At 38.1% G+C, this 63,897-nt stretch overlaps 1 protein-coding gene across 1 annotated transcript; it reads left to right on the forward strand.

The window, feature by feature from the left end:
- Window positions 1-33,232: 33,232 nt before the first annotated feature.
- Window positions 33,233-60,701, forward strand: LOC306764528 (multivesicular body subunit 12B-like; the record flags this gene model as incomplete). The annotated part of the gene is made up of 10 exons (XM_079251703.1): window positions 33,233-33,325; window positions 38,100-38,195; window positions 39,958-40,048; window positions 41,072-41,201; window positions 41,357-41,464; window positions 41,583-41,664; window positions 41,759-41,841; window positions 49,101-49,159; window positions 60,100-60,155; window positions 60,564-60,701. 10 exons carry the CDS (start codon window positions 33,233-33,235, stop codon window positions 60,699-60,701), a joined length of 936 nt encoding a protein of 311 aa, XP_079107829.1.
- Between the last annotated feature and the right edge of the window lie 3,196 nt (window positions 60,702-63,897).

Consider the following 63,897-nt stretch of genomic DNA (forward strand, 5'->3'; position numbering starts at 1 on the left):
TCAGTACTCATAAAGGCTAATCAGTGGCAAATGCTATTGTCCTACTGGCATGCAGATGCTCAGCGTGGAACAGGGGACATAATTGAAGCTTACCTTTGGAGCAAAAGCATTCCAGAAAAAAGGGAAAAATGAAAGAAATTGGAATTTGGAAGTCATTAAGCATTGAACACCTACTCCTCCTGTGTAACCGCAAAGCCAATAGTATTGTAGGGAAAAAAAATGCTTTCCTGTGTGACAATTGATTGCTTTTTGAGGTAGTTGTTAGTTGATTTCATAATTGGTATGATTTTTCACAAGTACATGAGTGTCATGCGACGATAGGCTTAAGAATGTTGGTAATGCGATGGCCTGTAGTTCAACCTGAAGATCAATAATGTATTAAAACCAAGAGCTTATTGAAATAATAGAATGGTTTTTGCCAGGGAGGAAAGGCAAGGAAAGAAAAATGCAGCACAGAGAAGTGTTTGATTCCTCCGTTGTGAAGTGCATTGTTTTCATGCCAGTGACTTTACTCCAAGAAATGAAAGGATAGAGAAAGTCTTAGTGATGTGAAAACTATGGACTCTGTTATTGATTTGGAGACATTGTGAAAGCAGCTCTTTATATTTCAAAGTGCAAAAGAACTGCAAAACAAAAACTGTGAACACAAAGTGTTCATTCTTCCTTATTTGGAAAGCAGACAGCATGTTGATGAAGTAAACGAGCCCAGACTGGTTTGCCTACACAGGTCATTATTTTCAGCGCCTGATCACTGTATAACATTTGGCAATCTGTGGTTCCCTGCTGCTATCTTTTCCTGTCGGATCTCCCTGTTTTGACAGTGTTTGAGAAAAGAACACTCTGTGAGGTGTCAGGTGAAGACTATATGTGACAGATTTGGAGGGGAAATCAAGAGAAGACAAACAGGCAGCTAAATGCCTGGGAAATGTCTTCGCGCTCAGACAGAAGGCGATAAGTGCTGTTGACGTGGACATGACAAGCTAGCAACAGTAAACCTCAGGACACGCAGTCCCTCCGGAGGCCCGCAAGTGGACACAATTCTCTATGACTGCTGAGTGGGCTTAACAGCTCTTATGAGAGAATTAACAAGAAGTGGGAAGTCCCCCTCCCACCTCACCTCCCACCACATACTCACACAAAGACACACTTGCATGCATCCAACTTCAACCACCCCTGCCTTTCTACTGTAAGCTCTTTGATGTTTCTCAGATTCTCTGTGACAGTCAGCTTTGGTTTTGATCAAGGTTCTTGTGACATATCTGATACATTTTATGAAAGCAATACAAGCCCTCACAGAAAAGCACAGTGTATTTTAGCTTTAACTATTGCAGATTGGTATGCTGAACAGGTCAGTGACAAGAATACATCTCGTTTCCTCGCTATAGCTGCGAAAGGTAAATCCATGTCTAAGAAGTTATACAACCTAAATGAATCTATAAAGTATCCTCATGCTTTTGTTGATTTCTTTTCAAGGTAGTTCTGGCTGCATGCTGTCATGAAACTCTGACAGAGAAAAGGGATATTGTTCTTTTGTTTGAGCATCTGAAACCAAGCTTTTCCATCTTAAGCAGTGACCAACACAATGCACATATAATATATACTATAACGTGCTTCAATACAAGACTAAATATATAAACAAGTGAGTATATTTTATTTTTTACTTCTTGTTTTGTGGTCGTGGGGGGGGGGGGGCAACAAAGTATATTTACTGAGTTGCATTATTAAACTCTATAGATATTTTTGTGCCACGTACCATGCTCATTTAAATAGCTAAGATATATTTATTTTCTGTTAATCTACTTTCTTTTTTATTAAGAATATAATTAACAAATAAATACATAAGCAAATAATCAGTATAAATGCAATGGCTCCTTGTGAAATTATAAATGTGAATTACAACCTCTCTTCATAAAGAGCATTCCTCATTTTGGTGGTACCCCATGCACATCTGCTGAGCCCTTTCAAAGTCTGCATTAAAACAACAGCACCATTTTAGGAGGAGGCATGTTTGAACCTGTATTAAATTTAACCTCAATTGAAGAGTCTACTATGCTTCAATAGCAAAGAACAGCATGCTTTATTAGCTTGCTAGCTTTGCAGTGGTTAACGCAGCATTAGTTTGCTGCAAAATTTTATTTCAAATGGTTATTCACTTGTTTTGCACTGGAGTTGTGACCTCTTTCCCAGCATTGGACTGTAACTGATTTCTTACTTGATAAGTCTTTTTTTTTTTTTAATATTACTAGCTCTGCCAAGGTAGAGATCATGTATTGGGCAGTGTTGGATTTTCCGTCTGTTAACAACATAACTCAAATAGTTATGGACAGATTTTGAATTAAATTTTAATTAAATCTTAAATTAGATTGAATTCTTATAAAATAACATAAGGAACAAGTGAACAGATTCTTGGGGTGATCCAGATCATCGCCACTGGATACAGAAGATCCAAAGGATGATCACGATGGTATAACATGGATAATTTTGCCATTAGAACTTATAACTTAAAAGTGATGGTCACAGTCAATGGCAATTCTTTTTTTTTTTTACAGTGGCTTGGTGGAGGCCTGTTCCCTCTAAACGTTTCTAGTTGTTTGTTTTTTTTGTTTGTTTGTTTGTTTTTTTTATTTCAATTCTTTGTTTTATCTTCCTATGTTTAAATGTGTTTTAAAGAAGGAGAGGAAATTAAATAAAGGTAATATACAAATATATATATATATATATATACATATATATATTTCTGGCAAACTTATTCACTCCTGCTTTACCTCTAGTTTTCTACTTTACTGGGAAAATATTTGGCTCTTTAGATGTTAATTGTCTATAAGAAGAACTTATCAACAAGCTAAGTTGTTGCTAGTTGTATCATTTCAAGTTTTAGTTGGCTTTCCTACCTTTAATGCAGAAAACTGGCTGCCTGCTATTAAATTTAAGAAAAAAACAAAACATATGGAGGTACAGAGAATAGCCAAATTCTTCTGAATAACTCAGAAAGCCAAACGCATTTGTTCAAATATGCTAAAATCCTCTGTGTTGTCTCAATGAGTCCAACATGATCCCTGACTGTGAACAAAGAGAGTTTATTCCTTTATTTTCCTCTTTTAAAGTGGGTAAAGTGGGTTCCAAATGGCAAATGCAGATCCATCTCGCTTATTTTGTGAGCAGTTTACTAGCTTTTCAATAATACCACCATCACAGAAAAATGCTATTAGCCCACGCAAATATATAAAGGCTAAAAAGCGATACACATCCTGGCTTTAAATGCCTCCGCAGTATTGAATGTTGAATCAACATTCGGACAAAAAATTTGAATTACCGAACACAACTGTGATGTCTGCCCTCCCGGGCTGCCAGATCATGAATATATATTGCATTATGAAGATGTGATGACATTTAGAGGAATCACGTTTAACCCTCTCCTCTTGTGCTTCTGTTTCTCTTCTCTCCACTAATGCATTTTTCCAGCAAGAAAGGCATCTTAAAGGATTCAGGGAGAAATGTCAACCGGAGCTGAGCCTGTTCAAGAACTGGGGTCAGGCTGGTTTTCTGGATTCTGGAGGGTGCATATGTAAGGACACAATGAATTCAAGACCTCAGAGGACATTCATTTTCTGGAGACATACTCAAACCTTAAGCATAGCAGTTACTTACATAAAACAAACCATTATTTCAGTCTCTGAAACATATTTTCACATAAAATCTAATGATGCTTTATTGAAACTTGCTTGTTTTCCCCCATTCAGACAATAACTAAAGAATATAAATGTAGATAGATTTATGTCCCTGCAAAGTAAGAAATACCTGAATAAAGCACACACTTAGATGGGTTGTATATCTTTCACTTTCCCTTCCATACTCAGACCCTTTCTTTCCTATTCCATTTAGTGTCATTCCTCTAAATATTTCTCTTGGCTCACCCTGGTGCATGTGACTGTATTGGAGGCAGCATAGACGCACTACCCTGAAAGAGAGGCTTGACCAGTTGGGCGCTGTCTCCCACCTCATTACCAGATGCAAATGAAAAGGGTACACATGTTTAATATTTAGTGGCAGCAGAAATGTCAGGCTGGCACGAGATGGAATTAAACAGCACTGTCAGCGCAAGTGAACTCAAGGCTTTCTCAGCTATTTCACTTCATATTGAGTTACTGTCACAATTTATTTCACAGCGGTGGGACGACTAGTGTGAAAATGTTCTGTGATGCCTTTAAGGATGGAAGGCGAATCAAGGAAGAAGTGTGTAGAGTATGGTTCTGATGAAGCTTTATATTTATTTCCAAGCACTGTGGCAAAGCTTTATTGTCCTAACAAAGCTTTACTATTCATCAGGCTCTTTTTTTTCTTTCATAAGATTATATACACTTTTTTTTTCTATCACAAGGTATTTGGACTGAAATGAACTGGCAAACTCGTACTGCCGTTAAATAAAGTAACTTTATATACACTAGACTGCTGAGGCACATTATTCAAAGGAAAAAAAAAAAAAAAAACTCTGCCTTAACCAATCCTAAAGATATATTGTCAAATTGAATTTGTCATCCAGATTATGCCAATATAATACAAAGTGTAATGCATCAAGGCTTTGCAGTCTTGGTGAAAGCAAAATAACTCAAAAACTATCATAACAGCAGTGGAATATGACATGTTTAAAAGGATGTCCAGTCAGATTTTGGACTCTTTCCACAGCACCCCAGTGCATGTTCAGGGCCAAAGCGAGTTAATGTTCATTCTCATCAGTATGGCAGATAGAACAGGGGGGCCCATTGGGACCTAATTAAAAATACATACAATGTTTCTTTTGCAGCACTGGCAAATGTCCATATATGTTTATCCTGCAAAGAAGGCAAGTAGATTATTCCAGTTTTGTTCAGTTTTTCATTCTGGTTGGACACGAGTGTTGACACACTTGTATTCTTTCAGAGAATTTTGTTTCTTTGATCATATATTTAAAGGACTTAGTGAGAGATGAGGTGGGATGATGGTAGTGAGTCACAATCTGATTAAAGATTCCTAGGTTAAAGGTTCCTAGAGTCTCAAAGAGCCGAGCAGGAGGCAGAGCCTTTGGTTATCAGGCCCCTCTCTTATGGAATAAGCTCCCAGTTAGTGTTAGGGAAGCAGACACCCTCCCCACCTTTAAGACTAGGCTGAAGACTTATCTTTTTGATAAGTCCTATAGCTAGGGATGGTTAGCATCCCTTAGTTATGCTGCTATAGGTTTAGACTGCTGAGGGACATTTCCTGATACACTGAGCTTCTTTCTTTTTCTCTTTATCTCTTTCTTTTACCCCCCCATAACAGTGTTGCATCATTAACATGTATGTCTCCTGTCTCAGCAGGTCTCCCTGGCCGGGAGTAGCAGTTCCTGTTGTCTGTTGTCTTTCTGTCCTCTTCCCCCCACACAGCAGAGGCAGATGGCTGCCTGTCCTGAGCCGGGTTCTGCCGGAGGTTTCCTTCCTGTTAAAAGGGAGTTTTTTCCTTCCCACTGTCGCCAGTGTGCTTGCTCAGGATGGGAGATTGAGTTGGACTCAACTCAATCTGTTGGTTTCCTTATATAGGCTATTATGAATTGGCCTTCATTATGTTTTCCCCTCTGTCTGTAAAGCGTCTTGAGATGGCATTGCCGTGATTTGACGCTATATAAATAAAGTTGAATTGAATTGAATTGAAAGACAAAGCCAACCTTGGAATGAGAACAAAAAGTTAGATTTTTAATTGAAAGCATTGTCGAGCCGTATTGTGTGAGAGAATGGAAGCTGAGAAAGTTTAGCTGTGGACAGGCAGTCAATGAACTCCTACTGCCTTCTAAAAAAGTCTAAGTGTTTCATTATTCCAAGGTGAAGGCTATAAAACAGCATTTTAAATGTTACCCTGCTGTTCAAGATCATGAAAACCTTTAATTTCATGCAAATGAACAGTGAGGAGCATGGAGCTTAATGTAAACGAATGCTTCCTTTGTACTGTTGTTGAAGTGAGCTGGAGAGAGAGGCCAGGAAGAAAATTCCCAAGGATTCTTTAATTGCTATCTGAAATTATGTAAATCCCTCTGCTAGGCTGAGTGCAATTATCCAGCGCCTCTCGCTGCCAGCTTTACTAATGTCTAACAAAATATCGGTGGCTGACATTTAGACGTGGTAATGCAAATGAGAATTAATTTTTCTTCCAAGACAAAGGGCAGTCGAAAGATCACACCATTTTATAAAATAAAGGCTGAAAAAGTAGGTTTTGCAAGGTGACGAAGAATGTTGATCAAGAAATGAGCTCAGTATTGCAGCTCGTTTTTATATCAGCGCACCATAGAACAAATGAGACTATCTTTGTATTCTGTACTATTAATCTATTTCTATTGCCACAGAGAGGAATGCTGCAAGCAGCAGACATTCATTTAGGCTTGAAATTAATTGCAGTGCGTGGCTCATTTTTAGTAATGATACGGGGAACCCTCCCCACTCCCCATTGTTAGAACAAGTTCCTGCCATAGCTGTAATGTTAGACTGTTCAGGTCACACTTTTCCATTTATCTCCCCAGGTACAGAGATGGATGAAGGCCATGCACTGCAGCCTGGTGAGGCTCCCCGGTGTGCAGCTCAGAACACCTGTCCCGCTGTGCGTTGGCACCCCCAATCTTTACCAGGCCAAGGAGGAGCATCATCTCTCTACAACACCGTCCCCAAACCCCCGTCTCCTGGGAGCCCAAAGGAGCAAGATGAGGGGCGGACCTGTGTTCACAGGGAGATCTGCCACCCAAAACAACATTCCTTAACTAAAAATCAAATTACAAGCTGCTGACATGGAGGAAAACTGGTTATTAATATTTCAGTATGGATACTGTGTGCAAAACACCCCTAGCTGGGAGCACTCACATTGATGGAGAGAAATAAAAAAAAAAATTGTGAAACAACAACAAGTGCCTGTCTAGAACACTGCTACTATACTAACATATTCTTAAATCTAACACTGAATTCTGTAGCAGGAATAAAGAAATAAATTCAAAATAAACTGAGTAATAATTTACTATAAGGGTGAGACGCTATAGGATGAAAAATCTTAATTAAATAAAACATAAAAAAACCATACAAATAAATTACTGGAATTAAAGCTGATATTCTACATTAATGCAAAGTTTATCCCAATATACAGATATTAGTTTGCATATGCATAGGGTACCTAATTTTGGGATTTTGATACATGTTACAACAATGTAGTATCATATCCTGTCCTAACCTTACTAATAAAGTATATATCGTATATGTCATGCATGGCACTCTTCTGATGTCAAGAATATGCCATTAACTAGCATGTCAAAGTTTGACGCGCTGATATTCAAATGTTCTAAATTACTTTTAAATGGTATATTATTATCATTCTGTTTCATGCAGGGAACAAATCATTACAGGTCACCAGAAAAAGATTTGCGATTCCACCACACAGAAGCTTTATTTTGCTTTGAAGATAGGCTGTCCAACAGGAAGTCCTATCGTGCATGCTAATGTTATCTCAGGTTCTGCACCTACTGCTAATGTGTTGCATTTGTAGGTATTTACTATTGTACATAACCCCTGCTGCACCTCATATCGCCCTCCTTCTTCTCCTCATCTCCAGCATTCTAACCTCCATCTTCTCGGCCCCTCCACCACCCGTGCATCCATCAGAGCGCTGTCATGGTAGAGGGGCTTCGATGCTCCTTCCTGATGCGGCCATCAAGGCCCTCCATCTAACACAAGCCGACACATCATAATAACAGTAAGAGGCCTTTCCTGTCCAGTGTCATGCTTGGAGAGATTAGTTCCCCTCCACAAAACCCAGGTAATTTGCTTTTGCTGAAACACATTTGTAGATCGTATTCTTTCAGGTTAACTAGTTCATGAGAAGAGATGAGACACTTACTACACAGTACTTGCTTCTTTATGTCATTATTCCTCTCAGCTATTTTACATATAAACCAAGCACACTTTTTTTTTTTTTTTTTTTTTTTTTTTTTTTTTTTTTTTTTGTTTTTGTTTGGAATATAAATATATAATGGAAAAAATAACTGTATAAAATAGTCTTTTTAATGGGAAGTTTTGTTTTTATCAGACCTTTTTATTTGACATACACATGTTATTTTGCCCTTTGATGCATACTGGTTAGTTATTACAGATCATTTCCAGACAATTAAATTTTCATACCAAACGAGGTGTTTACTTTAAGTCAGATTAGTTTGACTTAAGTGCACATCAGGTGCTTTGTTCTTCATACCTATGTGCTATATTTATATTTTATGTAAATATATCCAAAGATGTTAAGAACCTGATGCAAGAACTGTCAAATAAACAATTTATTAATATATTTTTTTCTTTTTCTTTTTTTTTTTTTTGGAATGTTTGAAAATATGGAGGCTTATCCTGAACATAAATTTCTGAATAAACTTTAAAACAAAAAAGAATTTAATTCTTTATATTGATGTTTCTTCCCTTATTAATCACTTGCACTAAATCCCCTCTGTATATGAATAGCCTATGCTCTGTGTTTTCTCACATTTGCTGCATGATCATATTTCATAAACACTGCATTTGAATTTTTATGTACAGAGTATGCAATATCCATGATAAACTGAATATGTAAATAGGCAAACGCTTTATTTATGAGGGCCTGCCAGAGTCGTACTCTTAAGTATTACTTTGGATGATAAGATGGATTGACTAAAATGTTAGTTAGGGGAGGACTGGTCTGTCTGTGAAATGATTGATAATTAACAGGTTACTCTGTTTAGGTTGGAGGTCATAATTCATCTGCTTTCTCTATATATTTGTACATTTTATGATAGAAAAATTATATGTGTTATTCTAAAGACTAAAAATATATTAACTTAAAATCTTTCTTTTGAAAAGAGAAACAAAAATGTGCTTTTTCTGCTGCTTGCTGACTTGTAACAGGATGTATAGTTCTGCTGAACAAGGCTGAGAATATCTACAGATTTATTTAAATGAATCACCGGGAAAGTGCCCAAAACTAGTCAAGTCTGTATCTTTTAGTCACACATTTAATCCTAATGCTACATTCCATTACATCTCCAGGCAGTAAGTGCCTTGGAATTACCCATCCCATCCTGAAGGAGTCCTTCTTGTTATTGTTTAGAGAATGGTTAGCATGCTGGGGATGCTCCAAATACAATTTTACATCCACTTATGGAAATCCATTGTTCCTTGAACATTTCCACATACAGACCAATATATGCTTTTCTAGGGGGTCTAAGACCTCAATTACATCAAAGGCAGTTTGTCCTGCTGCTGGGCTTCCTGCTAAAAGACTTAAACAGCTGTGTCAATGCTACCCCCTTGTGACCACACTGCAGTAGAGGCTTTTCTTTACAACCATCTTTCCACAGAAGAAAAATGGTTCACTTTAGCAGCACAAAAAACAACCAACATACTACATTTTATCCTGTATGTACATAAGAAAGGAATCATTTGATACAGAAAGTTTAAAATGGTTCTTGTTACCATTCTGCCCATTCCTTTAACCAAGTCTATCTTTTCTTATCCTTTTTTTTTCATTAAAATAAAGCCTGTGTGTATGTCTTGTTTTGAATGGCAATTGTCTGACATCTTCATTGTAGTTGGAGTAATGAATATGAAAGATTAAAAGAACATCTGAGAGGTTCTATTTACACAATAGGAATTGCAGCGTGTCATCACAGCAACTATTCCATTTGCAGCTTCTAGATCTCTTTCATTAAAACCAAGGATGTCAAGAAAGTTGCTATGCTGACGTGCAGACAGATGCGCATGTCAGAGGCATGAGAGAGAATATTTTGGAAGGCAGTCTTCCCTGCTCTCCCGACCCCAGGAAGAGGAACGCGTGCAGTCTTTCATTGTATGGATGTGGGGGGAGAAAAAAAAATAATTAGCAGTATAGATATATATTGTGCAAAGTTGCACAGCTCACTTGTCACATGGCAGAAAGAAAAAGGGGCTGAATTCTCTGAAGTCCTTGGTACTGCAGTTTGCCATGGGCCGCCACTTTTATTTCCCAAGTTTGCTCTGCCTTCAAAGACTGTGTGAGATTTGTTATAGAGAGCAGCAGATTGTTGTAAAGTAGTCTTGTGAGGCAGAAAAAAGAAACAATTTGAGAAATATTAGGCTTTTATTTGAAAATCGGTAAAATTGCAAACTTTAGTTCAATTTTTCAGACGTTTTTCTGCAGATAGTGTAAAAAAAAAAAATTCTATTGGATTTAGACTAATGAGAAGAGAGGTGTAGGATGATGATAATGCAAATCCAATTAGAACACAATGCAACTCCAGCTCCTTTTTATAAACTAAAGGTTTTATGGTTGTTACAGCTATAATTTCAAATTGCAAACATTTGGCACACCTTTTAGCAAATAAATGCAATTTAGTTGTCATTTCTAATCAACCGCACAAAAAAGTAGGTGGAGGTAGATCATCAGTCTGAATGGATATGCCAATACTAATGAGCATTGATGCAGACTGCTGGGAGATAAGTTGTTTAAAAGTAGGCCATGAAGATGCACAATATATTATTCTACTGTCAATTTAAATAAAAAAAAATAAAAATAAAAAAAACAAAACTTTTTTTTGTATTGTTGTACTTTTATCTCTTATTGATGCAGATTATATTGATTTGACATCAGGTACACACAAAATTGAATGCACACAACTTAAAAGCCAATGTTTGAGCTACAAAGCAACATGATAGAAAGAAAAGTATAAAAGTTCAGGTAACCTATTTTCATCCATATTTCACAATGTTTCATAGACTGGGGTTGGATTACAGCGCTGCACTATGCTGACGTCTCATACAGCTTCCGGAGGTCAGGCCATGTCAATCACAGGACATGTGATTGCAGAAGTCCCCGCCTGCCCTCTCATTGACACCGCCCATTGACTTTCCTTCACGCAGACCACTGAGCCTAAACCATTTCATTCAGGGTGACCCGGTGTCACCCCTCCACCCACCCACGCTGGACACGTTTATATGTGTCTCACTGGCAGGTTTCAACAGAGCTTTAGCTTTTCTCCTCTTAAGTGTATTTTACCTGACTCTAAGTTTCATTTCCTATTAGTAGTCTGTGCACGCCAGAATGCACCATGTATGTGTGCAACCAAACAATGTTTACTTTCAAAGAAGAGAAACAGACTTTGAATTATTTTCTTCCCTAACCTTAGGCTTGGATATGTAAACATGTGACCTAATATCATGTTATTTATGTCATATAATCTTTTCAACTCCCTCAGGATGCAGTCGGCATACAAACATGACCAAAATACATATTTAGATTTATTTGTCTGCAACTGTCCAATAAAACATATCCTTTGCATTTCCATCTCTGGGCTTTGGTCCCAGTGGGAGTTGCTGGCTGAGAAATGTTGTGCTTTCAAGCTTCAGGGAACAGCGATGTGAGCAATGTTCAGGATGGGGGGAAAAAAAAAAAGTGGTCCGCTGCCTAAGTGTTGTACTATAAAGAGAGAAGAAGTAGGTTTTCACATTCCAAAAGCCTCCAAGGGTTTTAGCTCTGCAGTAGAATGTGGGTGCAATCATCATACTCATCTCAGGAGAGACGATAGTCGGCTCTCAACCACTCACTCAGTCTCTTTGTCTTATTTTCCTTTTATTACTGTGTCAGAAGCACCATTTTCTCTTTTCCTCTTTAGTTTGTCCATTTCTTAATGCTCTGTTTTACTCAAATGAACCTCCTGAACTGCATGTTTCCTATCAAGAGGGAAGGATTTTGAAACATATTAAATGATGCTTAGTTATTTCTGTTCAGGGCAGTAAATTGTACAACTTTGCAATGAAAAAAAAAGATGTTTCTTCAAGTGGAATGAAATATTTTATGATGTGCTTATGAAAGAAAAAACAAGAATGTCTTGATGAAAGCTGTGCACTTCAGTATATTGTGGATTTCGTCCTGGTGCCATCCACACATGTTGTAGGGTGTTTGTGGCAGGAGAGACATCCCTCCTCAGACCAGAGTCATAAATGAATTACTATAAAATGGATTACACAGGGGCGAGATGGCTTTTACGTAATTGTGTAGTGGTAAGAGGGAGTAAGAGTCTTTCCTTAAAATTTCAATAAATTGTGCATTTTCTCTATGACTTGTTGCCCCAGTGAACGACGTGGTTAGAATGGCTCGAGACGGAAAGAAATGGGGTGAAAATTCTGGCAGAGGTGATAGTAATTTAGGAGATGTGGACTGTTAAAAAGGGTTGCAACATGCTTTTAGAATATTTGCATATTTAGGCTTTTTTTTTTTTTAAATGTCCTTTGAGGTCATATTCATATGAGTATAAAAAGTGACTGCTAAGTGCCCCTCATACTCACAGAACATTACAGTACTAAATGAAATTCATGAGCAGACGGCCATTCTCCCTTGAGTAAATAAAAGTCTTCATGTATAACACCAACTTAATCATGTAACAACCTAATACATTTGTAGCTTATATTTTCTAATTTGCCACATAAAACCAAACTAAATAATCAAATATGTCTACAGAGAACTTGCAAACTTCAGCAATTCAGAGTATACTAAGAATCCTGAAAGTAATATTCCATTCAATTTGTATTATTTTTACATTTGTCAAACTATTTAGTGATCTCTCGGAGCGTGGATGGGGGCATCGTCATCCTGGAAGAGACCACTCCCCTCAGAATAGAAATGTTTCATCACAACATCGAGGTGATCACTCACACCAACTTTGTATTGATCTGCAGTGACCCTTGCTTCTAGGTAACAAGTGGACTCAGTCTGTCCCAGCGAAAAAAGCCCTTCCTAACATAATTTGTCACTGTTGTGTATAAACCACAGCACATTTTTCAGTTTTCAAACCTATGGATATTTAAGCATTCAGTCCCACCTCTTTGAGATGGTTGCCAGCTGGTCTCTGCGTATCTAGAATATTGGTTTCTCCCACTTTCTGTAATTAGCTATGATCAAGAGGAATTATAAGCGACAGTTAACAACATTCTGCTCCTCAATGACCCTGATAGATGGTCAATTATAGTGATCAGGTCATGGCGTTCATTGGATTTAAAGTGGCAGTGATGGGCCCTTTTGGCCTTGTGTGGGTAATTATCACATTTATGCATGATTTAAGACGACAGTGTATAACTGGAAAGACTTAAATCTAATCATTTCCTGATCTATGCATTTATGCAAAAGTTAATGCTGGATGGTTATGAAAGAAATAATCTAACAGGAGGAACTGCATGAAGAATTGCAACTGTGCAGGCTGCAACTTACTAAATTTCAGGTGGGAAAGACTTGTCTGCCTCATACAGCTTGTCTGTGAATATTACTATGTTTGTGTTCATCGTTTTAGACTTCCCTTGTGTATAAACGTAATTCATTTACAGTGAATCAAAGACGTACTTTAAAAAGACACTGAATCTTCCAAATCTCCCAAACTGTTTACTCCCACAAGGAGTGGAATTTCTGAAAACATCCTGACTAAAGCACGGTCAACTAAATTTAGGATTTTTAGTTTTGTTGTACAAGAAAATCTGCAAATGGAGAGAAGATGCCATACAGCGATCAGACTTGTCAATAAATGTACTCTTCCTCTCCATCATTCATTATTTCTGTGCCTGTTCCAGAGAAAAAGGGGTATCTCAGTGCTCCTGCTTAGGCAACCACAGACAGCTTTCTAAACCCAGACTCTTGAATATGATCAACAGAAAATCTGCTGCTTGGCTCCTCTGGTAAAGGAGGGAATACATCAGTGCCTTGTTTATTTACTTTTTCCACATGCCAGAAAAGGTCAAAGTCAGAGGATTATACTGCATGGCCCGAGCAGAACTCAATAAAAGGCCTGCAATGAAAACAATATCATCCATATTTTAAACAGCTGGCACCAAACAGAGGGAGTCTTACACTAGGGTGCCAATTATTCTACTTCTCAGCGTTTCAAACACTGTTTGCTCAGGTGAGCCTCTATACAGGGGAATTATTTCATATAACTATCTTTTTTAAACAAACACTGGAGATTTGCTGTATAATCAAAAGCGAGATCTATCAGTTACATTAGATTTTAATAATAAATAACTTACGCTTGACAAGGCGGGGCATGTGCAGACTTATTGGAGTTTAAATGCAGATGTTTTCCAGGCAGTGAGTGTGGTTGTTTTTATTGTCTGGGTTTGTTTTCCCTCCATGGACTTATTAAAGTCAGTGCAGCACAGTCTGTGCTCTATAATCCTGATGTATTATTAATCATGCCCTCCCGTGCATCTCCGAAAAGTTCAATTTTTGATTTTTTTTTTAAGTGAAAGTGCGCTGAATCTGAGACAGAGCCAGGTTCAGGGTGACAGAATGCTTTATTTTCTTCCAGTTGCAGAATTCTAAGGATGCTGATACAATGGCAGCGTTGTTTTGGAAATAGATTTTGACACAGTATGTCTTGTCCATGTAGAGTAAACATGTGCATGAGGTATAATTTTTCTTGCATTCACTATTGAAAGTTTGCTGCTACTGTCATGCAAAAGAAAGTATCTGGTGACAGACCACAAGATATGGCAAATAAACAAGCAATGAAGTTATCTTTTCTCATTAAATTTTGTTTAAAATTAGCTTTTCTTCTTCATTCAAAGTTCTTTTTGGTGTGTTTGTTTTGTAGTCTAAGTAATAATAAACGGTTTTACACAATTAAAAGTTGAAGGAAATCATTTGTAATTCCAGTTTGTCAAAAGGAATTAAAACAAATCTGGAAAATTTAATTTTCATCATTTAAAGCTAAATTTGATCTAAAATGTGTCCCAGGATTTTTTTTTTATCCAAGTGTTACTTTTTGTCATTTAACAAAATTTGTGATCAATAAGCTCATTATTTACAACACAGCAACAGTGTGAGTCATGCTCAGATATACCACTCTGCCATCATAGAATGTGGTCATGTCTTTTTATTTTTTTTTTTTCCTGCCATTTTTTTGCCTCGCTTGGGTAAGATGATAATCCAAGCCTAGTCCACTGACAGACTGCAACATGATTTACTTGGACAGTGACTGACTGCACATCCAATTTGTTTCAACTCCACAGCAGCAGCTTATTATCTGAAATGCATGAGATGTCTGTGCATGAGAGGCGTGATCAGCTGGGGCATGCGCCGGGGCTGCTGGGAAAGTAATCAATAAGGGATTGTCTCTTGTAGTTTAGGCCGACACATTATGACAGAGCTGAAAATTAAACAGGCAGATATTAATAATAATGGAAATCAGAGGCTCATGGGTGACTTCTGGGGGAGGGGTGAAACTCAAAATAAGTATGTTCAGATGTGGGTGTGTTCTTCGATCCAGGAGGGTATGGAGAGTGGTTGTACTTAGTATTTTCAGGTTCTTCCTCCTCTTCTAAATGATATTAAATACAGTGTGAAATAAACTGTGATTGAAAACCGTGTAACATTGACAGCATTGTCAATTGTGGATTTGCTTGAAAATGATCCATAACACTTTTCAGATGAATGCTGAAATAATTCTGTAGTGATCGGATTTATTCAATAAGTTGACATGAATCTATAATTTGTGCATATATTGTTATATAGGCTTTTCTATAAGTACACTTCCTGAGAGAAAGCATTTATGGTCTGTGAAACATACAACAAGCAGTCACATGTGATTCATGGCTGAAGAGTAAGGAAACAAAAAAACAGAGATGTGCCTCTCTGCATGATGTAAGGCAGCTCATGGGCAATGAAAGGAACATAGAAATAAACTGAGGCAGCTACAAGGAGATTCTCCTGCTCTGTCAATTAGCCATGGCAATTCATTTCTATTGTTTAAGCAACAAACACGCCATTCTGGGTGGGGGAGGGGTAGAATGGGGGAGTTAACAAACAGCATTACAGCCTATTACAGATTCAGTGTCATTGATTATTTATACCCTTATAAAATGCCTGGCTCCCCGGTGGACCAGGCTTTCTTGGCTAGCTCTGATAAAATGTTCCCTCTAAATCACACAACCAAAGCAAACAACACTTTCAAATACAAGAGAGACATAAGAGATAAAGTCCTATGTGTGTAATAGATCTAAAGATCACTGTAAGAAGATAAAGATATAAAAGGAATAAAGGGAAACTGTTATGATTATCCTACTGCAGTGCAGTTATTAAACAAATAACTTTTCATGCTGCTGTTTTCCATTGTTGTTTTGTAATATGTTATATGTGTAGTTTTTGCTGGATTTTAGATGGTAATATCTTGTTCTTGTAACAAATATTAGATGGTGGATCACATCCCTGTTAGAGGTTTATTTACAATGGATCTTTTACATTAGTTAGCAGGGAAGCAGATGGCTACTGCTCGCTGAGCTCATAAGGAAGTCAGCACTTTTTTAAACCATCATGTTGTTGGTGTCTGCTCAGGAGCAGGACCTTCTTCAACTAGTCACCACACCATGGGAATATTCCTCCTTAGATATTAATGGTCGCCCTTGCCAAGGGAACCACCTCAGCATAAAAAGCTGCTGGGATGCCTCATACGAATGCCACGCATTATAGCTCCTTGCCACCTAATTACACTGCTTTGACATTGTGGTGTCTTAAAAAAGATCCTTGAATAACATATTGACCGTTCAGTCGACTAAAACAGCCATGTAGCAATTTGACATAATGCCCTCTAAATATTTGTCTTCAGTAAGATATATTGTTGCAAATGAATTGCATCTTTTTCATAAAGGTTAAAGGTCTCACAGCCAGATGTCATGGCACAGCATGTAGAAAAACATGCAAGAAGCACATGACAGTCTCAATAGTGACAAACGCAGACCAATTGAATTCCAAAGAGGTAAAGTAAGTCCAAATTGGACACACTTCCCAGAGCATGGAGAGGAGGAAAGAGGGGACAACATCTTGCATCATCTATCTTCCTTAAATGCTGAAGCCGTGACAAAGTGGATGGAGAAATTATGATAAATGATAAGTCATATTTATTCAATATCTGCAATTCTCTTTCTTCACTCTGCTGTGTTTTTATCTTCAAATTGTTTAGATGAAGAGATACCCATTCATTTAAATTGCACTTTGAAGAATAGACAGTAATCAAATTGAAATGGACATTTTACATGTTAATATTAATATCAGTTAGAAGATAGATTGTCAAGGTGCCCTTTTTTTTATTTATATCTTATTTACTTAGCAGGGAACAAAGGTATTTCTGCGAAAGAAACAAACATTTTGGAATTTTTATGAAGAAGGCAATGTCAAACATTTTCTTTTGTCTAAGCACATCTTCATTTCAGATTCACTTACTCTGATTTCAGTCAGCACATGGTACATTTGTGAGCCACCGTTTGGGTGCAGTTGCATAATAGTCATAGTTTGAAAACACATTTTGAGATCCCACTACGGAAAACCACTCTAACAGTTACAGTTTTTGTTAACCAGTGTTACTCTATGGTAGCGTTTGAACTAAAAGAGGATTTTTGTCATTTGTGCATGTCAATTTATACATGTAACTACCCACAAAGGTCGGAAAGTTTAGATGTCCACTGAAGTAATTTATTGTTCGAGATATCAAAGATGGATCTTTAAAATCAACTCACAGACAGCCAATGCTAAATCTGTCCTCCTTTGTGTTGTGTAGGTTTTCTTTGCTCACTGCAAAAAATCCAACTTGAATTTTTTGGCCTGAAACAGTCATTTAAGTAGGTAAAACTTGAAAATATGTATTAATGGCATTTAAAGCAATAATGTTAGTAATCACAACAAAACAAGCAAGTTGTTTACCCCAAAACAATTAGGTGAGTAGTTAAAAATGATAACTTTAAGTTGGAGTTCAATACAAGGGACAACAGTTCTGCTAACTTTAATTTCTTTGTTGTAAAATGCAGGGAAAACCAACTTTTTGAGTTTGCAATTTTCACTTGAAGTCTCACTTGGCTGCGCTGCCTCGAGCTGGACTCCACGCAGGTAAGTTTTTATTTAAATGAAGTTTAAATAATATGGGAATTGTTGATTAGTGTTGTGTAGTATGTTGTAGATTTATGGAGGAGGCAACCTACAGTTTCAGCATTTAAACACAAACAGCTTTTCACTCAGCATCGGTTAGCAGAACTGCTGCATGAGTTAGCCGCTAGCTTATCTGGGCTGATTCCGTTCAAACAGGACAAGACATGTTAGCTTCTACTGGTTAGTATTCAGTCAATTCATGCTCGCCCTGCTCGCTGCAGCTAAAGGAGTAGCCATCAGGGTATTACTGCTAACACATTAGCTGATTTTTCATGTACTAAGTATGAGGACAACATGGAGCAGTTTGTGTAACACCTTTTTGTATTAACATTTACATCATGGCGAGTTCAATAAAACACTTCTGGCTGATACCATTTACATATTAAAATGATAAGATGCAAGTCCTGTCAGAGTTGATAAAATTATTATAGTGTAATGGTAGGAAAGGCCAATCTACCTATTTAAAATATTGTGTTGGTCAAAATATAGGCCTGCCCTGAATTTACTACATTGCTTTTGATTAACAAAAGGTTTAAATATTTGTACTATGACCCACTGTGGGCTCCCAGGCTTGGATATATTGTCCTTCTGTTTAAAAGCATTGAAATACATTTAATTGACTGTCCTGTTTTATACTGACAGCTGACTTTATTAACCTAATCTGATGTAGGTGTTGGGTTTAGGTATAGATATGGGTTGATAACCTTAAATAGTATATGTTAATTGTAGTTAATGTTTACTGCAGCAAAATTTATTAAAAATGAAAACACTGAATGTGTACTTTTTAGCTCTTGGGTCTAGTCTAGTCTTTGAATTGTCATTAAATTTATATAATGCTATGTGTAACGTATAACATTTCGGCTGACAGCCACACTAATTCTCAGCAAATTGTCATCTTTGTTTTTCAGATTGAAATGAATGCAGTTCAAGTTATGCAAGTTTACCAACACCATGGAATCTGTTGAAACTGAAACATTATCGGCCACATCATGGAGGTTCAACACGGCTTTGCAAACACAGGGACTGCTGCATTTTTTAAGTGCTTTGAAATCACATCTTTCACAATTGCATAGGACTGTCCAACTGTTCTTTTTTTTATGAGCACAAGTTGTTTTTCATTTTTTCCTATATTGATAAAAGCACAAGCTGTTTTTATTTGCCTTTTTTTGATTCAATGCTGCTAGTTTAAATAAAACTAAGGTTTTGAGGATGTATGTTGCATCTGTAATTATTTATGCATTTGATTAGAAGTGATTGAAATGAAATTATGAAGTTGAGTTACATTAGCAGTGTGCAATTTCAAATTACTCAAATAATTTTAAATTATTCTGCTATACTAACTTAATCAAATACAAGTGGATTTTGTGAAAGAATTTGAGTTATTACAGTGTAAAATGACACATTATTACAACTTATGAAAGAGTTAGAGCAAGTAAGGATTAAAAGTTATAACCATGAAGATTTTTAAATTAGTACAACATGTGGAACAGTTACCAGAAGTAAAGATGAAAAGTTATTACAATTTAAAATGATAATTTAGTGAAATTTACAATCCTAATTTAGAGTTGAGCAAACTCAAAAGCAAAACTTAAAATATTTAGTTTAGCTGTTCAACTTAAAATTTTATCGAAGTTTGTTGCCTTGAAATTTTAAGTTCACCCAACTTTTTCTTTTTTACAGCTTGGTTTAGTAGACAAAATTACAATTAAGACATTTTAGATGTCTTCTTGGGCAGGTTAAAATAACCATTGGCAATCTCTAATAATTCTCTTTCCCTCATCAAATTTGCTTCTATGTAAAACATTTTGCTGGAATTTATGAAATAAGCTGCATTCAGTGGGAAAATACAATGCAAATGAGTGACATATGTATTAATTACAAAAAGGTCCAAAAGTTAAAGTTATATAGCATTGCGTTTGCTGTTCATCATCAATGTCTTCATTGCAAAGTTGATTCAACTTTTAAAATGGAAAGCAATTCATCAGCATTCTTCTTACCTTTCTAGATGTAGTACATTTGTTAGATGCTCCTAAAGTTTCCCTTGGCCGTGAGCAATGAAGTCCTACCTTTTTCCTCATAACTCCACACTGCATGCTCTGTTCTAGTGTATAACTGATGTCCTGCAGCAGAGTAGTCTATCGCTACCACTGAAATTTTATGTTGTCCACGTTAAACAATTTATTTATATTATTTTGAAGGCGTGGCGTGGCACCATAAATATGGCCATGATGGGCCAACATGGCTAAGTCAACACTGGTAAACACTGCTTTAATCTTCAAATGAATACAAAGACATATATTAATGCTAAGTTTAAGTTTCACCTGAGTAGTGCCAGATAGCACTTCAATCGTGTGAATATTCAGACTTCCCAGAACCCAGTTCTGGAAGTCCAGTTCTCCAGGTGAAAATTAATTTAGGTTAATTTAAATGAACCTATAACACTAAGTTTGCGTGCACAATAACAAAGATCCTGAGGTAGAAAATATTCAAATATTCCATCATTTACACCTTCACGTACCTCTACCATCCAAAACATTCATTCATTCATTACTAACCGCTTAGTCCAATGAAGGGTCGCAGGGAAGGTGGAGCCTATCCCAGCAGTCTTTGGACGAAAGGCAGGGTACACCCTGGATAGCTTGCCAGTCCATCGCAGGGCCACACAGAGACAAACAACCAGTCACGCTCACACTCACTCCTATGGCCAATTTAAAGTAACCAATTAACCTAACATGCATGTCTTTGGATGGTGGGAGGAAGCCAGAGTACTCAGAGAGAGCCCACGCATACACAGGGAGAACATGCAAACTCCACACAGGAAGGCCACTGTCCGAGCCTTACCCTAGCCAAGGATTGAACCCGCAACCTTCTTACTGTGAGGCCACAGTTCTGACCACTATGCAGACAAATCCAAAACATCTTTAATTAAATGAAAAACACTTGTGAACTTGTCTAAAATGCAGACTAAAAGCTGTACAACATAACTGTAAATCAATACATTTCACAACCATATTCCATATAATGTGAAAATAATGAATTAAATATCCCGGTATATTTAGCAAGGTTACAACCTGGACTACGTGCACCACTGATATACTGATTAGACAGACTAGAAATGCTGAAATCTTTTTTCAAGGAGTTTAGCAAGCGTTTAAAGGATAGTGGTCATGCAGTGCCACTTGTTAACTGTCATAAGGATAATGGCTGTACTCTTTTAGATATACTCAACTTTCCAGACTTATGTCAAGTGTCAGCATAGTAAAGCACAGCATAGTAAAGCCACGTTCAACCATCTCACAGACATCTTCAAGCTTTCTATCAAAATTCCTAAATTGAATTTTTATGTGCGCAATAACTACAGTTGAGGAAGCCTTACTTTTTAATCCTTCACTCATAAAAATACATGAAAGGATCACATTTTCACTGAGATATAGTGCTTTTTAAAGAAGCTCAACCTTGTAGTCCTCAATATAGCATTTCATAGTAGATTACATGTGATATGGCAATAGAGACAAAAAGTGCATATAAGAGGATTGTTTTACTTTATGCTCTTGCAGTTGTTACCAGTGTTTGAAATACCGAGGCTACTTCTGATATGACAAATCCCACTGCAGTGGAAAGAGTCATCTTAAACATCCTGTTTGTAATAGGCAAGGCTGGGTTATCCAATGGGCTTTATGGGCATGGGACCAGGGGCACACAGTAAAGGAAAAGCATCTGATGTTGAGAAGCTCAGCCATACAAGCAAGCTCTTAAATACAATTCAATTATGATCATATTAAATCTGTCCATCATGTAAACCCACAATTGATCAGAAAACTTTATCTAGCGTCCATATCAAAATGCCAGCTGAAATCACTGATCAGCTTAATTTTAGTTGGACAGATGATGTATTTGTCCATGTAAACATTACTTAACATTACATTAGTCACTTGCAGAGTCATTACATTCATTCACTTGCAGAGTCAATGCTTTTATTGAATAAATATGTCAGTGATGTTTTCACTAAACATAATGTGTACTGGTGCATACCTTGACAATTTCCATATGCAATGGACTTACTGCCACCTACTTTGCCTGCTGACTGTCCATCAACTTCCTCTTCATGCCCACAGACAGGCAACAGTCCACGTCTTGGTTGTCATCGAACAAACAACTGGGGATGAAGTGGGCATTGCAAAGGGGTGTTGGATTTAATGGTTTCAACAATTCATTGCGATACAGCAACAAAATATAACTGATCATATGTAAGTATCTATTCTGCCGCACTTGCATGTATGCCATGTGATCTAGCTAGCGGCAACTACTCAGCAAAGAAATGACAGTCTCAAGAAAGACTGAAGGCTGAATCTGTTTCAAACCATAACTGAGGAAAACTGTCAAACTAAGCAGACATACAGAAAATACATCAGTATCGGACTGGAAATACATATATTGCCACAGTGAAATCACATAATGTCACACGTCAAAATGTATAAAAACTAATAAGTTAGCTTGAGGCTAATGTCTGTGGAAAGTTTGCAAGGTAGTGTCACTGTGTGCAAATGGAGTAAAGATATTTAAACAACTTTGTCTATGAACATATTTTTAGGTCAGCAATATTCACTGTGTTCAGTTACACACAGATTGAGCACTCTGAACTGAATATGGAAAGACTGAAAGGACAAAATGCATTGCTTTACTGCAGGAAATCTCAACACAAGGATAACTTAATGCCACAGCATTGTAATCATGTTTGTTGGTTTCCCAGCAATGGAACAATAAAGTTCAATAATGAATTTGAAAGCATAATTGTTTACATTCTTATAATGCTTATGTGTCAATATAAAGACATTCAGACTGATTTCAGAAATAATAACTATACAAACAAGTCATCAGTCAGTCAGTCAGTCATTTTCTGAACCACTTAGGGCAATAATGGGTGGCGGGAAGCTGGAGACTATCCCAGCAATCTTTGGGCAAGAGGCAGATCACAGGGCCAACATAGAGAGGTAAATAACCATTCATACTCACTCCTTCGACAATTTAAAACTAGAAAAGCAGATTTTTATACAAAATTTCAAGAGTTGTTGGAAATGTGAAAATAAAGAACTGATATAATTTTGGTGGTGATCCGGATCACCGTTTGGATCCAGGAATTTTTAAAAAGGATTCTTTAACATTGCGTTTGGTGGAGGTTTCCGCTCTCCGAGTGCTTTTCTAATTTCATATTTAATGAGCTACTTTGTCCGCGGCAGGGTGGGTTGTGTACGCGGCTGGGTCTGAGTGTTTTACTGCCACATGTAAAAATGTTTGTACTTTCTCACCACCTCAATCAGCTGTTTTATCAAAACAATCCATTTTACCTGAAACAGCAAAAACGCGGAAGCAGCAACTCCGCTTCATGCTTTCTCCATGTTAACCACGCCCACCTCAAATGTCCGACCAATCACACGATACTTCTCAGAGCCCGACAAGAAAAAAGTTCTGCCAGCCCGGTGTGTCGAGAACAGTCTTCAAACACGTCCAGAGGAACAAAATGACGTAATTTTGTTCTCGGAGCCTCAAGAATAAGAAAAAGTTCTGTCTTCTCATGGAGTATGTAACAAGCTTCAGAGTGAAGCAAAGCACCTCTAAAATCTTATTTGATTTTTAATTTTAGTGTACGTGTTTAAAAAAATAAATAAAGAAACTATAACAATGTAGAAACTACACTACCTGGTTTAAAAAAGCAATATTGTAATAATAAAGTCTTTTGAGCTGTGATGTTATCTGAGAAGTCTAATTAGTTTTGTGCAGATTTATACTGACATATTCATTCCTCCAGTATCAACTATTTATACTCTAGAACTGATTCTCAAACTAAATCTTTCTCATTTTAATAAAAATTATTTACATGAACACAGAGGAAAGAAACAAAACTCTTCGGGTAGATCGAAACTCCTTTTTCTTCAGTCTGCCATTGTCATATGTGAAATAAGGTTCAGCGTAGCGTCCCAGCAGTGGGCTGCTCACTCACTGATCAGCGATCAATCAGTCCAAGTTCTGTCAAGTATGGAGACATTTCAGCACTACAAATAGCAGTGACGTGCAGTTTGATGTGTGGGAAGATCACAAAAATCATTTAACATCTGGGAACCAACCAGAACATAGAAGCAGAGGTTATAAGAAGATGATGAGGTGATCTGAAGAGGACGACAGGTGCTGCTACAGGACGAGACAGACGTCAGGAGCTGCCGCTATGCACATGCTATCAGGTAGATACCCTCAGGTACAAAGGGAGAAAAGAGAAACTGTTTGGTGACATATAATAATTTTGCTGAAGTTTAGGAAAGTAATGTCTATCTGTCTGCTGGTTGAAGTTTTTGTGCAGATAATCAAACAGAAGTTCCCAACTATCTTAAAACTAATGCCTCCCATGTTTAAATATGCAGTAATAAATATGGTTATGATACACAGTAAGTAATGGAATTATTCTACAGTAAAAACATCAGTGAGTTGATTAATATTTGATTAAATGTGAAAAAAAAAAAAAAAAAACAAAAAAAAAAAAAACAGCCTTATGCTGCATACTAAGGATCATGATACGCCGTAAAGAAATTGCTTTTTTGGGTAGTATAATATGTAGTTACAAAAAAAAAAAAAAAAAAAAAAAGAAAACCCAGAAGGTAATTTTGGAAAATGACAGGGGAAAAGGGAGTAAATGATTCCACTGAAGGGAGATTTAAATTGTGTTAGTTAACGGTCTCATTAGTAAAACATATTTCTGTCACTTTAAAAAATGATAAGTTAAATATTTTATATTACCTTTTATTTGCTATTCCTGTGAAAAACACTATTTTAAGAAAAAAAAAAAAACTGAAGATATTATTGTGTGGTGGAAGTTGTAAAACTACTTTGACCTGCCATGTGTATAAAAAAGCCATAAGAAGAAGCACGAGTGCAAGCTAGCGCCAGAAAACTGTGCTAACAGTGGTTATGTCTTCAGACAGAACTTAAGGACCAAAGAAAAGAAAGGAGGACATCAGGAGTTATTTTACAGTGAGTCAATGTAAAAGTTGAAGTAAAAAGAAATCATTTCCTTACCTGCAGCTGAATCATTATTAATGGCAATCATAACAGTGGGGTGCCTTTGAAAGTAGCCTTGAAGTGTGCATAGTCGAGTGTTTACCTGAACCTGGCTTGAAAACCTTTTCATTAATTTAGTCATTCCATCAAACATTTATTTTTATTTTCTTCAGATCCCTGTGAAAACGGACCATGATATTTTTAAGATGTTTTTTTTTTTTTAAACATAAACATTTCCTTAATAGTGATAGTAAATAGTATATAGTGCAATGGCATATTGTATAATAGAATTCAATAATCCCTCAATGTGACTCAAATAATCGCATATACACATATACAATTTTTGTCCAAATTCTCAACTTAATTATTAACATAATTATCAATTATTTTTATTACAACTTAAATACATATGTATACTTTATATAAAGTGACTAACAGTGACAACACTGTTGTTATATATTTTAATTTAGTCTCATGTGGCATCAAAATGTGATTTTGTCAGGTGACAAAAGTGAAGCTGCCTGACAGCACAGAGAGAGGAGTAGCAGTCATCACATGTTGTGACTAAGATGGAAGAAAGGTTTTATACTGACAGTGTATTTGGTAAAAGTTTAATTTCCGCTGGTAGCTTGTTCCACTTGTTTGCAGCATAACAGTAAAATGCTACTTCTCCTTGTTTACTCTGGACTCTGGTCTGGACTAGTTCACTGAGTCTGAGATCTCTGTTTGCTTTACAATTTCAGAACATATCACAGATGTATACAGAACCTAAACTGTTCTGGGATTTGTAAACCATCAGTAGGGTTTCAAAATCAGTCCTGTGACTGAATGGAAGCAAGTTTATTTATTTCAAAACTGGTGTGATCAGACCTTTTAGTCTTGCTTAAAGCACGGGCAGCAGCTTCTGGATGAGCTACATATGTTTAATGCTCTTTTTAGGAAGTTCTGTTAAAAGATTATTACAGTACTTTAGTCTACTGGAGATGAATGCATGGATGAGTTTCTCCTGGTCTTTCTGGGAGACTAAACTTTAAATACTGCTGATGTCTCTGAGTTTGTAAAATGCTGTCTTAGTGACAAAGAGTTTATCAAAACTCTAAGGTTACAAACTTCTTCAGTAGCAACTTCCAAAAAATAAATAAATAAAGAGAATTTCTGGACAATAAAAGGAAATGACATTACCACCACAAAAGCAATTTGATTAAGTAATAATAATGTATTAAATTCATGTTGCACTTTTTAAGGCACCAAATCACTTTACACTGAATCCATTATTTATTCACTCCTCATTCAAACTTGGTGATGATAAGCTACATGTGCAGCCACAGCTGCCCTGGGGCACACAGACAGAAACATTGCAGCCAGTGATGCCGGCAAGGAGGGTGAAGTGTCTTGCCCGGGGTGTCAACAGATTGCTGGGAGCAGAATTTAAAACGCCAACATTGTGGTCATTGGATGACATGACATCACTAAGCCACTAACAACCCACACTGGAAAATATAAATGTATAATTATGGATTTTTAGCTATAATCACTATTTACAGATCTTAGCTGTGCTGTATTGGCCATAATTGTAATATTTTATTGATTTATCCAAAATTAAAAAAAAAAAAAAATTAAAAGTGCAATTTTTAAATAATTATTAAATGACTTCAGAGAACAGGAATTTTTTTTTTTTTTTTTTTTTTTTTTGCCAGGAAGCTTTTTCTTGTACTGCTGTGTTTTATTTGTATATCATATAATGAAATAAGTAACAAATAGTTACATTAAAAATTATATTTTACTCGTATTTAATTTAAAAGAATATGAAGATAGGTCATATTGTGGTATGACACAAAGTTAAGTAAAATGAGGCAGGCACAAAAGGAAAACATTTTTATTTTTGTTAAAAAAAAAAAAAAAAGTTTGTTAAAAAGAATCATGGACAACAACACTCACTGCCCAGGGGCCTCTGCATTTGAAATCTGGTCCTGGTCATAGAAGCTCATATTTTGGTGACTACAGTGCAAGAAGCCCTCTTAGCCTTGGGCATGAGGAGATACTCATGGCTAGCATTATACCAAGTGATATGCATGTCAGTACAAGCAGCCCATGGGACTGAGTGCCTGACAGGAGTGAGAAATACCATGCAACACAACGCAACATCCCCACAGAGGAATAAAAGACGTGCTGGTGTCTCATAATGTAATATCTTGCCATGTCGGGCACACATTCACTCAGCTGAAGCAACATCTCAGAATCCACAAAGAACTTCAATCTGATAAACTACATGAGGAAGATCTCATTATGTGCTTAAAAAATGACTAAAAAGGATTGTAATGTACAGAATGGTGAGGAGGTGAGATTCCTTGTTGCAAACTGTTTACTGGATGCCATCAGTCACACAGCAGCGGGGAAGTGCTAAAGCAACAGGTAGCAGACGGAATACAGAGGAGCTCAGCCTCTGTGTGTGTTTTAGCACACAAAGTATGACAATCCAAAGGGAAAGGACGAGGACGGGGATGAAAGCAGAGGACAGGATGCTCATACTGGCCAAAAACTGTTTGCAAACTGGATACAGAACACCGTTGTTGAGGTTACTATTTATCTCATGCCAGCCAAGTTGGCACGCACATCTGGCGCTGGGTACTTAGTGCAATTATTTATGATTTCCTCCAAGATTTAAAAGCTCTTCGCCCGGCCTTGTAATGCAGTAACTGATTGCACTGCTAATGTAATTAAGGGGAGATTATGATGTCCACGTGGCACACCAGATGGTGGCATTCACAGCAATGGGGGAAGGCACAACTGGCACACCACTGCACAAGGGCAGTGAGGCGCAGTCAGTCGGAGCAGTCCAGACTCCCCACCAGACGGAGGAAAGTGCATGTGTGATTCTCTGTGTGTGTGGTCTATATGCACGGATGCATATAAGTGTATGTGTGTGTATACTTGATGATAAGTTGAGTGGTAAAGTGTAGACTGATAGAGACAAGAAGATGCAAACTATTAGCAAAGAAATTACTTACAGAGGAGCAGGAAAGTAAAATAACAAAGCAGCGATTTAATCTTAGGAGGATATGTTTAATCTAAGGGCCTTTTCTTTCATAAATTCCGCCACTTTTATCTATTTATTTACTTTTGAAATGTGATGTATTTTAGCCTGTCAGGGTGCTGAATTAGTTCAAGGATCTGACAGTTCATACGTTTTCAACTTGGGCAGTTCAGTGCTTTAATCAAGAAAACAGATGGTATAAATGGAAAATTGAATCACATTTGGAAAAGCTATCATGTTTCAGTAGATTTTTCCAGCCAGGGCGACAATGAGACTTGACCAAACTGACCTTTAATTAGAAAGAAGCATGATATTATGGAGACTTATAAGGCTGTATCCTATGGGGGCACTAAGAGTAGGCTTCTTAAAGCTTGTTATTATAAGCTATTCATAGATTTTTTTTTTCTATGTGTAGTCAGAAAAAGTGAGGAGGAGGGGTTGAGGGTTATGTATGGAATGAGCCCTGCAGATTTCTACACAGCCTATAATGGCTTCAAGCAGGTGACATTGGGGTAGAGTAGATTTCCCAAGCTGAGATAGGGGATATTATTACTCTTCGGGTGGCAACACAGAAATCTCCATCTTCAGTCCCAGGACTTGTGTCAGCAGATTATAAAAGCACAGTGAATGACCTTTATACACAAAAAGAAAACCTTACCCACCCTTTTTTTTTCCCTTTAGTATTTAGGAATTGCATCATTCACAAAGGTATCATTTTTATCTCGGGACTCATCTGTCTTCCAATGATTACTATCTACAGCAGACTTAAGACGGATGCATTTTTTGAGACATAAAAAGAGGAACAGTATTTATTGGGTCAACATTAACTGACATGCATCACAAAGGAAAATGAGATATAAAAGGATTACTACAAAAATCATATGCTTAATGAACCTTTCCAATACCAGCTGTAATGGTACACATCTCACACTGGCTGCTCCCATGCAGAAATTTGCCACAGCCATCATTCATCTTACCCTACAATCCTCAGCATGCAAGGTGCCGCACATTAAAACACTGTAAAAGCTGATGGTTTTCACAGTTAGCATGTGTTGCTGATAACTCCAGACTCTCAATGAGCGTTTCATCACCTATTCCATAATTAGACCATTACTGTAGCAGGTGCACCTCTTTACAGCCAGAGCATGTTTCTGCATGTGTGCATGTGTGTGTGTGTGTGTGTGTGTGTGTGTGTGTGTGTGTGTGTGTGTGTGTGTGTTTTCTTCTTTCTTTTCAACTGACACCTGAGGTTCAATTCCTTTACCTTTCAGCACCACCACAAATTCAACATAAAATGAGCATGTCTAGTTCATTGCGTTGCCAACACCTTGATGTGATAGCATGCGTTGGTAGGATTATCTGTGTGTGAGGTGGTTGGTGGTGATGATGTGGGGTGTTACAGTGGATGACAAAGTGAGATTATTGGAAAGGGAAATGATCTTTGAGCATGTAGTTTTTTTTTTTTTAAATACCCAAATCGTTTGCCACTGCCATAAGAAGCAACAGACTTCCATGATAAGCAGGCATAAGCTGCAAGATCTGAGGAACACTGCTTTGCAGCAGGTTTCTAACCTCATAGTTGTCCTGTCAATCATTATTCATTGACGTTATTGATTGCAATGGGGTACATCTTTATAATTGCTGTCCCATATACATATATATAGCTCAGAAAACCTGAAATACCATAATAGCACCCCTTAAATGGGCCTTCAGAGAAACCACCAACAGGTATTACCCTAGACATCACAGCTCTCAGCTTTTAAGCCATCATCACTTCCACCTTAATCTCCAGATTTAGGAAGACTATTCTTGAAATAATTTGGACATGTTTGTAAACATTTACATTAACAAGAATGGGAGAAGCAGGTGCATTTACAACCTTAAAACAAAATGCAACCTATAAGCTTATCGTGTCACATTAGGTTCAGCCTTGAAATTCTGAATTTATTGTTTACTTTAGTATACATCTAAAAAAAAAAAAAATAATGACAGAATGTAGAAATGGAAGCCACAATCTTAATGCATGTGGTTCTAGTAAAGACACCCTACTGGCATATGGCACCATGTCACAGAACACAACAACACATCCTTGATTTAAATTAATTAGGATGATAGTTCCACAATAAAATAATTTATTTCATTGCGGTGTTGTGGGTAGGAATAATAAACCTGATAATGGGGAAGCATCTGTCGCCTGCTGGTGTTTTGGACAGTCTACAAAGATGCTTTCAAGTCCTGCACTCAAGAAGATGCACTTGCCAATGCAACAGCTGAGCTAATACATTGCTCTTTGTCCTACTTTTATCTGATTACTGTAATGAGATGTGATAACTATTAGACAGACAACCAACTGTCAAGAGGCATGACCTGTAGATATGTCCGTGTAATGATTATCATTTAGTGAAGCACAAGCTTAATGTAGTTAGAACAGCTAAATTGGATCGCATAAGATATTGCAAAGAAATACACCCTCGGGTCAATGTGGCATTAGTTCCTCAGCCTATTATTGTCAAAGTCTAAAGTCAATTGACATGTTAAACCTTATTTGACTCTGTTTTCCATAAGATGTTTTCATTCAGTTGTTTGTCTCAAATCAAGGTACAGGTTTGATCTTGGAGCATAGCGTTAATTATTTATTTACCGTAGTCATTTATTTACTTGAATCAAACTTAAACATACAGTTGTGCTCATACTTATTCATGCCCTTTCATTAAAGAAGGAAAAAAACAGCTGTCTATAAAATAAGATGAAATTGACTAAAGTAATAATAAATAAAAATTTGAAATCATATGAAAATCATCACATTATTTTTTAAAAATAAGATAATTTATTACATATTACATGACTCATAAACTAATATTTTGTTGAACAATCCTTTAATGTTTCTGATACAGTCAGATGTCTTCTGTTCCTCTCAGTCAGACTTCTGCACCTGTTGATAGGGATTTTGTCCCACTGTTCAACAGAAAAGTGCTCTAATTTGTCCAGGACCAGTTTTTTTTTTTTTTTTTCTTTCTTCAACTCAATTAAATGGAAAAAACAGTGTCTTATATTACTAAATTATATTTTTGCAAATTTTTAGTTATTGTTCCTTTTTTAAGTTTCCAGGTATTTGAGTAGCTTGTAAATTCAGCCTTTTCTTTAATGAAAGGTTATGAATACATATGAGCACAACTGCATATAAAGTTAGCAAGATAACTTTATATAGATACAAAGGCTTATCTATACTAACAATCCAGATTGTAGTTAATGATTTCCAGCTCCTAACACCAGGAAGTAAACACTTCCCATGAGTGTGAAGTCCAATGTTGAGTTGAAAAGGTGACAGTAGCTCAGCAGAACGAGACGTGTCCAGGTAAGAAGACTGGGTAAAAACAGGAAAATTAAGCTTTTTGCGGTTTGCACTCATCTTTTTGATCGTTTATCTCTGTGACATCTAGGAAAACAATGCTGGACCTCTTCCCTTTTAATTCCAGTAGAAAATGTACACTTCTATAAGCACCATATATTGCTTGCTACTAACGTCTGTTGGCTGTTGTTAGAATTACTATTGGTCATACTTAATTTCCACCTTCTGCGATAAAGATTATTTTGTCCCCACAAAGTTGTCAAAAGTGGGACTGACATCTAACAGTAAAGTAGTTGAGCTACTAAACTATTTCAGTGGAAATGAATTCAGTTGCAGTTGCTTTTTGCCATATTATGTAATTAGAAAGTACAATGACAGCGTCACGATGGCCTGATCTCTTCTCTCAGGCTTTTGCAATATTTTTCAGTACTTCAATAAATGTTACAAAATTGCATCTAGTGCCCTGGCGAGTTGTTCAGGGTGTACCCTGCCTTTTGCCCAAAGACTGCTAGGTTGGGCTCCAACTTCCCCGCAACCCTTAATCGGACTAAGCAGTTAGGCTAATGAATGGATGAACTGCATCTAATATGATCTTTCTTTTGTTCTTCTTCTTATCGTCATTATTATTATTTTCATTATTGCCAAATAATTTTAAATAGTTTTACAAGTTAACACACATAGATCTGGATTCTGGCAAAATTGTGGATACTACAATCCAGAATAGGAAATATAGGGGGAATTTCCATCACTGCAAGAGAACAAACTAGGATAAAACATGCAAAAAACACCAAAATATAATCAAGACACTGTAGATTCATTATCAATGTACCAAGTAATCTATTAGTGTATAGCTGCATATTAAATAAATGTAGGAGTAGAACATAAGGTGGAAATCACAACATGGGTGGAAATGAGTTTCTTCCCAGGTCTGTGCTCTCTGGGTTCTTTTTATTCCTTTTTTTTTTTTTTTTTAAATTTTATTTGTTTTTTGCTTTTTTTTAAGTTTATTTTCTACCATAAACAGAATGCTGGAAAACATCTAGAAAAAAAGAAAATGTTAGAAAGATATCTTTCATTTTATTAACTAATTTGCCATTCGGTTTAATTTGAATAAGTACAGCTATCTAACATTTGTTAGAGAGACAGCTGTTTCTGGAGTAAATCCCTTAATTTGATCATCTTAATTGCAATAGATTTTGTAAATATCAAGATTGAATGCAGCAACTTTGTCAGTTAGTACAAGAATGCTTTAAACCTAATCTAATAGAATTGCATAAGGGAACCTTTGCAAAGCCACTTACCCAGTAAAAGGCTTGCATACCCATTAGGCAAAAATTCCCTGAGACAGGAATAGATAGCAATTGATTGGGACTTCCTTGAAAATATGTGATCACTCCCCCTAATTTGTGATTTGGTGAAGTCATTGGGTGGTCTCTAAATGTTGTTTAGTCACTGGTCTCACTTGTCATTTGATCCTGGATTAGGCAGCCAATTTTTCTTCTCGAGGCTAATAAGCCTCATCAAGAAGTCAATAATGGAGCCATTTTAACCAAGAAAAACTCTGTCCAATGTGCATGTAATCACTGTGAGGGGTGCAATCCTGTTTTTGATCCACATTTTGTGTATTTATTTAATGATTTAAAATAGAAAAGGGATTTTTTTTTTTTTTTTTTTTTTTTTTTTTTTTTTTTACATATAATGTTTTGTTTTACAAAGTTGATTTTTGAACATTTTAATAAATTTACTATGTAGCCAAAACCTTCAACAGAATCGGAAACAAACCTATGGATTGTTGTTTTCAGCGCTCAACTTAAAAATTCCAAAGGTGTTATGAGCCTTGTGTACCTTTTTAACAGATCTCCAACATGTCTGAGGAGAGAGACGTGCTGCCTACCGACCCCATCTCTGCAGTTGGACTAGTCACTTCATTCAACAAGGTCCCAGATGACTACTATGTTGTAAGTATTTTGCCTTAATAGGGAAATGTAAAGTAAACGGCAGTTTGCTGTATTTGTAGCCAGGCCTTTTCCGGGATCTGTATCTGCATTTCCCATTAGTATTTTATGTGTTTATGTATCTTTATTAACTGATGCCAATAGTAATTGAATGCAAAACTTAAGCAAAACTCTACAGGTGTACGTATATGGTGCCAAAGATTGTTTATGATCCAAAAGAAGGATAAGTTTATCAAACTGCTTTACAATGGCATGTATTAAAAGTAGTCCTTTAACTTTAGATGGGTTTTAACCTCCACAAAGCCTATTTACACACATACACACTACTGGTGGCAGAGCTGCCATGAAAGGTGCTCGCCTGCCATCTGGAGCAAGTGAGGGTTCAGCATCTTGCCCAAGGACACCTGGACATGGGGAGGGGCATGGGATCGAACAGCCAACCTTGCTATTTGTGGATAACCTGCTCTACTACCTGAGCCAGAGCTGCTGTCAGATGGCTTCTGTCCAGCTCAGTCAGTCTAGCCAGTCAATCTCAGGAGTCAAATTCTTCCAGTTGAACTTTTTATTAACTTTTTAGAATTGTTTGTGGGTCACCTGCAGAACGTTTTGTTGCATATTATTCTGTGTTGCAGTTAGTTGCTAATTTGCCTGGCTTGCCTTGTCTCGTACAGTTTGATTTAATTGGCTTGAAATGTTACATGTCTTTGATTGTGGCAGTACATGAAAAGAACCCACATTTTCACAGGAAGAACATGAAAACTCCACAGAGAAAATCCCAAAAAAGATTGGAGATCTCAACTGAAATCCAACAAATGTGGCATGTTTTCATTCTTTGCTGTTGGTTATACATGTAATTGCTTCAACTGGTTGTGTAGAATAATGTACTGTCAGGAAACTGGCAGCCTTCCACAGTTTTCTTTTTTTTTTTTGGCATTGTTAGATGACTTATTCATAAAGTTTGCTTTGATGATTAGGAGGATTCCCTGCACTGGTTGCCACCAGTGTTACAGACACACCAGAGGCAAGGGTTTAATGATGTTTGGTTGAAGCCCAAATCATTTAACTTTGTCCCCATGTGTTCTTTATATGCAAGTCTCACAACAAATTCACCATTAACAAGAATATATCAGGATGTGAAGTAAAATGGGGTATGCTGATTAATGGGAACTTTATGCAGTTGTAAATGAGCTGAAGAGGGTGAAAAAAAGAGAAGAGACTCTATAAGTTAAATAAAGCAGAAACCAAGCTCAAGGGTGTATTTCTCTTCCTCTTTCTCTCTCTTCCTTTCCAGACCCCTTTTGTTTGCAACCTGTGCCCCCAAACCGTCCCTCTTCTGCCAGCTCTTATCTCTTCCTGCTCCACCCTATGTACCCAGCTTGTTCAAATCTCTGGCAGATGATGGTGGGTAAAAATCAAATGGAGCCACTGGCAGGGAAACTGCAAGTGCAACACACAAAAAGTGACAAACAGAAAAAAGCTCATCAGACTTCCTCCTCTGTTGCTTCAGTGCACCAGTGCATTTCGGCTGATGTGCAAATATATTGTTGATTCTGGAGGGCAATATACCAGCTATTTAAAGCCTGAAAGTAAATTGGACTTAAGACTGAATTTAGATAATGAAAGTGCAGACACATTAATAGCAACAACAACAAAAAAAAAAACTATTATTGGAATCAAATACAATCTCTTTACTTTCTGTTGTGATTTTACAGTCGCTTGATGATAGGCTTTATTTGCTCAAACAAGCAGAAAAACAAAGATAATTGAGGAAAATATTTGCTCTATGTGAAGTCTACCTCATTCTGCTCAAAGTGTAAAGGTTGCCATCTCATCACTTTATTGTCAAATAACATATTTTTGTTGGAACTAGTTAGCATGCAACAATTTAACAGTCCCCTGTATTTAAATACATCTCATCTGAGAAAAGTGTAAGAATTAAGAAGTTCACAGGAAGAGTCAATATTTACCCAAACAAGGTAATTAAGGTCAATTAAATATGACATATGGCTCGGATGCATTGCATGTCTATTATATAGTTATAAATGTACCACTTGGCTTTATGGGTTGTCAAATGAATACTATATGTGACGTTAATGCCTCATATTTTTACTTTTAATTTGGTTGATAATGTGTCCCTCCCCCTTTTATTTCTCATGATTGCTGAAAAGACAACCATGAGTACGACAAAAAAATCTGCCACATTTGAATTCATTGTAAGCAAAATGTTTCTATTTTAGATAATTACACCTTGCAGACTTTTAAACTGAAATCTCTGCACATATAATTTTTTTAATAACAAACATAAAGTACACTTTGTAGCAAAATCCAAAATGCCAGAGAGCTATTTTTAGGAGCAACTTTTTAGTATTTTATCTGCAGTTTTTAAGTCCAAACAAAAATATCAACATGGCACGATCAGCGTACAGATGCATCACAAAGGAGGAGAAATCTCAGGGTATTAAGCCATATTGATTTTTTTTTTCTTTCATACTGAAAGTCCTTTCAGATCCCCCCCCCGATACTGATTGCTCACCACACTTACCATTTATTTTATACAGCAGATCAAAAGGCAGATTACCTCTTTTGCTCTCTGATTTGGTGCACTCAAATCTCTGAACTTGTGCAGGTTGTACCAGCACCAGCGCATAGGCCGAGATCAAACGCTGTTCCACTGGGATCAGGAGCTTTGCTGAAGCACCAAGAGATAACCTACATCAAACACCATGCGCAGACTTTCCCTCATTCATGCTTGTTGCAAAGGTTACAAGGGGAATGTCCCAGCTAGCTTAGCTGCCCCCTCCCCCAGCACTTAATCACAGCCACAAGTTAAAAAGATCTCATATGAATCTCAAAAGGAAAGTGTGTATCCCCAAATAAGGAAAAACGTGTTTTAACTTTATTTTCAAGATAGCTGCAGCCATAGTTCTTCCACACAGCATAGTCAGAAGTCACTTTTCCTATTTTCAGTTGAAAGATGAGGTGTGAAACATTTCATCTTTCCAAAATGTCTGTTCTCCTTTGAGGGAGCTGTTTGTTTCCCTGTACCTGCCCCATTTCTTCTTTACCTGCTTTCATTCTCCAGAGATTTTTGATTGCATGCCCTCATATCTTTTTATTCTCAGCTGTGCCTTTCAATGCTTCATTGCAACTTGCTGTTGGTGCCTGTCTCCAGAGATGCTTCATACAGTAGCAATATTCAATATTCCCTTAAGACATGTTTTACAGGTGGGCTTTTAGATCACCGCTGGTGACAGTTGAATCTGTCATTGCATTTTAAAACACAGAATATGTCATATTTCTATATCAGAGCTCCTGTATGATGTCTCTTATCACACAAGTGACATTCTTCTCATTGAAGTCTCTTTAATGATCGAGCCATGTAGTTGCATGTTTGAAGGTTTTAGAGAAGAGCCAGCGTGACTTTGTGCATGCTTCCTTTGCCGTGGCTCAGCTGTTGGCGTTTCACATTCAAGCTGCGTCGCACCTCTGTTGCCGGCGGCTGTGGCAGGATGATGCCTGAAGTGCCTCCTTGGAGAACCGTGCCCTCGTTACTCCTCAACTTGACTTTGGGTTTCACAAAGCGAGCCCTTTGTTTACGTTGACAGGATGCGCTGGCTACTGACCTGGAAAAAGTGGCCAAGACGGGTTGTCTTGTAAGGAAGAGGGAGGCTGGTGATGTATAGGCTCCTTCTGGGACCTTTCATGGAACTGCTGTTGAAGACGCCCCGCAATCCCTCTCCCCGCTCTTCTTCTCCTCTTTTTCTCTCTCATCCTGCTATCTGTCTCTGTTCCCCCACGCTAGTGTCTGCTCTCAGCCCATCTAGTCAGTAGTAGTTTTGCATGAATCTCCCCATGCCATGTTTCCCCCACCTAGTCACTGGGGTCATTCATCATTATTGTCAAGGGGGTAATGTGTGTGGGTGGGTGCAGAGATCTATGACTTCTTCATTTGAATGAACCTCATTAGATTGACTCTTCTTTGTAAAGGATCCCTTTAGAAAATAACTGTGGCAGTTATTTAGGTGATTCTCACATGGTAGCCAATGGAACATGACGTTTCAGCCAAGCATGTTTGCGCAAACAACAGAAGAGCATTTCTGCTGCACTCTGCAGATTATATTTTGCTTTATTATTTTGCCCTGCATACCTACATTTACATAGCAATGTACAGTAGGACCTTGAGCTTGACTTGTGGCACCCACATTCTGTCAATATGATGCAATTTATTTATATTTTTAACTGACTGAACTGCTCGTTTATAACAATAAATGCTTCTATTATACAAGGGCAAGCTGCTCAGGTCTTTGGATTTAGACTGACATTAAATTAAACCCACCTCCTGAAATAATAGAAGTACCACTTCTCATGGCGCTTGTTTAATGTTCTCGCTTTACCTGCCTCGTTCATTATGATCCCAGCAGCTTTGCTTACAATAAGATACATTCCACATTTACTCCAAATGTAATCCCAGCTTTCCCACTAAAGCACACTAAAGTTTGGTTTCCTTATTAAAGCAGATCCTTGTCAGGGCATCTTTAATCAGCCTGGTCCCGAGGGATGATATTTTTAGCCACCTTTTTGGAGGCTAAGACTTTACCCACGCCGAGCACTAATGAGATGGAGCACAAGTGTAGGCAAGCGTTAATTAAGGCTAGTATGCAAAGGAAGAGGCAAACGCAGCACGCCCATGGCATACATACATTAACTTTATCCCACCTCCTGCATGTCTTTTCTTTCTCTCCCTGTTTTTTTTTTCTTTCTCTTTTTTTTCATGTAGGTTGCACAAACAACAGATGGCTCTGATGCCGACCTGTGGAAGGACGGCTTATTCAAATCCAAGGTCACCCGCTACCTCTGTTTCTCCAGAAAAACTGTAAGCATGAATGTAAACTTCTCTCTTTCCCAGTATCTTTTCCACTAACACCTCATCTGCGATGCCTCTTCTGTTTGCCAGTCGTTAAGAGCTGACCTCTCTGCTGCTTAGAATATCTTAATGCACTTTGCACCTTGATCAGCAAAAGTCCCACTCAGAAGTGCAAGCATTGGCAGCACAGTTTTGAAGTTTTACACATAATGGATTTGCATGCATATTCCATAATACCATGGAGAGATATTTTTCTTGTTGTGCGCTCTCCTGAGGATATTATTTATGTTTATTCATGAAATAACAATGAGCTGCATTTTAACTACTCCAATTTATTCAATCAACATAGTCCCTATAGAGAAAAGAGTTACTAACCAGTAATTCTTGAAAGCTAATGCAGATATAACTTTTGAATATGAATATTTTATTTCTTTTTTTATTTTATTCTTTTAAATAAAGCACTTTTAGCTTGGTTGGGCTATATCTAGAGCTCCACTGCAGGTGAAATGATCTTTGCATTATATTTCCAATAATGCTGTTGGGTCATTTTTGGATTTTTCTTCTGCCTTCAAGCTACAGCATATGTGTTTCCACTTGGCTGTCAGCTGCTCTGTGGCCATAAATACACTTGCTTACATCGCCAGGATCATCATCCTGTCCAAGCTCTGCTCATACAGCTTACTACTGGCTGTCTATTAATTACGTTTCTCTGGGCTGCAGGTGGATAATGCAGACAGCATTGTAAACAAAACCAGGATTTTTGTTATTACTTTGCATCAGTTCAATTTTAGGACTTAATCAAGTCATATTTTTTTTTTCACTATGTCCTCTAAAAGGCAGGCAACTTGGCAGCGGCTGCTTCATGCCTGAGCTCAATTTAGCCCCAGTTTAGTATATAGCATACAAATAGCCTTTCCCTAGTTCCTGTGTATTATCTTAAAATGTGTGTCCACATTGTTTTAAAGACTTTGACACAAATAAAACATGACAGAGCCATCAACAAAGGCTATTTTGTCTGCCAGTCAATGGAACTCCCACTGTAATTGTCTATGACAAAAACAGATTCTGTAAAATTAGCCCCTGAATTATGTGGGGGGAGGTAAATAGTTTGTGATTTATCATACTCTAGGTTGAAGGTAGATAGCCCCCTTTTGTCAGGTCGTGATGGAAAAAAATCTCCCCAGAAAAAGGGGAAAACACACAAAAAAAAAAAGTTTCATGCATAATAATAGCATTCATCCATATTCCTCCTTACGTCAGTATAAAAACTATGAATAAAAAATGCTTCTAATGGCAATGACAGTTGGGCAACAGTAGCAGAGAAATCCAAGCTTTTCGGACGCATCAAGTCACGCCTGGTTCGCACCACTCTCGACTGCCACTGTGTATTATTGCAATTTATTATGGCAAAAAATGAAAAATGTAATGGGAGGCTGGGAAGAGTCATGCTTGGAAACGTCAACTACGCAGTCCCTGATTATTTTTAACTACTCCCATTCTGTTGATCAGACTGCCTGCTCTGTCTCCCATCATCCCACAGCCTCTCATTAAAAGGTTGGAAATGATTATAAGCTCACAGATGCTTAAAGAAAACTGTAAGATGGTAATTACTATAGTTTTTTGGTCAACCATTCCCCCTTGGAGACTCCCAGAGCTTTTAGTATATCATTGACTCCATTAGTATCTAGGTTTTGTTCCTGATTTCCCCCCAAACTGAAGGACTTGTACTTGAGTTGCAAATCATTTTAAGGCTGTTTTTTCTGCCTTTCAGGGACCTGAAGTTGTTGTGGATATGAAGCTGATTGACTTGAAGGACACTTTGCCGGAGTTCTTCACACCTGTGCAGGAAACAATGGACACAAGTAAATAAACAGTCAATAGCAAGCACAAGCCCACTCCCCTCCTCCTCTTGTTTTTGCACACTCCGACCAGCTTATGCGGAGGTCCTCAGGGGCAGCTTTGCTGGAGATAGTGAATGTTTTATGGGTGCAGGTTAGCTTAATTTATGGCAGACTGTGGAAATAAAATAAACATTTTGCCCTGGAGGTACAAGAGAAGAGAATCATGAGTCATTGTTTATCTCAGCTGGAGCTGGGCTTTTCTTTATGAGGGGCTTATTTATTTATGTATTTATTTGGGGAGAGGACCAGTAGATGGGGGTTATCTAATATTAATGAAATGCATTCCCCAATGCTTTAGTGCTTTTTGAGTGCTACGTATTTCCCCCTCACTATCCATGCCTTGGAAATGTAATAATATTTTGGTGTGGGGAGTGAGGACAGCCTGTTTATTATTTTTATTATCATTGCATTTACACTGCACTTTCTAGTGTTGCTGGGGAAATAAATGAGAAAGGCACAGATGTAATATAGGAAAGCATGGCAATGCCTTTTTGCCAGAATGAAGAAAAGAGATTATGTTTTGTTTGCCCGTGTTGTAATTTAATGTTTTATTACTTCATGTGAATCCATGTTTAATGTATACTTTTGACATTATGTATGAGTTTCTATCGGGAATGTTGAGTTTAAATCCCTGTCGTGCTCTACGGCTGATGGAGGATTCACTTGCTTCTGTCATTTTACCTACTAAAATGATAAAAATGATAATAATGCATGTAAATTCTGTGGCTTTCCAGTGTCCAGGCATTTCCCTTCAAGCACAGCAAATCATCTCGAAAGTGATATTAGCTCATTTCTTATTCTTAGTCTGGAAATGATTAAATAGCAAGATATAAGTGGGGTTTGTAAATATATCTTTCTCTCAGAGACTGAAGATGTCTTTTACGCTTCTTTTTTTTTCTTCTTCTTTTTCGTCTGAATCTCAGAGGACAGAAAACTGAATATGCATCCACTAGTTCATTCTGACACACATACTTTACCTAACAGAAGAAACTGCCATGAGGAAGAGGAGGCTCTGTGTGAAAATGAGCCCTCGAGAGACTGCCAAGGCTGCTGTCTGTGACATCCAGATCACTGTGAAGTCCAAGTTCCATCTTATTAACTACACCTGCATAGGGTGAGTTGACAAACACCCAGTTTTAATCAAATCAAGATCCCTTTTTTTGTAACTTGCATGACACACCAAGTGAAGCATTTTATGGACTGGCAGAATCAATGATGAACTGTTAAGAACTTGAACATTTTTATGTCTCAAATATTTATATGTCACAGTGAGATAAACAATATGGGAATATGGTATCGGATGGGAGATATTCCTCGACAACAGTCATCTCAGGAAAGGTCAAGTGGACTTCAACCTGACTCCTCAGTGAGCACAAGGTAACACTGTGCCACATGATTTAGCAGTCTAGCTTGCAGTTTAACTTTTTGCCGTCGCTTTTCTTTTTGTTTCACACTGTTTTCCCCCTGAGCTATTGTTACGATTCCCTACCATAAGCACGACAATGGAGACAGAAGCAATTGATCACTGCCGGGCAATCTGCTGTAAAAGGTTGTGGCTGGACAACAAGGCAGTGAGGGTGAACTGGTGAGACAGGCTAACTAGACAGGATTCCCAGAAAAGAACATGAGTTCAATGAGGGCTAAACTCCTGCTATTTGCGGTGTGTCCCAGGAGGCAGAGGCAGGTCGCTCCTCTGACTTGGTGACAGGATTGTTGCACTGTCGAGACAAAGAGGAGGAGATGTGGCCCCGAGAGTTAGCGACAGCTGCAGAGGAAGGGAAGAGAGCTTGAAGATCTCTGCCGTACTGGAATGTGTGCGTCCCCTCTTCGGCTCATGCTGCTCCAGCTTCCTCCGCCTTGGGCCTCAGAGTGAATGAAGCAAACCTTTGTACTGTGTCCAGATCAAACAGCTCAATTATTTATCCCAGCGAAGAGCTGGGGATTTCCACAGCAAATTGTAAATAAACAATTGAGACTCCTTCGTGCAGTGGTGCTGTGGAGAGGGAAGCTTGGCACAGTGTTCTGATCTGTTTGCCAGCTTGAAGTGCAGCGTTCTGCCATCCCGTGCAGAGCTGAGTGAAAGCCCCATTAAAGCCACACCAGGCAGGAATGATGCATGCCAGCAGGTATATCTAAAACAGAGCTTATGTTCACATGGCCATTCCATGGGATGAGAACAAGAACCGGACAGCCATGAATTCAAATAGAAAACTGCACAGATTTATGATTCAGCCGTATTTTGGAAGTCAATTGGTCAATAATCTTTGATGTGTTAAAAGTTATGGCAAGTGCTCAGGCCAGTGCATGCCTTGACTATTCTTGCCGGTAATCCTCAAGCTCTTTTGAAGCCCACTTTTAAGTTTGTAAGGCTCGGAGGTTGGAATAAATTGCACCTCGAAACGACTCACACCCCCCTCCTGATGCCTGCTGAGATCACAGGCGGATGTTTTTCTATTAACATTAAAATTCACAGAGAGTCTTCTTTTGAGAGTATTTCTATCCGTAAAACACTGACACATAAGGACGGGACTGCGGGCAATTTATTCTGTGGCAGTTCTTTGACTATTTATTCCTGTGTAGTTACATACACTTCAGACAGCCGTACTTATAACTATAAATAGTTCTGTACTTTCTTTAAAGTCACAGATTAGATGGTTTGACACTGTGATTTATAAACAGCTTCTCTGCTCTCACTGAGTCTTCAACCAAGTGCAGTACGATGGTGTACCTGTGTGGTATCACCTCACTGTACTTTATTCATATTCAGGAGAAAAAATTCTCCACTCCATGCCTCCTTCAGGCTATCTATAACAACTTTATGGCCTTTGGAGAGTAGCACCTCTTAAATTTAAGTGCTCTTTACAGTCACTGGAAAAGATGTTTTAAATACAGTCAATAATGTGTAAATTTTTAATGACCCTTATAATTTTGAAAGCACACTGATCCCCCCTCAAATGTTAAGTTGCCTCAGGCAGAGAGAGCCTGTTATGTGTTGTGTACAAACGTAAACCACAAATCAGGTTTTGCAGCAGAGTAACTGCAGCGTGTTGCATCATTATGGGATGTGCAAGGTTATTGCATCAAGGCTAAGGTGTTTTATTCAAATCGTTTTAGTGTTTGTTTGTTGTTTTTTTTTTAGTGTAAAAGAAAAGAAACTAAAAATCTTAAAAAGTTTCCAAATACATTTTTAATTCAGTTCATGTCCAGTTTCATTTTAAAAAGTCTCACATATTTAGTTTTTCCTTATGTAGGCAGTAATGTTGACAATTAATTGTATGCATGTAATTATGGGCTGTCACAAGGTGTTACACACCTTCAGCCTGGAGGTGAGATTGTTGTAACAGCACACTGTGTATGTAGGAGGCTCGTCAGTCCTTTCTCATAACCTATAGTTTCACTCAGCACCAGAAATTTTGCAAGGAAGTAGTGATATGTGCAAAAAAAGGGATACTCCAAATGTAAAAACTGCAGTTGAATGTAAACTACGTATTAAGTAATATTTTATACTAATTTAGTAATCCTGTGATTCTTACCATCCGCTGTTTAGCTCATACATGTTAATGTAAATATGAAAGGATACATTTATGTACTACCATTTGTGACAAAGAAATACATCATATCCTTATAATTTGTCATTGGAATTCATAGTGGTGTAATGGTATGGTTTAGTCACGTCACAGCACAGCACAAGCTTCCTGGTTTAAACGTGGAGTTTTGATGCTCTTGGTTTACGTTAGGGATTAGAAATTTTTATGAAAGGGTGCATGGTTGTCCATCATTCTCAGTTAGCCTGGTCTGACCTGGGAATGGACTGCAAAAGGACAATTAACATAGTAAATTGGATCACTTAAAACATGTCCAATTTGCTACAATAGCATCATAACATCAACACACACACACACACACACACACACACACATATATGTATATATATATATATATATATATATATATATATATATATATATATATATATATATATATATATATATATATATATATATATATACAGAATAACAGATGTGGTGGTAAGCTACAAGTACCTGGGCATACCTCAGCCAAATGGCAAGGAAAGCTGCTACAGCTAAATACCCGCAACGAGGTAGGAAAGTACTGAGAAGTCAGCTCAATGGCAAGAACAAGATCCGATCAATTAACAGCTACGCCATGCCAATGATCCGATACACTGTTTGGATAATAAGCTGGCCAAAGGAGGAAGCTCAGACCACAGATGTCAAAACACAGAAGCTGCTCACCATGCATGGAGGGTTCCACCCAAAGTCCAGTGTCCAGCGACTATACACTAAGCGCAAAGAAGAGGGCTGGGGACGAGTGAGCATCCAGGCCACTATCCAAGATGAAGTATCCAAGCTCTACGAATACATCAAGAAGAGGGCACCAAGAGATAAAGCACTTAGTGACTGTCTCAGAAAATGGAGTCTGGAGGAACATGAGATGGAAGAACCATCATGGGAGGAAAAGCCCCTGCATGGGATGTACCACCGGCAGATCACCAAAGTGGCCGATATAAACAAGTCCTACCAATGACTGGAGAAGGCTGGACTGAAGGACAGCACAGAGGCATTGATCATGGCAGCACAGGAACAGGACCTGAGCCCAGATACCAAGCAGGATCCTAGGTGCAGACTATGCAAAGGAGCCCCTGAAACAATTCAGCACCTCAGAGCAGGGTGCAAGATACTGGCAGGAAAAGAATACGAGTATCATAATGGAGTATCATAACCAAGTAGCTGTATAGTGTACAGGAACATCTGTGCAGAATATGAACTGGAGACCCCTAAGTCCCAGTGGGAAACTCCCCCAAGGTGGTGGAGAATGAGAGGGCTAAGATCCTCTGGGACTTCCAGATCCCGATAGATAAAACGGTGGTGGCCAACCAACCGGACATAGTGATCATGGAGCAGCAGAGGAAAGCTGTGGTGATCGATGTATCCATCCACAATGATAGCAATATCAGGGAAAAGCAGCATGACAAACTGGAGAAGTACCAAGGCCTCAATGAAGAACTGGAGAGAGCCTGGAGGGTGAAAGCAACAGTAGTACACATCGTGATCGGAGCACTGGGGGCCGTAGAGAACCCGAGCTTGAGAGATGAACAGCCACCTGCCCTACCCTGGGGAGATGGGAGGGGTGGGTGAGGGAGGAACTTTTGTGTGTATATATACTGTATATATGTATATATACTGTGTATATATATATACATGGTAAATGGGTAAATTCAATTCAGCTTTATTTGTATAGCAACACCTCACAACAATGTCATATAGGCCACTTTTCAGACACATCAATTCAAGTCACTTCATAATAAATAGCCTGTTCAAGGGAAAGCAAAATATTGCATTGAATCTCAACTTTGACTCAATCCACATCTAGAGCATGCACAAGGCAACAGTGAAAGAAAAAAGACTCCGTTTTAATGGAAAGTAAAAACCTCCAGTAGAATCCAGCTCAGGGAGGACGGCCATTTACCTCGACTGGAGAATCAGACCAAACATTTGACTGTTTAAGGCTCAGAGTAATGGAGTGGGCAGCATGGGATGTAATAAGACAGTAAACTGTACTGAATGTGAAATTTGAAATGTCAGAACACACCCACCCCCACAAACACACATACACACACAAGAGAAGTTAGTGAGCTATTTATTTATTTGTTTGTTTATTTATTTTGGGGTTTTTTGTTTGTTTGTTTTGCCCCTTACATAGGTTTTACACTTTAAGTAAGCCTAAGGATTAAGTGTGAAAATATTTATTTTTGTGCCATTGAACCACAGCGAGTCCGTTTATCTCTTTAGATAGAGGTCTCTGAGCTGTCTGCATGTGTAAATGCATTTAAGCCGTGTGCGTTAAATGTCCCTTTATCAAGTTTGTCTACAGCATTTCAAGCAGTGACAGTGCTCTGTTTTTGATTCATAGCCGCAGCTTGATGTCAACCTCTAAGCTTGTTCTCTGTCAAGACAGACTTTATCAGCCACTCCCCGACTTCATAATGTAAAAAACCCGCACCATCCGGTCAGCCTTTTAATGTATCCTGTAAAGTATCTCCCTTCTTCCTCCTCCTGACCAGCACTGCCATTTGTTCTCCTGATAAAACTGTCATTGCTGAGGCTGATATCTGACCTCTACAGTGACTGCTAGCATAAATTAGCCTTGTCCTAATATTGCAATTTCTTTCGCCTCACTCAGAATCAAGGTTTTTGACATTTCTCTTAGAATAATAGGCTATTGTACACACAGACACTTTTTAAATCAAACTGTACAGTGATAAAAATGTCAAGGCCAAGTATCTTTTTTTTTTCCCTCTGCATATTTTTTTTTTCTAACATGTGAAGTGTAGAGAGTTATCAGTGTCAGAATTGGCATTCATATCAATACATTTAGGACTGCACAGTCTTTTACCTGTGACACTCTACACTTTGCTGCAGCTCTGCCGGAGTATTGTATCAGCTTTCATTGCGCGCTGGTTAACCAAGACTCCCGCTGCACACAACTGTTGGGAAAAAGAGACAGCGTGACTGTCAGTGTGTCACATGACAGATCTTCTGTCTGAAGTGTTGAAGAGCAATCCTTTCCCAGCTCAATCTCCCTCATTACTTCATGTTCAAAAAAAGTTGAAAAAAATAGTGCAGATCAAGAAAGAGGATGCAGAGAGGTGCCAGAAATGATTGATTGATCAGCTGAGATCAGATGGGTGCAGACTATACAGTGATTTGCCACGAAAAATCAGAACGAGGCTCTCTTCAGCACCTGACACTGAGCTTAAAGGAGGATAATGATGGGTGAGAAGGCAGCTCCCACAAAGCAGCACTGCTGGCACATAGAGGAAGGTGTGGAGATGTTGTCACAGGAAAGGCTGGATGTGTGTCAAAACAAGGGCTTCCAGCTCTCTGTATAGCCGCTCTGGCTCCTCAGTCAGTGATATTACTCGCATTCTCATCTTACCTCCATTGACTACTGCTTGTCTGTCCCCACAGCCTCTCCCACCTTTTCCTTTTCCTTCTTTTGTAACACAGACAACTCATTTCTTTATTCTCTGTGAAAACGAAGACAATCTGGTGGATTGTAGTAGTTGTTGTCAAATAATCCTTTGCGTTGTGTTTTGTTTTATTCAAATAGCTTTAACTCCGGCAGATTTTGTGGGAAGGTAATACTCTTGATCTGGGCTGTAATTACGTAAATCTTTCAGGCTGTGTTCCCAGTTTTGCTATAATTTGATGAGGAACTTCACTATAATTGAATATTCAAATTAGGAATATGTGTCAATATGGCTCTCCTTGCCTGAAATGAGGATTAATTGTTTTCAAAACTCCAGTGGCCAACGTAATATGAGCCCCAACACTGCTGTTGATTAGCAAATGCACTTGCCATGTTTTTGTTTTAAGAATTAGCTGTCTAATTGATTTGCCATATGTTGTGCTCTCCCATGCACCTAAAATTGTATTTAGAAATCAGCAATTTGGATTGAGACAGTTTTATGTTTTTCAAACAGATGGGAAAATCAGCCCCGGAGGTTGCCTGTAGGAAAACATTGCTTGAGCCCATTTTCTGTGTTTTGCACCAAGTTGTTTGGATTTCAAATATCACTCTCACCTTTCCAGATACATAGATGAATACTCAGAGTCAACAATGTTTTCCCTCTTCTCTCTGTTTCTTTTGAGGTCTATAACAATGTAAACACACAATTGATGCATTTAAAGACATTTTAAAACCATGTGGGTCCACTTTATCTGTCCATGGGATGTGTCTGTAATTTGAAAGATGCATACCTTCCTTTCTTATTCAGCAGCGGAATCAACCTTTGCAGGTAAAAAAAAAAAAAAAAAGTCCCTTTTGAATTTGAATATGGCAGTCATTCCCACAAGATTGATGCCAACCTTTTAAAAATTCACAATTGGCCTGGATTTAACATGACCAAATGCTGATGTAAATGAGGAGGAGAAAAGTCGATCCTTTCATTGCAAATAAATCTGAGTTGCAGCCTTCAGCTCATAAATACCACAGCCTGTCACAAGTCTTGTTTTATTGCTGTTGATAGAAATTATTGCATTTATTTATCTCATCCAAAGAGATAAGGCTTTGAAAGTCACAACTTCCATAAAGCACCTTCAGAATATGCAGATCTGGCTTTAGGCTTAAATTTTGAGGTTTTATTATTTTTTTTTATTTTATTTTACACCCCCTTCAAGATAAGATTATGTTTATCCATAAATCGGCCAAATATGAAACACGATGTGCAAAATACACTTCATTATTTGCATCTTCACACCTGCTCACTCACTAAATCTGCCTTTATGTTATAATTCAGCACAAAGTTTTAACTTCCTCCACATTCTGCAGAGTAACAAACTCTCGTGCCTTTTTGTCCTCCGTCAAAGTGATTTTACTTTTTAATTATATTGCCAATTGCTTTGCATTATCATTATAAGATTGTTTATTTTATAACGCCATCCTGGAAATCATTTCATCTCCAAAGCATGTCATGTTATGCAGCTCTCTTAAAGCTGCAAATTCTTTTCCCTGCTTGCTGTGGATTTATCGATCCATAGGGGTGAGTCACAGGGTGTAATTCATGATAGCTTGATTGATGAGGATTTCAATCTTATATGGTTTGTTAACTTCAACTACCCACAAAGTGCATTCTGTGCTGTTTTCGGCAATACAAGGCCACAAGACAATAAAGAAAAAAAACAGACTTCCCTTGAATAATGGAAGCTCTCAGTTCCTCCAGAATTAACAAGATCCTGTTCCAAACCTCTGTTAAAGATCTGTGTAAGCCCCTGGGTAGCTGAAGCACAGTTCTCATGATTCACTCTGTTATTTCAATAAGGTTTTTATCTTTAGGTACAGCAGAAACTTTTGTGTTCAGAAAGAATTTTAGTGCTAACTACATTTTAAATATTTTTACATTAACATTTTACTTGCATTTTGTGTTTTGACATTATATTTAATCAGCTATGACTAAATAGATATTTTGGCTTTATTTTTCTGTCAACAGAAGAACCCCAAGCAGGCCACAATATCAACAACAGAATAGTGGGATCTACACCATTTCAGGTAAACGATGCCATGCTAAATGGATGCAATGCAGTGCCACTCATGATGCTGTTTATGTTTAATGTAAACAATAAAAATATTTTCAAGTTTTTCAAATTTTTGCTGTTACACAGCATCTCTTTAAGTCAGTACTAATGATTTTTGTGCTACATTGTAGGTGTTAGTTTAGTCTTTACCTGCATGTGTATTTTAAAGCTCTTCTGGTTCTCAATCTGCAAATTCTCTGAGTAGATGTTCTCACTGATGGACAGTATACAGAGCTTTGGCTATCTCAGAGAACGTGACTTCCCAGAGGAACTTGGCATTAACAGCTGTCAAATATGATCCATTACATACCATACTTACATATGTACCTCGCATGCACTGGAAATTCCTCGCTCTTGATCAATGCAGAACTCAACAACAGCCTGATGCCCCATGACTAAAATAGAAAAAAAAAAAAGAGGAAAATTTATTGGGAAACAGAGCTTAGCTCTGACAGCCTCAGTGCCACAGAGTCAGAATCGGCTGAGGATGTTGTAGACATTATGAGTGTGTGAGCCATGTGAGGGAGGTTTTTATCCAGCTGGAGAGAGACACCATGTGGTGAGGATTCCTCCTGCTGCTCCAGCAGAAGCACACTGACGGTACAGCCGTGTTACACCGAGCCTATTTAATAAAAGTCTGGTACAAAACAACTCCCAAAAGCAGTTGTACAAGACATAATATAAAACTTTTTTTGTGCTGGTAAATTTATTTTGAATTTAATGTTTAACAGTAAATTATTAAGTAAAAAGATGGGGTAAATGTAATACTGCAAAATGGTAATTTTATCATTTTGTTGACAGTCATTTTCTAAGTTTGTCAGGACACAGCACTGAAGGAGCACACATTAGCACACAGCTGAACAGTTTGTGGCATTTGGTGTGGAATTTGTCCACTGGGACAGGATTTGAGTGACAGTGGAGAACATGCACATACTGTACGGTGCGCTGCCAGCAGTCATCTTTCTTTTTTTTTTTTCCCCAGAAAACTGTCCTGTGCAGGTGCACAGATTTTCTCTTTCTCCCCTCATGAACCAGTGCAATTTTAAAGAAAAAAGCATGATGGAGGTAATCGGAGATGGTTCTTGCTTTATTACTTGAGACTGTACTCTTCATCCTCACACCATCATGCTGTGAATGTGAGAGAACACAACTTCCCTTCATTGACAACGTGATTGCCTGCAGCTCAAGTGTGAGGTCGTAGCCGACAGCCTATTTGTGTTAATTGTTAGCCTGATGATAGCGAGGGTGTGTGTCTATGAATGTGCATGTGTGTGTGTGTGTGTGTGTGTGTGTGTGTTTCCTGGTGCCTGTGCATGCACAAAAGTGTGTGGGCTGACAGCTGGCCAGGTTCGAGTTGGTCTAAAACCATGTGCGCTCTGTCAGGGTTGTACAGGCGCCTTCTTTAGGATTGATGAATTGCCTGCTTTCTTGATTAAACCCTCCGTCACTTCCCAACAAAACAAAAACCCCAACACACACACACACACCCACACACACACGAATACACACACTCACATCTACACAAAAGAATAATAAAAAAAAAAAAGACAAGTTGAGGGGTGGAGAGGTAACATGTCTGGAAAATCTGTCATGTGCAGTCACATCATGTACAAGTGTGATGTGCAGAAGCTTTGACATTTATTACCAGAATATTAAAAACTAATTCACATTTATTTTGCAGCCCTCCTTCACTTGACAGTTCAGGCTCATTTGAAAAGTTATCAAGTTTTCATAACAGCCCCAACCTTTTGCTTTTCTGCACCGGCATTACTTTGATCCATGCCAAGTCCCTTTGCCAATTAGGTCTATTATTCAAACACTGACAGTAAATCCAGATATTTTAAAGGTAATTGTATGTGCACTAAAGAAATCTGTCTAAAAAAGCATTTGTTTGATAGGGGAGAAAAAAGTAAATGTGTTAGAAAACAGTCTGGAGCTCCCAAATAAACCTGTGGTGCCTTTTGCATTGCAGTCTCTCTTTATTACCAGCAAAATAGCATGTAGTATTCAGCAGGCATCCACCTGATATGAAGGTAAATCTAATAAAAAGTAATACATTTGCATATCTATAGCATTAATCAAAAATAAATCCTGACATTGGCCCTGATCTAACATAATATGGAGAGCAATTATTTCCCTATCCATTAGAGGAACTTCAATTAACAGGCACTAGACAGTTCATCCTTCAGTGGAGAAGGACGAGGAAAAAAATAGGAGGCTCAAAATTAACTTGGGTTTGCAAAATATCTTGGCAGAATGACAGTGATTTTTGATTTTCAGGAAACAATATTAGAATTCTTATTAAACTAAGTGCATCTGCTTTTAATTTTCTACAAATAATTGGAAAATGCAATGGAGCTTTCCAATTAAAGCTCCACTTTATACTGTTTAATAATACCCTCATAATATTATAGCTTATGAAATGACAGGTGAGTTGGTGTATGAATAAAACATAAAGCCCTGTAATAAGAGACAGAAAAAAATGAGACAGTTGTTGGGGGGCTTTTAAATGCTCGACATAATTTGCATATATTAATCTCCTCTTTTCAGCCTTATCAAGTATTCCACTGTATTTGAAGTTAAAATAGTCGTGACAGGCAGGGGTACGCTTCGTTTTTCCAAGGATTTATTACTTGTATAATTCTGGATCTTTAATAAGCCAATATGACTGATCCTCTGAGTTCTGTGGAATTTGGTTAATTGTTCCAGATGGTGCTCACTGATTATGCAAAATTACTTTCTTTCTCCTCTTTTTTTCCCCCCCCCAACTACACCATTTCTTGATTGACTAACATGGAGAAAAAAGATTATTTTTGGCGCAGCACTTTCATTAAGAGGCTTCTCATCAGGTTTCAAACAAAAGTTCCATCTTATCTCCCTATGTAGTTCGGGGCAAGGCTGTGCAGAGGGAGGAGATCAGCCGGCTCTTATCTCAAACTATGATGGATCTCAACTGCTTCTGCACCACTGAGGTTATATTTTAGAATAACACAATTCTTTAGGCTGAGGGATTAAAAAACACGACCGCTGGATAGTGACAAAAAAGTTATTTGTAGTCTATGCCATCCTATTCTCCCTCTATTCTCTCTTTTTTCTCTTTTAGATTGTTGAAATTACTAAGCAGCTTGTTTTGTCCTCCTTTTTGCAGCCCAGGCTCCATCCACAACTCACTAACATTCTGTTTTGCATCAGCTAAACTGAGCTGAATGAATCATTTATGAAAGTGTTATGGGGGAGGCATGGGCAGATTTACTGCAGCGCTTTTACTTTAGATGGAATGGGATTTCTATGAAACCGATCTTGATGTTTGAAGTAATGCCAAAGCTTACATCAAGACATGAAAGGAATGCTTTTAAAACCCACGTTTTGCTTCTTAATTTCCCTGGTCAGCAAAAGGAGAAACACAGAGAGAATGGTGTAGTGGGAGAATGGTATTTACAACTAATACACACACACACACACACACACACACACACATTCATATCTGTCAAAAAATAAATATAATGGAGTTCTGCCTTGCTTAATAATAAATCTTTTTCTTGCTATTTCTTATAAATTACTCAAAGTATAAATGTGCTGTAATTGTCTGCTTGAGCTGTTTGCGCTGTTTTCAGTCTTTTGAGGTAGAATACTGCAAACATAATTAAATCATTGTCAAAAACACTACACTAACACGATGAAATGAAATTACTATTCCGAAAGGCAGCTTTGATTAAATAAAAGCATATGTTCAGTCTGCGTGTTGTTTGGCTTGTTGAAAATGACTAAGTTTTATTTTAGACTTCTGTTTAGTAAAGAGCAACATTCACAGAACATAATAACTTACATGTCTTTTTTTTTTTTTTTTGTAGCTGCTGTTGTTTTTCTGTCCATAACATTCATACCTATAAACCTAACTTCTTTAGAGTGATAGCAAAGTTTAAAAGTAAATTAACTTTAAAACAAATAGTCGATTTTTTTAAGCTAAATATAGGTGGCAAATTTTGATATTGATTGTTTTCCGCAGTACAAGATGCATGTCATACCTGTGACATCAAACATATTTACTTTTAGAGTCTTTAAAATAGTAACTAGAGTCAATTTTTAAGGGTTTTTTATTTAACATTTGACTTGGTTCAGAGCATTTTCAGTGGATAATTATAGCTATTCATTCATTTATTCATTGATTTTCTTAATTGCTTAGTCCAGTTAAGGACCATGGGGAAGCTGAAGCCCCAGAAATCACTGGGCAGGAGGCATGGTCCACCCTGGATTGGTTCCCAGTTCATCATAGTCATCATAAGTATCACATATTAAATTGTTTGAATACATGACTAAGGAAAAAGCTTAAAATTTACTCGTACTTTGAATCCAATCACATCTCAAACATGTTGTTGTAGCTAGATCTAAGTACAGTATCCAACATGCTCAATATTACATCTTATTATTTTATGGGTTTTTTTTTTTTTTTTATAAACAACCATTTTTACATTTAGGCATTAAAACTACATCTATGTAGTTTTATAATAAATATAACATGTCTTTTCAATATTTTATGCATAAACTGTTGTTTTATTTAAGAAAAAAAAACTTTAAATAACAAGATGCAAAAGTTAATTGAGTTGTAATAAAAAACCATCTGGGTTGAAATGGTTTTAAATAGACTTGGAAGCTTATACTATGCAGGAAATTCTTCTGGACTGTCCAGGTTTGGTTGCAAAACATGATCAGTCCCAACATGATGGCACCATTAAGTTTTTGAGGATCAATCCTGCATAAATCCTAATAGAATTTCTGACTGGAGCTCGAGGCCCTTAGGCATTTTTAGACCCTTATTACAGTCAAATAAGGGATTTTAAATGGCTTTGCATTTGCAGGCCAGACTGGACTGTGGAGTCTCATCCCTCATTGCTTTCTATCCATCCCTGAGATAGAAGCAGTGCTCCATTAGTTTCACTGTCCAGACGTGGATGGTCTCAATGGATGGGCCTGTCACGGCTCCCTCATTTGCCCCATGTACAGCAGGGTTTGTTATCACACATCTAATTAGAACTTGATAAAAAATATTTCAGAAAAATCCAGTCATTAAATATAGTTTAAGGAGATTTATGGTCAAATATGCCTTAAAGATCTTTTAATGGCTCTGCTGACTTGTTAAGTTTGTAATTAATGATCTTCTAATACATACTGTGGTGTGATTCAGAAAGCACAATGAGATTCTGGGAATGAAGTCGTTTTGGAAAAGGGCATGTGGGGCTCCCAGAAGCTATATTAAATAGTTCTGCTTAGCCTGGTTTTGCTTAGAAACATGAAGTCTGCTATGAAAAAGTTCAAACACATCAGACCATTTTTTTTCCTTTGCTATAGAGTAGGGAATAGTGAATAATTATCAAACAGTCACATGCATCCTCGTCCTATCTGTAGCGGCACTTGCATATTTAATGTATATATTACTGCATAACACTTTTATGAAAGCACTGGGAAATATCTCTTCTCAAAGTCCAACTATTCAGACAGTAAAACTAATAAGCAAATGCATATGTATTAAACTGTAAATGCATTATACTAATAACATCCCCTGTTTCATTGGGAGAGTAATGGTATCCTTATTAGCATAATTAATGACAAATGGCAGTGAGGCATTGGTGGATTGGTTCTAAGGGATGATAAATTGGTGAATGCCCAGGTTAGTGGCTGCCAAGGAGGCCTCTTTGGCTGTCATCCCTCCTGCTTCTGCTCTGGCACAGTTCATTACTCACTGTGTGAGATGCCACTTTACATTGCCCGGTAGTGTGAGCATGGAAAACTTAATAATGCCACCCACAACCACATAGGGCCTGCTGTTTTGCCCACAGTCCAGAGGGCAAGTGGCTCAGCAAAGACTCAGGGTGGTGGAGAGTTCGTGCAGCTCCTGCAGCTGCACTGATCAGAACAGATCACATGTCACTCACTACTTCGGGGGAGCTGGGGCCATATGACCCAGTCTCCAGTGCTGCTGAGTGTTTCTTGTTAGGATTTCTGGGGCTCACCATATCCCTCGCATCATTACGGGTTAGTTTGCCCACAGAACCGCTAATTAAGAGGGGATTTGTGTAATTGTGCCTTCTGCTGTGTCCCATCCGGCACATGCAATTTACTGTCAGCCCTCTGCCAGCTTTTACACTTGTCCAGAGAGGCGTACCCCATTTATACACACATTCTGCTGCACATTTACCAGCAGCCACAGCTGGGGATCAATGCCTGTGCCATGGCAGTGCCTTTAAATAGTCTGAGCTGCTGATTAAAGTCTGATTGTCCATTTTATTTCAGAAGAGCTCTCAATAGCTAGCGAGAAGAAACGGCTCTCCCAGTATTTATTCTGTGCTTACAGCTTTAAAGAATAACTAAAATATGACCTCACAACTCCTGCACTTCATATTTAACAGCCTGTTTTACATACAGGCTGAACTTGTTCTTATTTAGACATAATGTTTTTTTTTTTGGAGAAGTTGTCACACATATAATTATACATGTATATATATGTATATATATATATATATATATATATATATACATATATATATATATATATGTATATATATATATATATATATATATATATATATATATATATATATATACATATATATATATATATATATATATATATATATATATATATACATATATATATATATGTATATATATATATATATATATATATACATATATATATATATATATATATATATACATATATATATATATATATATATATATATACATATATATATATATATATATATACATATATATATATATATATATATATATACCCTAGATAAATACACATATACATATATATATATATATATATATATATATATATATATATATATACACACACGTTTCCCCTCCAGTTTTTCGTCATTAATCTTACATGTTTTGCAGCTCCAGTCTGTAATGTGTAACTATAAACAGATTTATCGACTCAATCTTTTGGATACTATTAGTATTCGCGAAGCCTTTAAACTTGTTTACGTTTTTCAACGTTTAGATGAAATGAAATTAATATTTAAGCATAAACTAACCGTCTTGCTGTCAGGAGAATTGCAACAGAAGGTTGCACACACTTCAGTGAGACTCTGAAAATAAAGTGCCAGCAGAGACAAATAAAAATAGATTATCAGAAACCCTCAACATCATATCCACGCATAATCTGTTTTGATATCAATGTTACATGCTTTATGGAATGTTAATTGACTTCCAAGTAAACATTTGAATAATTAAAAAGTTACACTTCCACTTTGCAAGTGAGATTTTTAATGTATTGAAAAGTTATTCTATTTCTTTTAGTCCATCTGTCTAGATGGTTTGAAAAAGTGTAGAGAAGATAAAAGAAAAAGAATGGGATTCACAGAGCCATAGTCATTAAAAGAATCTGAAAATAGCAACTCGCTATCATCTGTTCTCATAGCACGGGTCAGGAGCTCTGACACCTCCAAAATTCCTCCTGTCAGGGTAGGGGGCCATTTGTATTCTCTCTCATTAGGCAATTTGACTAATGACCTGCCGCGGCTGCAGAGTTACTGAGGGACCCAGAGCCTCATGCCCTCTCTCTTGCAGCAGTCTGAACACACACCCTCCATTGGAATGGCACAGATGGCATGCCCGGGCGACAAAATAAACTACAATATGTCTCCGAGATGCTGTCAGGCCTGGGCACTATTTCTCATGTCAGAGTGGGGCTAAGGGCTGTGAGTGGGCATAGGGGGGTCCTCCTCCAGCTCCCTGTTCATCTACTCACCATTATCTGCACTGGTGACAGAGAGCAGGGTCTGCAACCAGAATAGCATTTCCATGGTCTGCATAAAGAATCTGGCTCAAATTGAGAGTCACATCGACATGGAAGGCATTGCAATATCTACCCTGGCTGCACGCAGAGAAAAGGCAGCCTCCAATTGTTAAGGATGTGCAATACAACACATAACAGATAAAGCTTTACACTTATTTTCTTATTATTTTATGCTGCTAAACAAGAGAATCCCAAGTGCAAAAAGTTGTAATAAGTGTTCATTTACGCTTGCTAGTTGCTGCCCTGACTTTGACTTCCTCACTTAATTCAGGAGCGAGACAGATTCACCCAAGTAATCACACCAGACAGAGATCAATGCAATTCTGCTGAATTAGTGAAGTGTAAAATAAAAGTTCATCAACATTCCTAAAGTGCTACTCTTGAGTTGTGGTTCAGGTAATATGGGGTATGCTCGATCACCCACGCATATTTTTCCATCAGTCAGTGTCGGAGCACAACTCGATGTGGTTTATGTGCTTTTGCGTGTGTGGGTGTGTCTGCGCTTGTGTTGTGTATAGCTGTGTCTGTTGGAGCCCTGGAAATGCAATGTATAGTGTTGCTGAGGTCCTGGGTGACAGTGCATCCAACAATGGAAGAGTGAGGGATTAGTGCTCAGCCCAGCGTACGAGGGAGCCCTTCCTGCCCTGAAACAGCCATTCATCTGTGCCCAGGGGCTGGAGATGACAATGCAGCCATTGCTCATCGCACCTGACGGAGCCATTAATAAGGCGATGATCCACACGGGCCCTGTGCTGACTTCGTTCTTTACACTACAATCACTCAAGCCACAGGGTCCTCCTTACTTAACGCCACCTCTGCGCTCACAGCCATCATCATCACCATCATCATCATAGTCACTGTACCCAAAGTCCTGCCAGATGTTTTCATATCGACTGCACTCACATACTCCAAATGCCAAATAACTACCCAATTCCCCACACTGCAATATACTCATGAGTTAATGGAGTGTAGTAAGGCCACTGAGCAGCTTGGAAATGTTTCATAGTTGGATTCCTGGTCAGAAGATTGGATTTACATTGTTTTTGCCCTTTGCACCTTTAGATTACTCTACAGTAAAGCATCCATCCTTTACAAGCAAGTCGTCTTCTGTGCCTCTCCATTTGTCTGGATGTAAGATAGGCTCTCTAGTATAGATGGTAGAGGAATACAAAGTGAGATCTGGTTTTAAATGTAATCCTTGTGCAATAAAGAAACGCTCTGGCCTTCAGCTCTGTGCATTCATCTGTCCATGCCATGCAGATCCATCAGCAGCCACAATCTCTGCTTCCCACTGCTGGCTATTGATTTAAATGTATTCTTCCTACTTACCTCTGTCTGGTGTTGGTGCCGCCAGCAACACAGTAGAGCATGTTTATTCCCTTGTAGTTACGAGCTCAAACAAGTCATCATACCAGCTGGCTTGACTGGCTTTTTGCTTCAGACAACTACATATTCGGAGCTCCTGGGATGAAATGGCCGTTTTGACTTTTAACACCCCTTGAATCCATCCACCGTGCTTTTTTTTTTTCTTTTTCTTTTTGCCATGTTTGAGCCTTGACATAAGCAAGCTCAGTCTGTTAGTTGGCTCATGCACCACTTATATCTAAGCAGTATTGCCTTAACAACTAGGGTTACCCTGAAGTCGGGTGCAGCTGGTCATGATGCCCAGAGAATAAACCATTATAACTTTGATGATCCCCTGGCACCACAGCTAAAGTCTTATGAGAATTTTTTTTTTTTTTTTTTTTTTTTTTTTTTAAATTTTACCAGCACATTTTATAAATAAATTTAAAAAAAAGATATATGGTGTCAACGTTAAACTGTTGAACATGGTAAACAAAAAACATGATTGTCCTCATTATTTTGTGTAAAGCAAACTTAAAGTGGTGGTCCAAACACGACTTAAAAAGCAATATAGGAGATGACTGCACGCCAAGAAAATACAGAAGTTTTCCTTTGGTCCTTGGGGTGAAGGTCATGCTTTGATTACAAAGATCACATTGTTTTACAGTCGACAGGAAAGTGCCAAACCGCAAATTTATGTAAAAGCCAAACGAGGATAGAAAGTCACACAAATGTCAAAGTGAAAGAAAGTGTTTATAATTATATACTTCAGAATATTGCTGTGAACAGGAAAACCCAAAAGGAGCATCAGCTCCAAATGATGACTCATGAAAGGCTTTGGCTTACATTTACGACGTCCTTTCCTGTACCAGCGGTCTAATGGACTGCAGGTTAAAGAGCAGCAGTTGGAAGCTCGGTCTCTTGATGTTTGGAGCTCCTGTCGAAGCCAGCTCCGGCAAGTTTTGTGCTTCCAGAATTGGGAGTTTTATAATGAAGCCGAGCAGCTGCAGATTTCCTTTCAGCCTGGAAACGAGAGCCTTTGTGTCTCTTGTCATCCTGTGTTAATTTGGGCCCTAATGTATTTTATAAACAAAGGGCTGCTCTCTAGCCTGACAGTCGTGACACCTTGATTCCAGTGCAGGATGCATGCAGGACGGGGTTACACCATTAATAATCAACTGGCAGCCATCACACCATTTTAACCACGATCATTATGATAAAGGGCATACACTTAATTACAGGCCTGCTTAATTATAGCTCTGTTGAAGCTCGTTTGTTTGGTCAAATGCTAATTATACCACCACGCTCCTGGCAAGTCCTCATTTCAATCCACTTTTTTTGCCGGCTGAACAGTGTGGCTTATTTTCATGCAAATGTGATATCTGGCAAATGTTTTGTCTCCCTTCTTTCTGCTTTTCTGTGCCTGGTATGAGTGTGTCTTTGTTTCAGAGGTGAACATCTCTCAGACAAGACAGAATCGGGAATAATCAAGAGTAATTAAACTGGAGAGGGCTGGGTAGGAAGAGAGAGTGGAGGTGCTCAAATACAGCGGAGAATAAAAAAGCCTTTCATCTTCTCTCAGTAGACGGAAGAAGGGGAGGTGTCGGGGTGGCTGGGGATGTTGATAGCTTTGCTGTTTTATAATCCCACATTTAGTCTTGAGGAAACACTCAGGATCAAGACTAGGGCGTAATATGCTTCAGTGTAAAAGTCAACTCTCAACTTTGTTTTTTGTCTTTCTCTAACTTTTCTTCCAGCTCTGCATGATGTGCCCTTCGTGGTCTCTGAGAAGTTTTATGAAAATCCCCAGGAGGTAAAAAATCTTTGAAGGCCTGTTAAAAAAAAAAACACATGATAATGTCTTTATTCTATATGTAAAATAAGAGTAATAATGACAGTTCCTTCTCCAACAGCATCCCTTCAGGTGAACAACTCTTCTTTCCTTGTCTTTCCTTTTATTCCCCTCACTTCTTTCCCTTTCTTTCCTCCAGACTGAGTGATGAATGCGTGCAGTCAGGCAGAGCTGGCTCAGTGCAGTCCATTTGGCTGGCTGGCAGTAGTTGTCACTATGGCCCCGTTTGTATTGACACAGAGAGGGAGAGGATTAAAGATTTTAAGCATGCTTACTTAGCCATGAGCCTAACCGCCATGTTTCTTGTGTTTTTTTTTTTCTTCTTCTTCTTTTTCCTCTCCCTCCTCCTCTCCCTGCTTTTGATTTCAGATGCAGCAAGTCAATTTAATGGGCATTACGATCAAATCCCTGGCAGAGATCGAGGAGGAAGTGAGTAGAGGCTGCAACGCTCGGCTGCCACTGACGCCGCTGGCCCAGAATGCAAAGCAAACGGTCTTGGGGTTGTAATTAAGTGTCTGAGACAGCGAGGCCCTGTTGGCTCCACTAAGCCCCAATTGAATAAAAGCATGGCCATGCTAGGCAGCCATTCTCTTTTAAAAGCTTCGTCTCCTGTTCCAAAACACTTGACTTTTATTCCTCAATTCTACCCTCTAACAGCTCAATCTAGCGTCTCTCACATCTTAAGGGGCCTTTCTGGTCATATTCCTCATGTTAAACTTTTTAAGATTCCAGTTAGCCTCATCGTTAGAAAGTTAGAGATTATGTAGAACAAATAAAAAGCACTACAAAGTCTCTCCCATTTCTGATGAAATACTGTAGCCTACAGGCATCTCTAGGAAGAAAATCATCTGTGCTGAGCTCCTTCTTTATAGCTCTTGTGTTAGTGAGAGCAAGAGAAAGAGAGTGCGCACGCCTTTGTGTGTCTGTGTGTGTGTGCGCGCTTTAAAGAGAGTGACAACCCCCCTTCTCTCTCATTAGCACGGTATCTTGGTATCAGAACTGCCAGGAAGTGACAGACCACTGTAAAAGAACAGGTGCTGTTGGGTTTGAGATGTGTTACAGAGCAAACACTCCCTCATCAAACCGGGTGTCTGTTCTGCACTCTGCCTCTGTCTTCTGTCATATACTATCCAAATCACACAGAGTCGCCATCTTGTCATATGGTCATCTGAATGAAGCTCATTGCTGTTGCAGGTACTAATGGCATGTATGTGCGTGCGTGCGTGCGTGTGTGTGTGTGTGTGTGTGTGTCCTGGGTGGAGACGGGCTGACTGCTCATCCTATATGTTTTCATCCTTTTTTTTTTCTTCTTCTTGCTCCCCTCTCCACTCTAGCTTCCTCTCCTCCTCCCTTTTTTTTCCCTCTCAGAGAGTGTGATTAGCAGGAGGACACATGGTGAGCTGAGCTGGGGAAGAGAAGGGAAGGGCATGAGAAATCATTAATTACAGCCGCGCTGGAGCTGATGAAGTAAATGTGAGATAGTGTAACACAGGATTTAGTGAAGTGGACGACAGCACAAGATTAATGGCGGGGCCAGGCTGATGAGGATAAGTCACAGCTTAGCTTGATAATTAGTTTCCAAGTGGAAACATCCCTCACCATTGTGTTATTTTTACTTCTCTCCTCTTATTATTATCCTGCGGTGAGATGTACAGAATGGGGCAGGAATGGAGTCAGTGATTTTCTTGCAAACAAGCACAAACATTACAGTTTTTAATTCTTTTTTTTCTTTAGTATTACATGATACATTTAATGACAATGCTTTCTGTATGTAAAGCTTCTAGGGAGGGGGCAGCGTCATTGTGGTTATGCTAAACAACAAATGCACAATAGTGAAATTCAGAAAAAGTACTTATAGTCTGAACTTGGTCCTAAATTTTCCTTAATGACTTGGAGTTCATTTCTTCACACGTCGTCCAGAAGAGGTCACTGTCCGCACTTGGATGCAGGAGTTCTTTTCTTTTCTCCTCCTTCCAAACACACACAGATTCCCACTGCCTTGCTTTAAAAAAAAAACACATAAAATCATGAAAGAGATGTAGTTTCTAGAATTCTCCATATGCACATGTAATTGAGGAAAACTGTTGTAATCACAGTCCCAGTTGTAGATAAGACCATTTCCTAACAGGCATCACTTAAGCCATGTCTCAGATGATGTTGGTTCCAGCAATTAGGCATTCTTTTCATTTCCCAAATGACTCGCAAAACTTGCGGATATTATAATTGCTTTTAGCCACGCATATCTAATTTGTGTCTTTTTAAGTGTTAATTAGTAAGCGATTTAAAGTGACATCTTTATGTAGTTTGCTCTGCTGAAAAATGTTGTTGGCGGCTGGCTAATGATTTTCTGAGGGAATATGGTAGAGTGGAAAGAAGTGTGTATGCACACATGACAAGATTTTCATTAGCACCTATGTATGATTGGTTTTTAGTGCTTGCAGGGAGTTCTCTGTATGTGTGTTTCTCTGTCTGCTTATGTGTGTGCGTTTCTGTATAAATGTATGGAAAGACAGTAGTGTACAAGGGTGTGTGAGAGGTAGAGCTCCAAATAGAGGTGGAATTAATGAAGACAACATGTCACATATTTTTGGCAGTGGAGCAGGGACAGGAAATGAAGCTCGGCTCGTCTGGGTGACTGCCGCCCATGTTCTAGTGTGTCACTGTCCTGTCAGCCTGTGTGTAAAACTGGCAGACATTGATACATGCTCTCCCTGATAACACCCCATTCCCCCATCCATCATCCACACACACACATCCACACATGCACACATACACACCGGAATATTTATTTACTGCGCCAGATGTTGAGACTGATTTTTTTGTATGTGGGGGGGGGGGGGAGGGGGGGATTGAATTCTTTCACAAATAATAGGCTTGTGATATGTGACAGGTTTGGGGTAACTTCTCCTCAAGTAGATGAAAATCAGTGAAGGTGTTTTTTTTTCTTTTTTTCTTCAATGAGAGTGCCCACTTTCCAAATTTCAGAAATGGTGGCTCCGTGCCTTCAGTTGGAGAGTTGGAAACTTATTTCAGTGATCATGCAGCATCACCTAGTGCTGTGTTGCAGTAATACAACTGTCTGAATTGACCCCAACTTTTGTGAACAAATTAGAATATTTAGCCAATCATTTATGTTTAATATACTTGCTAAACTCTGGTCATAAACTGTTGCAATTACATGTTATTTATAACTTCACTTAACTGGCAGCATTTGATCTAAAAACACATTTGTGTTTTGTTTTTTGTTTTTTTGTCATTTATGAGTTTGTTTTGTTTATTTTTTAACAGGCATGTTGTCTCAGATTTAACACTTATTTCACTGCATTGAAGCTAAAACAGATGACTCATATTCTAACATGGCAGTGAAAATACCAGGTTACAGTGACAGTAAATCATAAAACTCAGTAATGGCTTAAACACCCAAACCTTTATGTTTAATCCTTTCATTTCTATTTAGTTGACTTTGTGTCCAAATTGTCCATCATACACTTTAAAAAAGTTGAGAAAAATCTAAAATGTGTACCTAGTTATGAACTAGTATTTAATGTAATAAAGTAGTTTAAATGACTTTTATGTAAAAAAAATTAAGTTTGACAAATACATGTTGAGAAATGAACCAGGAACGTCAGAACCCTTGACGTTCATGTCTCTGATCTACCACTAGGGGGCGGTGTTTCTTTATATTTTTCTTCAATTTTCCTTT

This window comes from Telmatherina bonti, assembly GCF_933228915.1.
Source record: "Telmatherina bonti genome assembly, chromosome: 13".
NCBI classification, from domain to species: Eukaryota; Metazoa; Chordata; class Actinopteri; order Atheriniformes; family Telmatherinidae; genus Telmatherina; species Telmatherina bonti.